This window comes from Tamandua tetradactyla, chromosome 20, assembly GCF_023851605.1.
Source record: "Tamandua tetradactyla isolate mTamTet1 chromosome 20, mTamTet1.pri, whole genome shotgun sequence".
Lineage (NCBI taxonomy): Eukaryota > Metazoa > Chordata > Mammalia > Pilosa > Myrmecophagidae > Tamandua > Tamandua tetradactyla.
In genome coordinates, this window is record NC_135346.1 from 28,771,738 (window position 1) to 28,843,826 (window position 72,089).

At 35.5% G+C, this 72,089-nt stretch overlaps 2 protein-coding genes and 1 non-coding gene across 3 annotated transcripts; 2 read left to right on the top strand and 1 right to left on the bottom strand.

The window, feature by feature from the left end:
• Positions 1-18,282: 18,282 nt before the first annotated feature.
• On the bottom strand, positions 18,283-18,389 carry LOC143665085 (U6 spliceosomal RNA). The gene has a single exon (XR_013166758.1). It is a non-coding gene; the product is annotated as a U6 spliceosomal RNA (small nuclear RNA).
• Positions 18,390-36,349: 17,960 nt separating this feature from the next.
• Positions 36,350-49,172, top strand: LOC143664512 (serine protease inhibitor Kazal-type 6-like). Its single transcript, XM_077138064.1, has 5 exons — positions 36,350-36,517; positions 39,367-39,389; positions 45,002-45,076; positions 47,289-47,404; positions 48,934-49,172. The coding sequence occupies exons 1-5, from the start codon at positions 36,460-36,462 to the stop codon at positions 48,977-48,979; spliced, it is 318 nt and encodes a 105-aa protein (XP_076994179.1). The 5' UTR covers positions 36,350-36,459; the 3' UTR covers positions 48,980-49,172.
• Positions 49,173-65,590: 16,418 nt separating this feature from the next.
• Positions 65,591-72,043, top strand: LOC143664514 (serine protease inhibitor Kazal-type 12-like). The gene is made up of 4 exons (XM_077138065.1): positions 65,591-65,674; positions 67,199-67,224; positions 71,035-71,159; positions 71,875-72,043. Exons 1-4 carry the CDS (start codon positions 65,608-65,610, stop codon positions 71,918-71,920), a joined length of 264 nt encoding a protein of 87 aa, XP_076994180.1. The 5' UTR covers positions 65,591-65,607; the 3' UTR covers positions 71,921-72,043.
• The last annotated feature ends 46 nt before the right edge of the window (positions 72,044-72,089 follow it).

Genomic DNA, 72,089 nt, shown 5'->3' on the forward strand with positions numbered 1-72,089 from the left:
TTCTTGCAGAGCTGGTCTCTTGGTCACAAATTCTCTCAGTGACTTTTTGTCTGAAAATATTTTAATTTCGCCCTCATTTTTGAAGGACAATTTTGCTGGATATAGAATTCTTGGTTGGCAGTTTTTCTCTTTTAGTAATTTAAATATGTCATCCCACTGTCTTCTTGCCTCCATGGTTCCTGCTGAGAAATCTACACATAGTCTTATTGGGTTTCCCTTGTATGTGATGGATTGCTTTTCTCTTCCTGCTTTCAAGATCCTCTCTTTCTCTTTGACCTCTGACATTCTAACTAGTAAGTGTCTTGGAGAACATCTATTTGGATCTATTCTCTTTGGGGTGTGCGGCACTTCTTGGATCTGTAATTTTATGTCTTTCATAAGAGTTGGGAAATTTTCAGTGGTAATTTTTTCCATTAGTTTTTCTCCTCCTTTTCCCTTCTCTTCTCCTTCTGGGACACCCACAACATGTATATTTGTGTGCTTCATATTATCATTCAGTTCCCTGAGCCCCTGCTCATATTTTTCCATTCTTTTCCCTCTAGTTTCTGTTTCTTTTTGGATTTCAGATGTTCCATCCTCCAGTTCACTAATTCTAACCTCTGTCTCTTGAAATCTACCATTGTACGTTTCCACTGTTTTTTTTCATCTCTTCTACTGTATCTTTCATTCCAGTAAGTTCTGTGATTTGTTTTTTCAGACTTTCCATTTCTTCTTTTTGTTCATTCCTTGCCTTCTTCATGTCCTCCCTCAATTCATTGATTTTGTTTTTGATGAGGGTTTCCATTTCTGTTTGTATATTCAGAATTAGTTGTCTCAGCTCCTGTATCTCATTTGAACTATTGGTTTGTTCCTTTGACTGGGCCATATCTTCAATTTTCCTGGTGTGATTTGTTATTTTTTGCTCGTGTCTGGACATTTAATTACCTTAATTAGTTTATTCTGGAGATTGCTTTCACTTATCTTACCTAGGGTTTTCTTGCTAGATGAGTTTGTTGTCTATCTGTTCATTGACCTGAAGTTCAGCTTTTTCTGGGCCTCTAGCTTAAGTTTTGTTTAACAGAGGGTAATTTTTCAGTTCTTGTTTTCTTGTTTCTTGTCCTACTTGTAAGGTGCCTTTTCTTTCCCCACCCTTAGGAGGGTCTACATAGGTATTACAGAGTCCAGCCAGGTTTTCCTGGACTAAGCTGGCCTCCTTTCGGGGGAAGGAATCACCTGCGTCAGTTTTACCTGAGTGTGAGACCCAGCAGGTTGAAAGACTTTCCTGTGAATTCTCTGGGCTCTGTTTTTCTTATCCTGCCCAGTATGTGGTGCTTGTCTGTCTGCGGGTCCCACCAGCAAAAGATGTTGTGGCTCCCTTAACTTTGGAAGGGTCTCCCTGCTGGGGGCATGGTGGAGACAGAGGAAAGGTTGTAGGCTGGTTTTAATGGCTTCAAATTGTGAAGCCCTGGGGTCTGAATTCCTTGAGAGAGGGATTCTACCTGAGTTGCATTTCACCCCTCCTGTGGGGAAGGTCCAGGCGGGAGACAGCCCTGAAAGCAGCAAGTTTCTACGTATGCTTGGGACAGCTGCAGCCTGTGTAATCCCGCCGCTGAATCCAGAGGCAGCCAAGCCTTCATAGAAACAGCCACAGAAGGCTCCATTTTGTCCCCTTTCCTCTTTTTTGGCTAGCCCAATAGGCGACCTCCACCTTGACCAGCTTCGCCTGAGCTGGGGGCCTAATCCCAGCAGTCAGAATTTGTTTATTAATGCCACTATTGGTGTTTGGTTGGACTCAGTCTCTGCTACTGTTAGAGTTTCCCTCCTTTCCCTCTGGGAAGCTGCCTGTGGGGGAGGGGCACCGGCCACCGCGTGGCTTGGGGAACTGTGCACAGCTTGGGGAACTGCACGCGCTTGGGGAACTCACTGTTCCGGAGACTCGCAGCCAGTCCAGCTGGTCCAGACTTGGGTATGCTGTGTGTCTGGTCACTGTCGTGGCTCCAGGAGCTGTTCTGTACTGTTTCTGGTTATTTAGTAGTTGCTCTGGAGGATGAACTAAAATGTGCGCACATTACTAAGCTGCCATCTTGGCCCCCCCCAAATTCTGCCTTGTTGTTCTTATTCTTTGGCTTCTGCAAACTCCTCATTCAGCAGCCTCACTTTTAGACTCAGTCTTGAGGCAAGAAGCATTTGCACATGTCTAGCGTAGCTCAATAGGGCTCAGCATCTTCACTAGTATCACTTTTCTCCATAGAAAGAGGCCTACTTGGATGGTATCCATGAATGTCCTATTGTCATTGGTCATTGGTCTCTTTCTTAAATTCCTTCAACACATTTTAACCCCTGAAATATATAGGGACATGTTCTTTGGTTTGTGTTCCCCTCAGTTTTCTTTCTAATCCCTAAGAACAGATTAATATACCCTAATTTGCTCTCTTCCCCTCAGCAGTGCACTCACTGCTGGTTCCAAAAGAGCATCTGGTCTGACTCTCCATGCCCTGTAAGGCTATGGTTAGAGTACTTATAGGTCCTGCTAGATCTTTGATCTTAACCAAAAGATCCTTTGCTTAGGTGGACTCATGGTCCAGGGAAAGGGGCCAATAACTTTTGGGTCTCCCTCTTTTAGAATATGAAGGGAAATTGCTCTGGGGAGGAAAAGACACTCATCTTTATAACATATGAATTTCCATTGTTTCAAGTCCTGAGCCATGTAAGAATGCTAGGAAAGCCAGGAAGCCTTCCATCACTAGTCCTCTGACTTCATATTCAAAACCCATTTCTTCCATAATAATTAACTTACCATTAATTCCAGCCAATGGATTAATTTTTCATCTCAAACATTTTAATTTTCATCTCTAGAAATTTGATTTGGGTCTTTTAGTATTTTCCATATCTTTGAACACCTGGAATGCAGTTATAATAACTTTACATGTCTTTGCTAATTCTAACAACTATGTCATTTCTGGGTTGGTTTGGATTGGTTGACTTTACCCTCAATATGGATTGTATCTTCAGATATCAAATATTATGAACTTTATTTTATTGGGACAGATAGTTATATATTTTTAGAAGCAGTCCTGAGCTTTGTTTTGGGACATTAAATTGGATACAGTGCAAACTTTTTTTCTTCTCTTTCCCTGTATTTCCCACTCACAGATATGATTACTATATAGCCTGTATACTTAGAATTCATATATCCATATCATAAGACTATATCCATCTTTTTTAGCATCAGATACTGCACATGTAAATTTCTTTGGCTCAGAGAATCTTTAAAATTAATCTATCCAAGATAGAACCTATTGTTCCTTTGTAAATGTGCTTCTTCATGCGTTAAGTCAGTAACACCCCTCTCCCTGAATCTTTTCTTATTCAAACTCAATTTTGATATGTAATTTCTATATATTCCTTGTGACATTCTATGTATCAGTTAAATCCCCAAACATTAATTTAATGTGTCTTCATGATATTTTTTTCCAGCCAGCATCAAATTTATTTTCCTAGTTTTTTGCTGACTTTTTATTGGACTATGTCATATAGTCACAGTATCATCATATAGCTGCTTATCTGTCATTACAATAAATTTTTGAACATTTTCTTTACTCCAAAAACAATAAAAATGAAAAATAAAAGTAAAAAAGAACACCCCAAACATCCCATCCCTCCATCCCTTCTATTGTTTGTTTATTTTTTGTCTTTTGTTTTTCTTACTCATCTGTCCATAAATTGGACAAAGGGAGTGTCAGTCATAAGGTGTTCACAGTCATATGGCTGCAACTTAAAAGCTTAAAAGCCTTCAAGAATCAAGGCTATTGGACTATGGTTCAACAAATTCAGTTATTTCCCTCTGGCCACTCAAATACACTAAAAACTGGAAGTGATATCTATATACTGCATAAGAATAATGTCCAGAATGACCTCTGGATTCTATTTAAAATCTCTCAGCCACTAAAACTTTATTTTGTTTCATTGCTCTTCCTCTTTTTGGTCAAGAAGGCTTTCTCACTCCCATGATGCCAGGGCCAGGCTCATCTGAGGGAGTCATGTCCCATGTTGCCAGGGAGGTTTACACCCCCGGGAGTCATGTCCCATGTAAGGGGGAGGGCAGTCAGTTCACCTGTGGAGTTGGCTTAGCAAGAGAGAGGGAACATCTGAGCAAGAAAAGAGGGGTGACTCTGGCTTAGCTTCTCCTTTGCAGCAATGAATCCCAAAATTGGCCGTCCCCAGTGTTTGTGAGAGTATCAGGTCTTCCCCAAGTGGCGAAAGTTAATATTTTCACTTTTTCTCCCTGTCCCTCAAGGGCATTTTGCAAATTTTTTTAAATCTTCTATGCATCTTACTCTGAGATGTATTGGGTATCACACCAACCTGTACAAATCAACAAGATCTTACTCACTATTCATGGGTCCATATAATTGTAGTGTTCAAATAAACTGACCATAAAAGTTAACTTAGATAATGAGCTACTGAAATGATGTACCAAATAAACATCACTTCCTGTGGTCTTATACAGAAGTTGAAGTTTTCAAATACAGATAATATAATCCTTTGCCCTTTAGTCTGATCTACCTTAGCCCTACCCAAATCTGCTTCACTTATAGCTCTAATTGAAGTCGGATCACTTTTTCAGTGTTTTTAACAGTTGCTTTATGGGGTAATGCTGCAGAACTCTAGCTCTGTGTTTTGTAGCTGCAGAACTCTAGCTCTGTGTTTCATGTATCACACAAATATCCAAAGTTTCATAGAATTACCAGATCATCCACAAAGAGCTCAGCATCTCAGAATTTAGAAATAATAGTAATAATTCTGGAATAGATGTGACTGCTTTAAGAGCTTACCATCTAGAAATCTTTACAACAGCCCTTCATCTGATAACCTATGCTCTCAAATTCAATTCTCTGAATTTGTTCATTATAGTTAGTCCATATTAGTAAGACATTTTAATATGTGTCTTTTTGTTTCTAGCTTATTTCACTCAACTTACTGTCCTCAAGGTCTATCCACATTATTACATGCTTCATGACTTTATTCTATCTTACAGCTATATAATATTCCGGCGTATTTATATACCACAGTTTGTTTAGCCACTCACCCATTGATGGATGTTTGGGCTGTTTCCATATCTCTAGTTGCATGACTCACAGCTTCATTCCTACTTGCAGCTGCTCAATTGTCCATCATATGTATAACCGCTGTTCCCCCTTTCAGTCATCAGTTGATGTATTCTTAGGTCACCTCTATCCATTGCAAATTTTGAACACTACCACCAAAAACAACAGTGTGCAAATGTCCATTTGTGTCCCTGCTCTCAGCTCCTCCAGGTATACTCCTAACTATTATGTTGCAGGGTCAAATAGCAGTCACACACTTAGCCTTCTGTGGGACCACCACACTACTCTCCAGAAAGACTGCATTACTCTACTTCCCTACCAACAGTGAATAGGTACATCTGTCTCTCCACATTTTCTCCAGCACTTGTATCTCTCTGTTCATTTTAAAACAGTTTTATTCACATTTCATGCAATCCAACTTATATAGAAAATCAGTGGTCTCCCAGTATAATCACGTAGCCATGGCTTCAGTACCACAACCTATGTGAGGACATTTCCGTTTCTTCTGCAAAGATATCCCCAGCTTATTGATACTTAGCTTTTGCATATTACCTTTGTTACAGTCAGTGCAAGCATATTACAATGTTACTGTTAATTATGATCCTAGTAAGCATTGATTGTTTTTTCCCATACAATCATTTACCATTGACTGCGTAAGTACCATTTTCAACACCTCACAATGTTGACATTAATTTGTTCTTCCTCAAGCAAAAACATTTTTATAATTGTACTTTTTTTTTATTTTGGCATGGGCAGCCTACACAAATCAAATCCGGGTCTCTGGCATGGCATGCGAGAATTCTGCCACTTATAATTGTACATTTAATCACCACCATTGTTCAGCCGAAGCATCACCAAGTATACCATCCTAGTCTTTTTCCCTTATCTTTCCTTCTGGTCATGCCTCAGCCCTCCTCCCTCAACCATACTCACACTAAGCTTTGTTCAGTGTACTAACAATATTGTGCTACCATCAGATAGTATTGTGCTATCCATTTCTAGATCATTACAATCAATTCTGTGAACATTCTGTACTCCTTTAGCATTAAATATCCAATCTCTACCCTTTAATCTCCTGATAACCTGTGTTCTCAACTAAAATGATCAGTGCTTCACTTATTAATGTTAGTTCATGTTAGTGACACCATACAGTATATATATATATATATATATCCTTTTGTTTCTGGCTAATTTTACTCAGCATAATGTCCTCAAGGTTCAGCCACATTATTACATGCTTCATGACCTTATTCTGTGTTACACCTGCATAATATTCCATCAGATGTATATACCACAGTTTTTTAGACACTTGTGTGTTGATATTTATTTTTGCTGTTTCCATCTCTTGATAATCATGAATAGTGCTGCCATGTACATCAGTGTGAAAATTTCCATTTCTGTCCTTGCCTTCAGTTCCTCCAAATATGTACCTAGTAATGGGATTGCAGGATCATATGGCAGTCCTATACTCATCTTCCAGAGGAACTGCCAAACTGCCTTCCAGAGTGATTGCATTATTCTATATTCCCACCAACAGTGAATAAGTATGCTTCTTTCTCCACATCCTCTCCAGTACTTGTAGTTTCCTGGTTTTTTTTTTTTATAATAGCCATTCTAATAGGTGTGAAATGATATCTCTTTGTTGTTTTGATTTGCATTTTCCTAATAGCCAGTGGTGGTGAGAATCTTTTCATATTTCTGAGTCATTTGTATTTCCTCCTTGGAAAAGTGTCTGTTCGTGTCTTTTGCCCATTTTTAAATTGGATTTTTGTCTTTTGTGGTTGAATTGTAAGATCTCTTTTATATTCTGGATATGAAACCATAATCTGATGCTGTCAGAAATGCAATATACTAGAAAAGGGATTGGCTTTTATAAAGGGAATTTATTAAGTTAAAAGTTTACAGCTCTAAGGCCATAAAAATGTCCATACTAAGGCATCCAGAGACAGATACCCTGACTCAAGAAAAGACCGATGACATTTGGAATTTCTCTGTCTGCTGGAAAGGCACATGGCAATGTCTGTGAGGTCTTTGGCTTCTGGTTTCAAACAGCTTCCCCAGGGGCATTTTCTTTCTGCATCTCCAAATAACTGGGTCTTGTGTGCATCTTCTCTTTCTGTCAGTACTCCAAGCATTGAAGCTTCCTCCAAAATGTTCCCATTTTTAAAGGACTCCAGAAAACTAATCAAGACCCACCTTGAATGGGCAGAGTCATATCTCCAGCTAATCTGAAGGCCACACCCACAATTGGGTGTTTTACATCTCCTAGAAGTAATCTAACCAAAGGTCCCACCCAAACTGGGTGTGTCACATCTCTATGGAAACAGTCCAAGAAAAGATTCCACCTCCACACTATTGAATTAGGGTTTAAAAGACATGGCTGTCCCCATAAGATTGGATTAGTTAAAAGGACATGGCTTTTTGGGGGTACATAACAGCTTCAAACCAGCACATCTGATATGTAGTTTCCAGATATTGTCTCCCATTGTGTAGACTGCCTTTTTACTTTCCTGAAAAAGTTTTTTGATGCACAATAGCATTCAGTTTTGAAGAGATCCCTTTTATCTAGTTCTTCTTTTCATTGTTTGCACTTTGGGTGTAAGGTCTAGGAAACCACCACCTGTCACAATATCTTTAATAATTCCTTGCATGTTCTTGTAAATGCTTTATGGTCTTAGCTCTAACATTTAGGTCTTTGGTCGATTTTGAGTAAATTTTTGTATAGGGTGTGAGATAGGGATCCTCATTCATTCTTTTGGATATGGATGTCCAGTTGTCCAACAGCATCTGTTGAAATGGCTGCTCTGTCCCACTTGAGTTAACTTGACTGCTTTATCAAAGATCAATTGGTTGTAGATATGAGGGTCCACCTCTAAACACTCACTTCAATTCCACTGCTCAGGACACTTATACTTATGTCATTATTATGCTGTTTTGACCACTGTGGCTTTGTAATATACTTTAAAGGCAGGTAGTGTGAGACTCCCCTTTCATTTTTCTTTCTCTATCTTTAGCTATTCAGGGTACCTACTATTCCAAATAAATCTGATTATTGTTTTCTCTATTTCTATAAAGCAAGTTATTGAGATTTTAATTCCTATTGCATTTAATATATCTATCAATTTTGGCAGAATTGACATCTTAACTTTATTTAGTCTTCCAATCCATGAGCATGGCATGTCATTTCATTTATTTAGTTCTTCCTTGATTTCTTTTAGTAAAGTTTTTTAGTCTTTTTAAATAGGTCTTTTATGTCCTTGATTACATTTATTCCTAAATATTTGATTCTTTTGGTTGCTATTGTAAGTGGAAATTTTTTCTTGATATCATGCTCATATTTTTCATTGCTGGTGTTCAGAAACACTACTGATTTTTGTATATGTTAATCTTGTATCATGCCACTTTGCTGTACTCATTTATTAGTTCTAGTAACTTTACTGTAGATATTTCAGGATCATGTCATCTGTGAACAGTGAATATTTTACTTGTTCTTTTCTAATTTGGATGCCTTTTATTTCTTTTTCTTTCCTAATTGCTGTAGCTGTAACTTCCAGCACAATGTTGAATAACAGTGGGAACATTGGGCATCCTTGTCTTGTTTCTGATCTTAGAAGGAAAGCATTTAGTCTTTTTCCATTGAGTATGATTTTAGGTGTGGTTTTTTTTCAAATATTCCCTCTATCACATTGAAGAATTTTCCTTCTATTCCTATCCTTTGAAGTGTTTTCATGATCATGTGGTTTCTCTTTAACTTATTTATATAATGTATTACAGTACTTGATTTTCTTTTATTGAACTACTCTTGCATACATGGAATAAAAACCACTTGGTCATGTTGTAGAATTCTTTTAATGTGCTGCTGGATTTGATTTGCAAGTATTTTCTTGAGGATTTTTGCATCTATATTCATTAAAGAGATTGGTTTAAAATTTTCTTTTCTTGTACTATCCTTGTCTGGCTTTGATATTAGGGTGATGTTGGCTTCACAGAATGAGTTAGGTAGTGCTCCCACTACTACGATTTATTCAAAACATTTGAATGGGAATGGTATTAATTCTTCTTGGAATACTTGGTAAAACTCACCTGTAAAGCTGTCCAGTCCTGGGATTTTCTTTCTTAGTAGATTTTTTGACAGCTGATTCAGGCTCTTTACTTGTAATTGGTTTGTTGAGGTCTTCTATTTCTTCTCAAGCCAATATTGGTTATTCCTAGAATTCCTAGAACTTTCCTAGAAAGTTGTTGATTTCATCTACATTGTTTAATTTGTTAGCGTATAGTTGTTCATAATACCTTCTCATTATCTTCTGTATTTCTGTGGGTTCTGCAGTTATGTCCACCCTCCAATTTCTGATTTTGTCTGTTTGCATCCTCTAACTTTGCTTTTTTGTCAGCTTAGCTAAGTGCCTATCTATTTTTTTTTACTTTATTTTATTTTTTTAGTGTCCACCTATTTTATTGACTTTCTTAAAGAACCAACTTCTGGTTTTATTGATAATCTCTATTATTTTTGTCTTCTGTTTCATTTATTTCCACTGAAATCCTTGGTATTTCTTTCCTTCTGCTTGCTTTGGGGGCTAGTCTGCTGTTCTTTCTCTAGTTCATCAGGTGAGCAGCTAATTCCTCAAAGTTTGCTCTTTCTTCTTTTTAAATATAGACATTGAGGGCAATAAATTTCCCTGTCTGCAGTGCCTTTACTGCATCCAATATGCTTTGATATGTTATATTCATTTTCACTTGCCTCGAGATATTTACTGATTTCTCTTGTAATTTCTTCCTTAACCCTCTGGGTGTTTAAGAGTATGTTGTTTAACCTTAAATTTTCCAAGCTTCTACCTGTTATTAATTGCCAACTTCATTCCATTATGATCTGAGAATGTGCTTTGTATAATATCAATATTCTTAAATTTATTGATACCTGCTTTGTGCCCCAACATGTGGTACATCCTGGAGAATGATCCATGGGCATTTGAGAAGGATGTGTGTCCTGCTGTTATTGGGTGCAGTGTTCTGTAAATGTCTGTTAGTCTAGTTCATTTATTTTATTATTCAAGGTCTCTGTTTCCCTGTTTATCCTCTATCTTGAGTTCTATCCATTGATGAGAATGATGTGTTGAAGTCTCCAATTACTTTTGTAGAAATGTCTACTTCTTCCTTCAGTGTTGTCAGTTTTTGCCTCATGTGTTTTTGGTCACTTTGGCTTGGTACATAAATATTATGATTATTTTGTTTTCAAGATGAATTGTCCCTTTTATTAATACATAGTGTCCTTTGTCTTTTTAAATTGTTTTACGTTTGAAGTCTAATTTGTCTGATATTTGAATAACTATCCCCAATGTATAGTTGTTGTTTTCATGGAATATCTTTTACAAAACTTTCACTTTCAACCTGTTTTGTCCATGGGTGTTAAGTGAGTTTCTTGTAGACAGCATATAGATGGGTCCTATTTTTTTTTTTTTAATCTGTTCTGCAAATCTATGTCTTTTGATTGGAAAGTTTAATCCATTTGCATTAAATGTTATTACCATAAAAGCTGTACTTTCTTCAACCATTTTTTCTTTTAGATTTTCTAAGTCATAGCTTAACCTTTTTCTCTCTTTTAACCTAATTAGTTACCCCCTGATAAACTTCATTTCTACACTCATCTCCAAATTTCTCTCTCCTGTTTTTTTCCCTCTCTGCCTATAGTGGTCCCTTTTGAATTTCATGTAGGGCAGGTCTCTTGTACTCAAACTCTCTCAATGTCTGTTTACCTATAAATATTTTAAACTATCCCTCATTTTTGAAAGACTTTTTTTATTTTTTGCCAGATATTGAGTCCTTGGTTGGTTGTTTTTCCTCTCTCAGTATCTTAAATATATTATCTCACTGCCTTCTTACCTCCGTGGTTTCTACTGAGAGATCCACATTTAGTCTTATCAAGCTTCCCTTGTATGTGATGGATTGCTTTTCTCTTGCTGCTTTCAAAATTCTCTCTTTGTCTTTGATATTTAGAAATCTGATTAGAAATTGTCTTGACATAAGTCTATTTGGATATATTCTGTTGGGATATGCTGTGCTTCTTGGACCTGTACTTTTATATCTTTCATAGGAGTTGCAAAATTTCCATTGATTATTTCCTCCATTATTCTTTCTGCCCCTTTTCCCTTCTATTCTCCTTCTAGGGCACCCATAATACATATATTTATGCACTTCGTGTTGCAATTCAGCTCCCTGAGAACCTGCTCAAATGTTTCCATTTTTCCCCTATCTGTTCTTTTGTGTGTAGAATTTCAGATGTCCTGTCTTCTAGTTTACTAATCCTTTCTTCTGCCTCTTCAAATGCTGTTGTATGTCCATTTTGTTTTTCATCATTTTTTTATTGTGTTTTTCATTCCCATAAGTTCTGCCATTTGTTTTTTCAAGCTTTCAGGTTCTTTTGTGTGGTCCACCTTTGTCTTTTTTATATCCTTCGTGTCTTTTTCTATATTTTCCTTTAATTCATTGAATTGATTTAGTAGATGTTTTAACATTATTAATTAGTTGATTCAATTTCTGTTTCTCAGTTGAGGTGTTATTTTGTTCCCATTCACTGGATCATATCTTTGTTCTTCCTTGTATGGATTATGATTTTTTCTTTTTGCTGGTGTGGAGGTATCTGATTTTCTTGCTTCATTTATTCTAGAGGTTGTTTAATCTCTTTTGTCTAGGGTTGTTCTGTTGGTTGGATTTGTTCTCTATCAGTTTGTCTCTCTCACCAACTAGTTTTTAGATTGATTCTGGCCCCCTGTCTCCCCCGCAAAACCAGGCACCTACAATGACTACCTCAGGGATGGGAGTAGGCACTGTAAAACACAGCAATGTCTCTGTTTGTGGGTAAAACAAGTCTGTTCTCTCCCAGTGGTGATCTGTTTTTCATTGTCCAGCAAGACCGGAGCTTGTTTTAGGGCACTGCTTTAATAGTTGGGTCATTCATGTTTCTTAACCAAAACAGGGGAGGGGTCCATTACAGGGAGTCTAGACCCGCTCCTGTCAGCCTGAAATGATTGTCTGGGTAGTCTCTGAAAAAGTTCTTCAATCCCTTTTCCTCCCCACAGATGGCGGTGTCATTAACTTAATCATGCCTTCAGAGCACAGGCTGTACCGCACCAGGTCAGGCTAACTGCCAGGTTCTGTTCTCTCTCTTCCCTGGCCCAAATCTGGCTCAATATGGGTCTGGGTCTTCCACTTGTGGTGGAGTAGCTGTCCTATCCTTTAGCCTTGGCCCGGGCAGGGATCAGGCCTCTCACTACCATTTCTCACAGAGGTGGAGGGGAGTTTGGACCCAGGGCTGGAAACACAGCTTCTGTGCACATTTTCTCAGACTCTCCATCTGTCACTGACCTGGGCCTTGAAGTGCTCTCCCTGTCCCCCAGCTCTCCAAAAGGTGAAGATCTGTCCCCCTGCTGTGAGGCAATATGTATTCTGTGTGCCACTGCTGGGGTCCCTGGTGCTGTTTCTCTGCCCATCCCACACTATAAGACCAAGTGAGGGTGTAGAAGGGGGACCAGCCAGTCTGGCATGGAAATTTCCTATCTGATAGTCTTCTACTTCTTCAATTCGGGATTTGTAGGACCTCTCCAGTCCATATCCTCCTCCAGATTTCGGAATAATTCAGAATTGGTCTTTTCTAAACTGAATCTCTGAGCAAAGATTTTCAGTAGCATTTATGCTGTCATACTGATGATGTCACTCTTAATAGATTGTTTGGATATTCACCTTAACTGACATTGCAACCTCCATCCTATACTCCCGAGCATAATCCTGATCTCCATTCTATAATCATTTGAATATGATATGACCTTTTAAAAATCCATAAAAATTAGCTATTCTTGGTGAGTTAAAATACAAACAAATAACTCAGTATGATTTATTAGGTTTATTTCATCTGCTAAATTTACTTCATTTCCTACAGACATTCTTTAAAGCTCAATGAATTCTTGTAGGATTCATAATAAACTCTATTTGCCCATAAGGTGGCAGTAAAGCATAACCCTTTAGACCAACAACTTGGTTGAATAGTCCTTTGACCAAAACATATCTGTCACATGCTAATGATGTGATTTGGGACACATTCTAATGTTCTACAAGCTACAGATTTCTCATCCTTTTTTATCATTTAAAATGCTGATAACAATGATTTGGAGAATTAAAGCTCCAGAAAATTTTAGGGATGCTGAAGTGAGTCAACAAGAGGGGACAAAAACTCAGGTGATCTTCCAAGCAAGAGAACCCCTTTTCAGTGTACAGTTTATGAATGCATCTAAGGAGGAAGTCTTGAGATGGAGAGAGATAGCAGCAATATCTGAGGTTATGGAGCTGTTTTCCTTTTTTGAGGGAAGGTGAAACCTCCTAACACACACTATGGTAAACTCTTACCAGGTTTCCCTTTAGGTGGGAGGGTTAGGGAATATTTCGACTTGGACTAAACAGTACTCTTCTAATTCCATGGAGTCTATTTATTCATTTTTATTAGATTCCTTTTAACCCAAGAAAGATAGTCAAATCAAAGAAACAGACTTGAGTAAAACATTTTCCAATCAAAATTAGGAATGACTTGGAGTATAGGTCTGCCTTGAAGTATGAACAGCCAAAAAGATTCATTGTTTTTTCAAATAGTATGTAAATAGTAAGACAACAACATATGCAGTTTACTTTTCTTTCATTTGAATTTCAAATTTGTAGTTGAATTGTAATATTATGTTGTCTGGAAATAATAATATATGCTCTTTAAGAAGAATTCAAGAAATATAGAAAAAATACATTTTAACTTATAAAATACATAAAATCATGCAAAAACATTACCACCAAGATGTACTGTCATTAATTTTAGATGAAAATCCTTCCTGAACTCTTACTGCTACTCTATACCTCAGACTAGCTAGGCATACAGATGAAGAGAGTGAGATAAATTATATAATAAAAACAGGATCATTCTATAATGCTACTTTTGAGAGTTTGGTGAATACAAGGACAACATTCAAAACTGTAAATTATATTCTAAATGTATGTAACAGATAAATAGAATATAAAACATTTTGAAAATATGATATTTCCCAGAACATCAAAAATAGCAAGTGCTTAAGCAAAAACAAACTAACAATATGTCCAGCTTCTACCCGGAACATTCCAAAACTTCAATTAAAGATTTTAAAGAAACCTCAAATAAGTGGAGGTGTGTACCTGTTCATAAACCAGAAAACAATATTGCAAAAGATGTACAGCCATTCTAAATTGTTCTATAGAGTTAATATAATCCTAACCAAATAGGTAGTGGGTTTTTTAAAAAGAGAGTATAGCAATTTGATTTTCAAATATTATGGAAATGCAATAGGAATAACAGAAAAGGTAGTCTTAAAGAAGAACAAAGCTGAAGGACTTGTACTACCTGATATCAAGACTTATTATGAAGCAATAATAATCAAGAAAATATTTTATTGGTCATGGATAGACAAATAAATCAGTGGAATAGAGCCCAGAAAATGATACCAAAAATTATGATAAATAGATAGTATAGCAAAATTGTACTACAGAATGAACTAAATGATATTTTTATTATTAAATGATGTTGGGCCAATTAGATAGACATGTGGGAAAGTGACTCTTGATTCAACATCAGTTTGAATACATATGTAAAAAGTGAATTCAATAAGACAGGGTGCAGTGGTAGAATTCTCGCCTGCTATGCGGGAGACTGGAATTTGAGTCCCAGTCCATGCACTTCCCAAAAAACAAACAAACAAACAAAAAAACAAAGAAAAATTCAACAAATGGTGCTGCAATAACAAGATACTCACATGGAAAAATAATGAAATGTGACGCCACTATAGAGCATACAAAAAAAAAAAAGTGAATCCATAAGGCTTTTAGAAGAAAATCTAGGAGAATATCTTCATGAACTTAGAGTATGCAAATATTGCTTAAACTGAGCAAACAAGCAGTAAGCATAAAGAAAAATATAATTAATTGTGAAATATTAAAATTAGGAATTTTAGTTCATCAAAATGTACCATGATACAGTGAAAGATAAATCACCAAATGGGTGAATATGTTTGCAGCATATATATCCAACAAACGGTTCAGGTCAGAAGTATAGATCTGTAGAACTTCTATAGAGCAGTAAGAAAAACAAAGGAGCTCAGTAGTAAATACACAGAATATAGGAGGATATCAAAATGGCTAATACATACGTACAGATATGCTCAACATCATTGGTCACTGGAGAAATTAAAAATTCAATCTAGTGTGGTACTACAAAACTACCAGAACGCCTTCATTGAACAATGTTGTCTAGAATGTGTAACACTGTAACTCTCATACACTGTACTTGTTATATTACTTTGCATTTTTTGGAACTGACTATTAAAACTGAACATATGCAAACTCTAGTCCCAGCAGTTCCACTCCTAGGTAAATAGGTAAAAGAGATGTGTATTAATATATAGTCACTGAAAGACTAGTAAAGTAATATTTACAGGAGGACTATTTGTAATACCTTCTAAATGGAAGACACAAATGCGTATCATAAGTAAAATGAGGAAGTAAATTGCAATATTTACGTATAATAGAAATCTTTATAACAATGGGTGATAAACTATTGCTGCTTATAAAATCATGAATGATTCTCACAAATAATGATGTTGTGCATAAAGAAGCCAGATTAAAAAACTCTACTATATGATTCCATTAATATAAACCTCAAAATATTTAAAATATTTATCATATAAGAATTCAGTATAATGCAAACTCCAAAAAAAATCTTCCTTTTTTACCAAAGAGAAGATACTTTTCTAAGAGATCTCTCTTAGGTTAAGGAAATAATGTGAAAATATTAAGGCTATATAATTGTTTTAATTTGTTAGCTTAAGCTTGGAAACATTAAGAGAATCATACTCCCACCTTTTTTTACTTCAAACTCTTGGTATTTCTCACTGAAATGGTTTTTAGAATGTGAACGTTTATAAAATTTACACTCTCCTCTATACCATCATAACAGTAGAGATTTTTTGTTTTTGTACTTTCAAAAGTATTTTATTAGATTTATTTCATTTGACCCTAACCACATCTTTAGGAATCAAGTCTATTAATGTCCTTGTTTTACAGATGGGGAAACTGAGGCCTAAAGAGGTTAAGTAAGTTGCTAAGTAACTGTAATTTAATACATGTTTAATACTATATTGTTTTCCAAAACAAACATCTAAGTGTCTTACACAAGAGGATGGAAAAAAAAGAAGAGAAATGAAAATCATGTTTGCATTGGCTGTCTAAGTAAGAGGCAAAAATTAACTTTTATTGTTAAAAAACTAATTCTTATTGTTACATAATAACAGTGGTTTTAAATCTTTTCTGAGTTCTTTATTTTGAGTCATTTACTGTTTTGGAGGATTTCATCATGAAATATTTTATGTTTTCATTTTGTGTTTTTAAGGTTGTCCCTCCCTCACTTCCTTTTATCCCTCCCTCCTTCCTTCCTTTCTTCTTTCCTTTCGTCTTTCCTTCCATCCATCCACCTATCCATCCTTCCTTTTCTTTTTCTTTATAGTAAAAAGACATGTTCCCAGATAAGGAATTTCCTGAGTTCTTGTGTTCTTGAAAATGTCTATGCCAATTATGTGAACGATTCCTTAGGGAGTAAGATTATAATCTTTATTCTTTCTCTTGGGCATCTCTAGGCTTTCTAGACTTTTTTCCCCTTTAATTTTCCTTTTAAAATGTTTTTTCAATCTGTCTCTTAGTGGGTACTTTCCTCAAGTGGCTTTTAATATTTAATAAATTTCTGCTTTCTTAGGTCATTTTGTGTTCCTTATTTTTTAGAGTAATATTTTGAGTTGCCTGTTAGATATCTCTGAATGTGAATGTGGTAATGGAGGTTTTGATTACTCCTTGTAGATCCTTTTTCTGGATGCAAAAAGAATGTTTTTAATGTTAATGATTAATAAGATAATCAGTGAATGTTTACTTGCCAGTTCTTGTATGTCAGTTTGTTTCCTGGGACATGACCTGTAGCAAATATTGTTATTATGCCTAGAATAAGCTCCCTATTCCATTTATTGTGTTCTTCTTTATAATTGTATCGTATTTGGCTATCCTCCCTATTTATAATCATTTCCTTAATTGCTTTGGTCTCTGTTTTTTCATCTATTTGATCAATATTAAGCCAAGCCTATCTTAATAGCAGCAATATTTTATTTCGTTATATATTATTCATTGGTTCTCTAGTGTTAGTTTTATTAATTTATTTTTGCCTTCAACCAGTTTGCTTATCTCCACATTTTCCCATTACATCTCAGTTTTTTTTCATCATCTGGCTTTTAATTTTACATTTTAATAAATCCTGTTTTTAGAGGATGAAACACTAAAAAATATATTATTTTGTTCTTTAGAGTATATTTACTTTCAGACCATATCCTTCGTATTTCATTTGTATATGTTGCTTTCTTTAATTTTTCTTCTGTTATGCTTATAGACTGCTTTCCCTACCACTTTTTCCATTTTAAATTCATACTTGAAATGTACAGTTTTGTCTATAACTTCTATTTGATTTCATGTAAAATGAATTAATTTTCATCAATTCTCTGAATACTATCATACATAATTTTTTTCTTCCCATTTACTATGAATTAAGGGCTTATTGTGTTCTTCTATCCTCTTTTCAGAGGTATGAAGTTATTTTGGGTTCAAACAGGATAATTCAGCTAGAGGGAATATGGTCTTTGTTGCAAGGGTTCACCTCTGCTCATTTTGTCTTTTTAAAATCAACATGGGTGGCAATATATCTTGTGCATGTGGAAAGAATAACCTCATGATTTGTTGAAACCAGCTCTCCCCAATTTCATTGTGGAACTTTAGTGTCTGTGCTTCCATCAGAGACTATTAAACCCAACTTTTCACTTTGCCTATTTCAAGCTTTCCTCAGTAGCATCCTTTTATTCTTTTCCTCACCCACCCAAGCTATCAGAATAGGAAAACAACAATACCCTCTTCCTGGAGTTCAAATTAAGATAGTCTTATCAGTAAAAAAACAAAAAGTAGAATTTTCCAGCCACACCATTTTGCTCTTAGCAGTAGCTGTCAGGTTAGGAGCTAAGTTTTAATAGATCAGACTCATTCATTTTCTTTCCTTGTTTTCCTATTTTGAAATTTGTTTCAAAAACTGACCCCCCTACCTTTTCTTTTTTTTTAAAATATGGACCGCTTCACGAATTTGCATGTCATCCTTGCGCGGGGGGCATGCTAATCTTCTCTGTATCGTTCCAATTTTAGTATATGTGCTGCCGAAGCGAGCACCCCCCTACCTTTTCTTGATACTGATAGTAAATTTAATCTACTTTTAGTTTTTATTGCTCACTTGTCTAGATTTAATTAAAGGCGATTCTATGATCTGATTCCACTCTGCTATCCTGCTTTGATTTTCTATTGCTAGATAACAAATCACCCCAAAACTTAGTGGCTTAAAGCAGTAACAGTTTGCTCTGGTTCATTTTTGGGGGATGATTGACCAGTCAATTCTTCTGCTTCATGTGGAGTCAGCTGGAGTGCCAGGATGGCTGGAAGTTTCAAAATGGCCCAACTCACATAGCTGGGAGTTGATGCTACCTGCTGCATTCACAGTGACTGTCCCCTTGGAAACTCAGTTCTCCTCCATTCAACCTCCCTTTCATCAATAATGTTCACTTACTTTCAAATTATTTTTACCAGCTAGAGAGACAGTCCTGAGTCCTGCATACTTCCTCTAAATTCTGCTTAGAAACTGAAAAATTCTTAATTAGTTTACCTCTCTCTTCCTTAATATTATCACTGACAGCCTAAAAGATGCCACTTATCAGACAAAGCAGAAAAAGTAGACTTCAGAATAAGAAATATTACCAGGGATACAGAAGAACTTTGCATAATGAAAAAGTGGTTAATTTTAAATGTGTTTTCAACTAATAACAATCCTAGATGTAAATTTGTCTTCAAACAGGTCAGAGAAAAAGTCGGTAAAACTATGAGGATGAAGAGAAAGGAAAACATAAGGAAGAACTGACAAATCTAGAATGCTTCTCTTTCAGCAACTGATGGAACAAGTGTGCAGAAGATCATGAAGGCTATAGAGGACCCCTGAACAATGCAGCAAAGCAAATCATCATAACTAACATATGTAAAACACCTCACCTAACAATAGCGGAATGCAAACACTATTATTATAAGGGCACATAAAATATTCAACAAGAGAGCAGCTATTATGGAACGAACAACAACAACAGAACCTTAAGAAATTTGAAAGACTAGGAATCACACAATGTATGCTCTCTAACCAAAATGGATTTAAACTAGAAAACTATAATAGAAAAATGCATGGAAAGTTCCCAAATATTTGTAAATTAAGCATCACACTTATAAATAACCAATGGCTTATTGAGGGAGTCTCAAAGAATTTTGAACTGAATTAAAAATGAATATAAAGCCTCAAAATCTTGGATGCATTAAAACAGTGCATAGAGGGAAATTTATATCATTTAATGGTATAAAAAAGAAATATATTAAATAAATAAACTAAGAATCCATCTTAAGAAACAAAATAGAAGAGTAAATAAAACCAAAGACATTTAAAGGGAAGAAAATAAGAGCAGAAATCAAAGAAATTGAAAAGAGAAAAAAATAGAGAAAACTTATGAAATCTAAAGCCAACAAAATAAGGAGAAAGCAAAAATAACCAATATCAGAAATGACAGAGAAACCTTACAGACATTAGTAGGATAAGAAAATGCAATGAACCCACTCCATGAACATAATCCAACATCTTATATGAAATGGCCCAATTCAGTGAAAGTCACAACTTATCGAACTCACTCAAGAAGAAAGAAATAATTTGAATAGTTCTATATTTATTAAAGAAGTTGGATTTGTAGTTGAAACCTTTCCAGTCCAGAGGGATCACAAGCGAATTCTATTAAACATTTAATGGTACAAAATTGCACACTTTCTTCCCTAAAAAGAAGAGGAGGGGAAATTTGCCAACTCATTTTATGACATCAGCATTATCTTGATAAACCAAATCAAAGACATTATATGAAAAGCAAACAAAAAACACAGAGCAGATTTCCTTAGAAAATATCAAATCATATATATATATATAGCTACAGATTTATTGAAAGAAAAACTGCTTGAGCAGGGAGATCTCGAACCAGTAAAGTAGGAGTGAGAGTCTTAATATCCGTCTAGTCACAGCTGTTTATAAAGCATTTAGGGGATTTCCAAGAGGAAAGTTACAGTGAGTGGTTGACTAATATTAAAATTACTTATTTTATAGGAGGGTTCTACCTAGACCACCTGATTCCCATGGTTTTATAAATGCCAAGAGAAATAAAATATGTTTCTTGTCAACAAAATATTTTCCCTATATTAACAATTATTTAGGAATTGAAAACCCCCATTCTTAATGTTATATAAGATCCTTGGAACAACAACACCTATTTTGTATAGTACAGTAAATACTAGGCATTTAATAAATTATTATGGGAGAAAGAAATGTGAAAAGGGAGGAAAAGAAGAGATTTTTAAAATAGAGTGGAATATGAATCAAAGGGATTTTGAGTTGTGATGTCTAATGTGTATATATATATATATATATATATATAATTTTCAATGACTGCCTTCTGGAAGTTGCTATACTCTTAACTTGTGTCCAAAATCCTTTATCTCTTAGAATTTATTATCCTCTATAAACAGACAACTGGGCCACTTGAAAACTTACGACAACTGAACACTGCGCTACCAGAGTATGGTCAGGACCTGAAAAAGTCTGCCAGGGAGCCTCCCTGGCAGTGGAGAAAGATCTAGTGTTTACTGCTTAGCCAGGTTTGATGTGGCAGTAGCCAGGGAAAGAAACGTTTGCTCAAGTCACCTGTGGATCACAGTCCAGCTCTCAGAAGAACTAAGAAATAGGGTGGAGGCTGCAACTGGGAAAGTAGAATAATAGGCAATGATATTTCTTCCTGTAGCTGTGAGGAGGAAAAGGATGAGCTTGGGTAGGATAGGAAGCTACACTCAGCCATCCCCTTCTCCAAAGACATTTTTCCTGGCCCCCCAAACTAACTCCAACCTGCTTCTTATACCTTTGCATACCTTCTTTCAAAGAATGACCACATATCACAAGGAGAATTTTATTAATGTTTTTTTCTACAGCTAGACCATGAGCTTCAAGAGTCTTATTAATATCATTATTTATCATTAAATTTCCTATTCCTATTTGTATGCCTGTCATAATATAGGTGTTCATGCAGCAAATGGATAAAGGAAAAACATGAAAATGGAAAATGAATTCTCTGCCTGTGATCTATCACAAAATTTAAGTCATAAATGAAAAAATTAAGTTTGGATCTAAAAATGTTTCACACTATTTTATAAACTAATGGGTGGCAGTGTCTTTACAAATTTCCTCTTCAATTCATCACCTCTTGTCATGATGGACACCATCTAACAAAAGGAATAAGAACAGGGAAACTTCTCAGATTGTCATGAGCTCTTATAGTCCTTTGGTATTCCAAATTTGCAAGGCATATTTCAGTTTTATATTTTATGTCAAATTTCTCCAACCTACATATCAGGGGAAGTGGGTGGTGCAATGGTGGTTCAGTAGCAGAGTTCTCACCTGCCATGCCAGAGACCCGGGTTCGATTCCCAGAGCCTACCCATGCCAAAAAAAAATAAATAAATAAAAGCCCTTACCAGCAGGATTCAGCAAATGACAGAAATGTAAAGCGATCATCAGGAAACTGTTGTAAGATTAGAGAAGAAATTAAGTGTCTGAAATTGCTTATAAAGATTCAGTATGTATATATTCAAGATTTCCCAAATTTGATGATCTATTAGAAATCTCTTTTTAATACTGACAGACCTCTGTAAAATCAGGCCTCTTCACACTTGGTGATGTATGATTTCTCCTTACCTAGAGATATGAGTGAGGAAGAATATGTCATCTTAATGGCTTGGATCATATAGAAATATAGAAACAATGTAGAGTTGTAAGCCTTATATACTGTGAGACAAAGAACACCCACCAATAGTGACGTTATTAATCACCTAAAGGGATGTGAAAAGAGAACTCAGTTGAGAGGAAGAGGGATTTAGTCATGTATATAGTGGATTTTAGGGACATTGGGACAATCAAATACAAAATGCACATATATAAGCTTGCTTAAACAATTCTTCTGATCTTCTCTTTTTGTTGAAATTCTTGGAAAACTAAAATAATAACAACAACATTGGAATAAGTATATTACAGTGGTAAGGGCCGTGTTCAATTGTTTAAGTTGTGCCAAACATTTTCTGACATTGATCAGAAATAGGAGACTGAATGAAAGATGAATATAATGTCAAAGGATAATTTTAAATTTTTTTGTACAAAATAACTTCAATCTTTTGATTACATTTTTATTCAGCCTCCTCCTACATCAGAACTCCAAGATTAATTATGACATGTTAGTATCATGACTAAGCACTAGGAGATATAATGTCCCCCTTTTGCAGTAAGCAAAAGCTCTGTTGCAGGAATCAAATGAGAAAAGGAATAAGGCTGGCTTCAGAATTGTGGCTTGGAGAGGACTCTGAATGGTGATTGTGGTAGATGGAAATGACTAAAAGCAAACAATTCTGGAACCTTCTAGATTTTGACAGCTTTATACTGCCAGAGAAACTATAAGCCCAGATTTAAAAGCCTTTACCTTAAATAATCCTTAACGCCCCTAACAAGAGCAATCAAGAAGAGGCCTTTAAGTAGTATACCACCAAACAAACGTGTTCCCCAAATTGCACCTCAGATTGGTTCCTAATGGAAAATGGGCAATATCAGAAGGCATAGCCATGAACTGCAAAGAACAATGGACAAGGACACTGTTTCAGATAGCAGAAACAGGCCATTAGCAAAGAATCAAAGAATGTTCCCCACCCCCACCCCCACCCCTGTCCCTCTATCAGGGCAGAGGCCTTTACCGGGCCAGGTCAGCAGATATTTATTAGTTCTATGTGCCCGTGACGGCCACGTGCATTTATTTTCCCCTTTTCTAGATGGGAGCATGAATTGTGGTTATTCTGTTCATGCTCCTCCATGTTACACTGAGTGTGGAGAAGTGAGTAGAGGTTAACAAAGTGCTTAATGCTATAAAGGTCTCTACAAAGAGCTACGTTCAGAAATCCTGAACTTGTTGCTTTATTGCAGTAACTAGATTAAACTTGAGACCGTCTCCTTTGAGAAGTGCGGTAAGCATGTCTTAACTGTGAAAAAAGGCTGTGCATGGTGGCCACAGGAGTCTAATTATCTACCAAATTCATATTGCACTGCTAGGATATAGAATTGTCGCTGGGAAGTGGAAGCACGGCAGGGAATTCATTTCTCTGCCTCCCTTGATGTAAGTGTGGTCCTGTGAGTAGTTTACAGAGGTGGTGAGAAGTGTTGTGTTTCACTTCTAAGTCAAGTTGGTAAGGAACCAGGTGCGGATTAGTCACAGTAGTTTTCATCTTCCCACCACGTCGATGCAGACGAGCGTGGTGATTATGAATCATATGCTGATGATGGTAGAGCCAGAAATGAAAGGACAATGGGACTCTCCAGCACTACTTGGAGGAAAGCTGCCTGTGAATCAGGAACAATCATCTGAACTTTATGCAATTGAGAAATGGACTTCCACCTGTGAAAGTTATTATGCATAATAGTTATTTGTTGTATTAGCTAGGCTTATCCTACATAAAATAACTTATGACAAATGGCATAATGCAAAATTTACCTACATTAAGGGTACAGGTATAAAAGAGTTTCTTGGTTTTGCTATCTGATAGATACAGGATTCAATTTCTCATACTCAGGCAACAAGCTCAAGCCATTATGTACTGTCCTCTATATGCAATTCTGCTAAATGAAATGAAGCTAGTGTTTAGAAATTGAATCATACAAGCATTGATCTGTCTATCTAATATGGCCATTTAGCTTCTACTCTGCAGTGGTCTTATTTCCATAGTCTTTAGTCTAGTGACTATAAAGAATATGGATAGATGTCAAATAAATCTCTACCCTCAAGGACCCAACAGTAGTTTAAGTAATACATAACTTATGTGTGAGTATGAACATATATACTCATAATATACAATATGTTATATGTCATGAAAGGTAAAATATTATCTATTATTGGAAGTCAGAAGAGATTGATTGAGTCCATCTTGGGAAACTACAAAAACCATTTGAAAATAGGCTTTACTTTAAATTGGACAGAAAAACTGAGTCAAATTCTAAGAGACAGAGATAGTGACAAAGTTTTTTTGGGTAGAGAAAATATTAATGGGAAAAAGTACATAAAGAGAGAAATCCTGATTGCTCAGGATTCCAGTGGTTTAAGCCTCTGATGTTTGTACTGGAAAATGGGAGATGAAGTTGGGACAGAAGATGTGCCAGACAACAGAATCTTTAATCCTGAACTAAAGCTCTTTAACTTTATTGGTTAAGCTGTGTTATGCAGTGCAGAACCACTCCCAGTTATTTTTCCCTGGGGTAGCTTGGCTGGACCAGAGTTGATAGGCTTGGATGAGAGTTCACATAGCAGAAATAATGGGATTGTTGAATTTAGAAATAAAAATTCTTGCAGAGGCTTTATCCCAGAGTTTGAGGCAAACTTAATAATGACTTTGTTTGAACAAAATCATCTGACCTGGGTAGAACTGCTTCCTTGGAATTTTAATAGACTTTGGCAAAATTTCCCCTCATATTGCGGTGTCTTAGCAAACACTTAAGAGGCTTCCTCTGATGGTTATAATTAAGCTTCAAAGGGCTTAAGCAAAGCCAGACATTTAACTGGGATGAAACTATTTCCCCTTTTTTTTTTCATTGTTACCTATTGAAGATCCCTTGTACATGATGAATTGCTTCTTTCTTGCTATTTTCTAGTTATCTTTGGCATTTGACATTTTGATTATGATATATCTTGTGGGAATTCTATTTGGATTTCTCCTCTTTGGAGCTTATTTGGCTTCTTGGATTTGTATATGCATTTCTTTAATCAATTTTGGGAAGTTTTATGCCATTATTTCATCAAATATTCTTTCTGTCCCTTTCTCTTTCTTTTTTCTTTCTTGCTCTTCCATAATGCATATGTTGGTATGTTTCATGCTCTTTTCCACTGGCCTCTTAGGCTCTGATCACTTTTTTTCATTCTTTTGTCTTTTTGCTCTTCAGACTGAACGAATTCAGTTATCGTGTCTTCTACTCCACTAATCTTTCTGTCTGTTCAAATCTACTATTGAACTCTCCAGTGTATTTTTATTTCCTCTGTTGTGTCTTTAATGGCCAAAAGTTCTGTTTGGTTCGTTTTTAAAATTTTTAATTCCTTCTTTGGTTCATACATCATCTTCTTAGTTTCCTTTAGTTCTATGTTCATGTTTTCTTTTAGCTCATTGAATTTATTTAGGAGAGTTGATTTAACATCTTTGATTAGTTGTTCCAAAGTCTGTGCTTCTTCTGTTGTTTTATTTTGTTCCTTTGAGTTAGCCATCACTTCCTGTTTCTTTGATTTTTTTGTTGATGCCTAGACATTTGATTTTTGATGTGCGAATTCTAGACATCAGATTCTCCCTCTTACCTAAGGTTGTAGCCTGGATAGGCTCTGTGTTGAGGCTTTCCCTCATCATTTAGCCCAGTTTGTACTGCTCATCCTGGACTTTTATGCTCTCTTTCAAGAAACCCCAAGCATGGGTGAGTGTTTCCCTTGGAAGCTTCTTCTCCTGGAGCCCTGGGCTGTCCTCTCTGTTTTAAATTACAGTCTTTCTTCTCCTACATGCTCTGATCTGCCTTTTACTTCTCGCTTTCAGCACTGATTTTGCTCTGCAAGCATCAGGGCCTAGCTCCCCCTTTCCACAGTGCTTTTGGGTAACTTCTGGATTAAGACCCAGACCCATGCCCTGAGTCAGACTTCCATAGAGCCAGTTGGGTTCATGTTCAAAGATATGCAAAATTTTTGTTCACTTGCACAAATAGTCATGTCCCAAGGATCCATACTGGAATAGGCATGGATGACCAATTCACTGCCACAGGTCAATCAGGTTCCTGGGACCTGCACTGGAATGTGAATAGGCAGCCAATCCTCAGCCATGGGTTGAGCAAATTCCTAAATAAATCTGAGAGGGGGAAAGTGGGGCCTTGACCCATGAATCTGTCCCATCGCTCTCATTTTAGAATTTTTTTCCAATTCAGCAGTCATTGAATTGTTTACTAGTCTCAAGCATCTTCCAGAGTTTTGAGAAAATGTATTCTGTCCATTTTTCTGTGTTTCTAAAAAGTGGGAGACATTCACTGGCAGTACCTTATACTTTCATCTTGCTGACATGATCTTGATCTAATTTTTGCCACCTAAGAATGATGGTTTCCTTTCATAATGTTCCTAAGCCCATAGTATAATAATATTCTCAAAACTCTTACCTCAACTGATGCTCAGCTATGACTTATAAAATTAAAGATAAAATATTTGAGGAGTATTAATACAAAGATACCTGTACTGAGTTTAAAGTTCAACTTTAAAAACTGAATTCAAGAAGAAATACAGAGAAACATAAAAACATGAATGATAATACAAATTAGAAAGAGAAATTAATCAAATGAAATACACATTTTCTTAATACCATTTTAAGATTAATAATATCAGTTAGCTTCCCAAAGTTTTATATAGCCAAATATACTTTAAAATTTAGTTTGATTTACATTGTGCTTGCAGTAGTATAAACAATATAGATCTTAGTGAAATGGAACATAATGAGGGTGTGGATGTTGGAGCAGAGTACAAGCTACATGAATTGGACAGAGAGAGAATTGGCCACAACAATCTGCAAATTGGAAAAAATTCTCCAATTATGCACTTCGGTATATATGTATTTTTATAAGAGTCAGAGTTCTAGGATATATTTTCTCTAACTCATCAAATTTTAAAAGTTGGAAAGTAAACTAAAAATTTTTTTAAATTGAAAAGGCCAGATAAAGTATATTAACAAGACAGAATTTATCTTCAAGCTATTTGGAATATCTATCTGCCTTAGAAGACTAAGAAAGATTCTGGTTCTCATAGAACAAACTGTTAGGCTAAGACACTAGGGTGCCACTTCCCCATAGAATCTTTGAACAACTAGCAAAATTTGATGAGTCATCTTCCTCAAAACTCCAGAAAGTAGTTAAAGAGTTGTAGTAACAGGCAAGTGCCAAATGAATAAAATACAGTTTTAAAAACTGTAGGAGAAAATCCAGTGCACTTGATGGTTCCTTCCCTCATCCCTTCCCAGCATGGCAGGGAACCATCCTTTGTTCCCATTTGAGTGCCTGGCCAGGTTCAGAGGGAGCAGAGCAATCACTATGCACATACAGGGCATACAGGGTTGCCTTAATGTAAATTCTTATGTATCAGGTGGTAGTGTGAAATACTGAGCCAGGAAAGTATTCTCAGGCTCAGCCTCCCAGAATTTGCCCTACAGGTAGAAGCATCTTGTGGAAAACTAAAAGAAGCAGTATAATAAACATTTAAGTCAAACCCTCATGGGGCAAAGGATTACTTGGTTTAAGTTATACCATAGAACACCTGGAGTATGTCTATGTCATAAGGAGCAGTAGGGGCATTCTAATTCCTAGAAATAAGGGAATTCCTAAAGTCATGAGCAAACATAAGCCCAGGAGAAGATGCTGGCTCAGAAAAGAAGTCTACCCTGAACAGCACCAGCCAAAACAGAACCAATGCCAAGCATTGTGAAAAGGGTTTTGTTTCTATTAGTTAGCTGGTGGCACTCGGAAATCTCTGTCAAATCACTAACTGAATACAAACTTAAAGAACAGATAACTCAGGGACAAAATCCCAGTGTTAGCGCTTTAAAATATTAAAACGTACTGTGTACGACAAAATATTATGAGACAAAGAAGCAAACAGGAAATGATGACACAACCAAAGAAACAAGATAAAAAAAATCTATAAACCATCAGTGAAGAAGACCAGATCTTGGACATATAGGACAAAGATTTTAAAATAATGATCCTTAATACACTCAAGAAGAAAAAGGGAAACAGAGAAAGAACTAATATATCAGGAAAATAATGAAGAGCTACATGAGAATCTCAATAGAGATATCAATGTTAAAAATGCACTAAAGAGCAGTAGTGACGTTGAAGACAAAATAACTGAAATGAAAACTTCCCTAGAGGGTTTCACGAGCAGATTGGAGCTGATGGAAGAAAGAATAAGCGAACTTGAACACAAGATAATTAAAATGATTCATCAGAAGAGCAGAAAGGAAAGAGAATTGGGAAACATGAACAGAATTTAAGAAACCTATGGTGCATCAAGCATACAAATATACTCACTATAGGAGTCCCAGAAAGAAAAGAAAGAGATTAAATGCAGTAGGAATACTGAAAAGCATAATGGCAGCAAGCATTTAAAATTTAATGAAAGATATGAATAACCACAATAAACAAGTCCAGTGGAACCAAAATGGGATAAACTTGAGAAGAATCATACCCAGAAGCATAGTAGTTAAAACTGTCGAATACCAAGGACAAGGAGAAAGTTAGGAAAGCTGCAAGAGAAAAGCAATATGTTATATACAAGGAATCCCAATAGGGTTGAGTGCCAATTTTCTTCAGAAACTATGGAGGCAAAAAGGCAGTGGGACAAAATATGTAAAATGCTGAAAGAAAACAACTGCCAACCAAGAGTTTATATTGGGGGAGACTGTCTTTCAAAAATGCAGGAGAGATTTAAGACATTCTCAGAATAACAAAAGCTGAGGGAGATCTGCCCCACCAGTAGTGCTAAAGGGAGCTCTTAAGACTGAAAGAGAAAAAACACTAGATAGTGGATCGAAGTGACATAAAGAAATAAAGACCTCTGGTAAATACAACCATATGGATAATTATAAATGCTAGTACTATTATATTGCATTTTTTGGTATGTAACCCCACTTTTTACTTATTACAGATGTCAAAATGCAAACGCATACAAAATAATGATAAATCTATGGTTTTTCATATACAATGTTCAAAGATAAAATTTGTAACAAGCACAGAAGAAGGAAACTTTTGATTAAAGTATCTTCATGGAGATGTGGCATGCCCAGTTGTGGGTGTGATCTTTGATTAGATGGAGAACAGATTCCACCTACTGACTAATTTACTGGAATCCTTTAAAAGAGGAAACATTTTGGAGAGAACCTGAGCCAAAAGATGCTGACACTTGGAGAACAGAAGTAGAGATGCTTAGAGATGCTCAGAGTCTAGCAGATGTTGCCACGTGCCTTCCCATGTTAAGCAAGCCAGGCCTGGAAAGAGCCAAAGGAGACAAAAAAAAAAAAAGAAAGTCAGCCCTGGAAAAGCAAAGTGAGCAATTCCCATGGGAGCAAAGGCTGAAAGCAACGGAACCCAAGAGTAAAGTGCCAGCAGATGCCAGCCATGTGCCTTCCCAGCTGACAGAGGTGTTCCATATGGCATCAACAATTCTTGAGTGAAGGTAACCTCTTGTTGGTGGCTTAGTTTGGACATTTTCTCACCACTGGAACTGTACATAAACTTGCAACATATTAAATTTGCTTTTTAAAAGCCATTCCATTTCTGGTGTATTTCACTCCAGCAGTTTAATAAACTAATATAGAAGGGTATAGGAACAGTGTACATGTACACTACTGAAGTTAAATTGGTATCAACTCAAATGTGATTGTTATAGAAGTTAGGATGTTAATTTTAATCCCATAGCAACCACAAAGAAAATATGTGAAGCACACACTCAGAATGAAATGAGAAGGGACTCAAAATGGTACAATACATAAAACAAATGAATATGAAAGTAGGACTAACATAAGAATCAAGGGTCAAAAAGGCAAAATGGCAGAAGAAAGTAGTGCATTATTGGTAGTTACTTTAAATGTAAGTGGATTAAACTCTCCAGTCAAAAGACAGAGATTGGCAGGATGGATTAAAAAGAAATGACCCAAGCATATGGTGTTTATAATAGACTCATCTTAAATTCAAAAACATAGGGTGGGCCACGGTGGCTGAGCAGGCAGTGTCCTTGCCTGCCATGCCAGACAGCCATGTTCGATTCCTGGTGCCTGTCCATGTGAAAAAAAGAAAAATTCAAATAGGTTGAAAGTGAAAGGATGGAAAAATATATACCATGCAAGTAGTAGCCAAAAGAGAGCTGGGGCAGTTATACTAATATCAGATAAAATAGACTTTAAATAAAAAATTGTTATGGGGACAAATATAGTCATTATATTTGGAAAAAGGGGTCAATTCAATAAGAAAATATAAAAATTATAAATATACATGCAACTAACAAAAGAGCCCCAAATGCATGAAGCAAATATTTACTAATCTGAAGGAAGAAACAGACAGTTCAACATTATTGGTAGAATTCATTACATCATTTTCAATAATGGATAGAGCATCTCGATAGAAGTCAATAAGGAAATAGAAGACTTGAATGATCCTATAAACCAGCTAAACTTAACAGACATATAGAACATTTCATCCAACCACATCAGAATGCATTTCTTCTCAAGGGCACCTGGAATCTCCAGGATAGACTGTATGTTAGGTCACAAAACATGTCTCAATAAATTAAAAAACTTTTAAATCATAAACCGTATCTTCTCAGATCACAATGGAATGAAGCTATAAATCAATAATGGAGAAATCGAAAATTTACAAATATGTGGAAATTAAACAAAGTACTCATAAGTAATAGATCAGGGAAGAAATCACAAGGAAAAATTTAAAAATATCTTGAGGCAAATGAAAATAAAACATACCAAAACTTATGAGATGCATCATAGGCAGGTCTGAGAGGGAAATTTATTGCCCTATGTGCCTATATTAAAAAAGAAGAAAGAGCAAAAATCGAGGACCTAACTGCACACCTGGCAGAACTAAAGAAAGAACAACAAACAAACCCCAAAGCAAACATAAAGAAAGAAATATAAAAGATTAGAGCAGAGATAAATGGATTAAAGAACAACAACAACAAAAAAATACAGTAGAGAGAATTAACAAAACCAGAAGATTGTTCTTTGAAAAGATCAATAAAATTGACAAAGTTGGAGAATGGAGGAGTATGGAAACAGTGTATATGTTTGTTACTGAAGTTAGGTTGGTATCAAATAAAATATGATTGTTATAGACTTAGGATATTAATTTTAGCTAGACAGTAAAAAAGTAAAAAAAAAAAGGCAAGATATAAGTAACGAAATTTAAAAATGAAATAGGGCAATTACTACTGTTCTCACAGAAATAAAATCAGTTTTATATTAGGATACTATGAACAACTGAATGCCAAGAAATTAGATGAAATATACACATGCGTAGAAACACACAACTTACCTAAAACTGCCTCAATAGACCAATGACAGCTAAAGAGATGTCAGTAATCAAAAACCTCTGAAAAACTGTAACAACAATTATGAAGAACACAAAAAAACAAAAAAATGCAGGACCATATGGCTTCACTGGTGAATTTTGCCAAACATTCCAGGAAGAATTAACAGCAATTCTGTTGTTAATTAAATACTGCTCCCAGTATTAAAAAACAAACAAAAAAAAAAACAAAGAGGAGGGAATGCTCTCTAATTCAATCTGTGAAACCAACATTATCCAATACCAGACTCAGTTGAAGATATTAAGAGTAAAGAAAACTGCAGAACAATATCTAATATACCACATTGATTGAACAAAGGGGAAAAACATCAATTGAACAAAGGGAAAAACACTATGTGATTATCTCAATTGAGGCAGAAAATGCATTTGACAGAATCCAGCACTCTTTATTGATGAAAACAATTAGAAATAGAAGGAAACTTCCTCAATATAATAAAAGATCAATTTGAAAAACCCACAGCTAATATCATACTCAGTGGCCAAAGACTGAAAGTTTTGCCCCTATACTCCTACAAAACCAGGATGCCCATTGTCACTACTCTTATCCAACATTGTACTGGAAGTTCTAGCCAAAGCAAATAGGCAAGAAAAAGTGATGAAAGTCCTCCACCCTGGAAAGGAAGAAGTAAAATTTTCCCTATTTGCAAATGATATGATCCTATATATAGAAAATCCTGCAAATTCCACAACATTGCTACTAGAACTAATAAATTCAGCAAAGTAGTGGGGTACAAGAGTAACATGCAAAAATTGATAGTAGTAATGAACAAAATGAAGAGGAAATCAAGAAAATAATTCCTTTAAATAGTAACTAAAAGAATCAAATATTTAGAAGTAAATTTAACCAAGGATGTAAAGGACTTATACACCCAAAACTACAAAACATTGCTAAAAAAAAACCAAAGAAGACCTAAATAAATGGAAAGACATTCATTGTTCATGGGTTGAAAATTAAATATTGTTAAGATGTCAGTTCTATACATAGTGATTTATATATTCAAAGAAATTCCTATTAAAATTTCAACAGCTATCTTTGCAGGAATGGAAAAGTCAACCATAAGGTTTATATACAGGGTAAAACCATCTTAAAAAGAAGAACAAAGTTGGAGGATTTGCCCTTCCCAATTCTAAAACTTGTTACAAATCTGTCCAATCTTCATTGCTGCCCAAGAGATACTGTGAGACTCCCTTTAGGCTCAAATGTTCGTGTACCTCCCGTTATTGCACTCCGCTGTACCCATGCTAAGTTGGATGATGTATCTGCATCCTACCCCACAAGGCAAAGATTTTGTACTAAACCCACTGAGATCTAAACTCTGGAACTCTTTTCTCCTATCTTTCCAGACCTTTTTGTCTCAGTCCTAGGAAAGGTTTCTCCTATTTCTTGTGTAGTCTGATGGGGAAATTCCAAGAAAATGAACTTTCTTTCTGAACAGAGATTGGATTGCTGCAAATAAAAAATATATATATTGATTTGAGTTTATTATATAGCCAGAGATCTTTAAAAAGTTCTCTTTATAATTCAATGCTGAGCAGTGACTTCTTTGATTTAGGCAGTGACTGTACCTCCTTGAAAATATGCCTCTACCTTATGACCTATGCTAGAAGTTGAAGGACTTGAGAGCTCAGGCAAAAAGGATGCAACTGACTGACAAGTGATATTTTAAAACAGTACATGAATGATATTTGTGAAGGAAAAGGTATACAAACAAATAATATGTAAAACACAAACGCAAGTATGTTTATTGTTGGACTAAAACTAAGTACTCCAAAAACAGTGAAGTTGCACCTCAGCAGGTGAAGTGAAATTGTAGAATCAACAGCAAAAATCATAGAATAAAAATCACTCTTATCCCATAAGACATTTTTTAAGTAAAATGTAGATAATTTTGTAGATACTACTCTAAATGGTAATAATTTGTGAGTAAATCTGTAACAGTTATAGAGATAAATTGTATGTGGAAAAATAACTTACATTGTTTTTGTCTTTAATTACATAAAATAAAGTATGCATGATTAAATTTGGAAGTCAGCTGCATGCATGTCCAGACTGCATTATACTATATCTGTAAAAGAGCCCAGAATTCTATTGCCTTCTCCTATAACTTTCTTTTAGTTTTTTGTTTTCTTTCTTTTTTCTTTTGCATGATTTAAATCATTGATATCGACTTTTCAGTCAATTTTAAGATTCTTAAACATTCTTTAAAAGTTTCCGTCACACTGTTACAGAAAATGAAATTCAAACTGTGCTACTTTCTCTATAGCCAAAAAGCCAGAACTATGCACAGGTTTTTTAGAGTTTGTGAATCATTTCCTGTAACTTCATTACAACCTATTATCTCAACTTATTATTTGAGGAGATAATTAAGTAATTCTCCAGAGAAGGAGCCTTATCTCTCCTTAAAGCTATATAAAATGAAAAAATAAATGCCTTTCACTTGGTCTCAGAAACCTAACAAAAAATATTGTTCAAGGTACCAGATTTATAGTATGTACATATTAATATGTGTATATTATGTACACATGCATGTATATATTATAATATCTTTCCCTCCACCTTTCCAGAGTCAACTCTTAATTAGTGTTTTCTTGACCCAAAGCATTGCTGTGATAATCAGGTAAATGCTGAAGATGAGTATTTCATCAGAAGAAAGCCTTCAGAAATCATTCTGCATAACAAAGGACAAAATCCACCTGTTGGAAAGAAGCTCTTGAAAGTTCAGGGAGGCAAGGAAGAACAGAATGGAGGATGAAGAGAGTGTATCAATGAGGTGAACCATGATAGTGAGAGTTAGAACAAAGTATGAGATGCAACTATCATTAATGAAACCTCTGAGAGAGGAGAGGAAGTTTAAACAAACCAGAGCAAGGCTGCTAGAGATTATATGATGAAAGATCGCTGACTACCATTGCTAAATTATTTTTCATTATTTCTTAATAATTTTGAACTGTTGTTGCATTTGGACTTGAGATTATAGTTAGACTTACACTGAACATTCTAGTCAAGGAAGAAAGAAAAGTAGAACACAAAAGGGAGGAGAAAGCAGTGGAAGAGGTTAGTACTCCAAACCATGCATAAGTGACATGTTTTAAAATTTCAAAGCACTGCTGTTTACATCATCTGATCAAACTAGGCAAAAACACGTAAAGATCAAGATAAGTAGGTAAAATTGTACAGTTGTTATTTGAAAATTGCATGGCTTTCCTGGGCAATTTGTCCATCTATTTTGTTTTTATAAATATCCCATACCCTCTTGCCATAAAATATTCAAGAAAAATTTAAACATGGTATTTAGAATTGTCATTCGGGTCTTTGAAAGTTTTAGTAAGTATTATCTTACCTACAACTTCTGTGAAAGACTTTAAGGTTATGTATATGTGAGTACATGTGTTCAATTTTATATCACACTATCTCAGAATGAAACCATTTTTAATGCTTGCCAAATATACTTTTCCTCCCCTTTTATCCCTTTCTGTTCTCTCTCTCTGCTATAATGTCTCCCTGTTTCTCTCCCCTTTAAGTTTAGATTTTTAAAAATTGTATGAAAAGCAACTGAGCAAAAATCTTTCTTATTTATGTCACAGCATGCTTCATTTTTAAACCAAAAACCGTAATAGCATGCTTGTCATATTAAATAACTTTTATTCACCATTTTCAAAGACATTAAATTTAACTAAATACTGAGATAAATCAGATTAAAATTTCTAAATATGTGCAATTTCCTAAAAGGAGAGAAATGTCCTGAGCCATAAGGAGCAATATCTGAATTATATATATGTATTTTCTCAAAGTGACAACTTTAAAAGGAAACCAATTATTTAGATGTACAATGTCTGGCTTATTTAAACAAGCACTGCATCAATCATTTGTGTGGAAACTGGCATACTGTGTAAACTCTTTCCATATTTCAATTGTATATATTTCTTCGTAATATTTTAAGTAGCTGTTTATAGATTAAGACAGATCTCATTATCACAGTAGCCATTCTTCATTTTTTATTGTTCCCCCAAAGAAAGTTATGGCATACTCCTCTTTGATCTGTTTGGCAATTAAATTGTCTGTAACAGCTAATGCCATTAATCTAGATGATGTGAAAAGCCTCTTTTCATGGAATTTAAATATAGAAAATTTTACTTTGATTACTCTTTTTACTTTGTAGAAAATGGAGAATGTTAATTTTCATCATTTCAAGACTATTAACTTTTCAAAATTAGTAACATTTTAATAAATTAAATTAAAAAATACATTGACTTACTTGGTCATTTTAACTTAAAAATGGAAAATCATTGGCATTTGACAACAATCATGTTTAAAAAAATAAGCAAGCTAATTCTGCCCAGAAAATGCTTGTTCTGTTACAGTTCCAGGGACAAGGTAGAGTACCTCTCTCCATTAGGCACACTGTTGTTGATTTGGACTCTGGAAATCGAAGTTACACCCAAGATTCCATTCCTCAGTGGTGACTCATCTTGACCACAGACATGCAGGACCTGCCTGAAAGAGAAACAGGGATCAGGTGCAACTGCACCAGTGAATCATCTCTTTAATGTAGTGAAACCTTAGAGGTAAGATGCATTGGTTGTTAGGGGAAAAAAATGTATACTACCACAGGAAAATGACATCCTCTATTAATAAGATCTAAGGTGTGACTCATATAATTGTCCTAATTTCTGAGATTGATGTGGAGCATGAAGCATTTCTTTAAGTCGGTGACAGGTCCTAATAAATGCCTAAAGAGTGTAGGACTACATATGAATTTAGAATGTGATTTTATAAAGAAGGTGGAGATCCCAACTCCCTCTATCATGTCTATATATATATGTGTGTGTTTGTGTGTGTATGTGTTTTGTTTGAGTGCTTTCTGGGAAGTATCTTGACAGAGAACCTGAGCAGGACAAAGCAGCCTTGATCTGAGTGAGCTAACTGGCACCATGAAAATATCAGGTGTCTTTCTGCTCCTCTCTCTGGCTCTTTTTTGCTTCTTTTCAGGTGAGTGTTTCCTTTAAAACTAATATCCAATATTTATATTGAACTGAAAATGACAAGCGTGGTTGCCCACCGTATTTCAAAATCCTAATAAATTTTGATATAAAAGATTGAATCTTTTTATATTCATGATGATGATGATGATGATAAAATAACTGTCATATATTGAGCTATACGATCTTCTAGGCAATGCAGTACGGATTTCTAATACTCATTGCAAGATAGTCATATCCTTATTTTATATGTAAGGAAACTGTGGACATAGTAGTTAAGAAAGTTGCCGAATTTTCTTCCTAGTAAGTAGGAAATTTGGAATTTGAATGTTGGTCATTCAGATATCAGATTGATTTTTGTTCTATAGAAGTATGCTGGAGGATGGAGAATCACATTCAATATTAACTTGGCTTTCCAAGAAAAATGAAAGAGTTCCTGGCCTCAGTTATTCTTATACCAGTGCCAAATAATTGAAATTGAAACAAGGAGGAAAAAAGAAAACTCAATAGGGGAATCCTTCAGAAGGAGTTCTTGAGCCTTAACGTGTAGAAACTTACATGTGGCTGGTGAACTAAATTCTTCAAATAGGGAAATGTGTTTGGCCACCTTTATGAACAATTGTCACAACTTCTATCAATTAAGGTGGTTCAAAGGACAATCATATTTCAATCTGATGATTTTCATCAGATAGAATAGGATTGTCTCAATTAATAGGGCCACTGTCTCTATTTCTTTCCTTCTTTATTTTTCTATCCTGTGGTGGTTAGTGGAAAACACACATGCTAGAGTATCAAGACTTAAGATTTAGTTCCTTCTTTTCTTCTAATGGTCTGTGTGAACTTTGGGAGAAATATGTCAACTCTGAGTTATTGCTTCATTTATGAAATGTAAATCGAAACTAAGTCCTAAGATCTTCCATGTATGATGTACTATTTTCAGTGACAATGGTGGATGAATTTTGCTACTATTAGAGATTTTAAATGACCGAACATGTAAAAAAATTCCCCACTGCAATTGAGCAGATCGAGAACCATTGTTAACAGGAATGTGATCAACAAATACAAGTACATTTAGAAATATGAAAAGAAAAATTAGTTAAAGGTATGGATTAAGTTTGACTATCAAAGTCAGTAAATTGGCAGGCAATGAGATGGCAGAAAAAATTGAATCGACTATGTTAAAATTTAGTTGCAAAGATAGTTTCAGAAATTAATCAACATCATATAACTTCACTAATCAAAAGCAAAGTGATCTGTTAATTAGATCTTGTTGACTAATACGCTTAAGTTAATTAGAGCATGGGGTCTTTCTTAGACATACAGGATAATATTGGGAGGTCATGGTACCTGAGAGCCTTACTGTCGAGACAGAGAGAAACGAATTTCTATCCTGGCATTTCCACTGTGCGGCAGTATGACATTTCTGAGCCTCACTCTCCTCATCTGTAAAATGGGGATATAAAAGGACTACCTCCATATGGAGAATTAAATGATAAAATGAGTGTAAAGTGATTACTGTTTTGGTGGGGGCATAATAAGTGTTCAGTAAATATTTATTAATATTATTCTTGCTATTATTATGTTAGTTTAATTTAAGAAGTAATAGAATGGACTTAGGCATTCTGGGTATTAATTCTGCTTCTGCCTTGCCTTTTCCTACAAATAAAGCATTGGGAAAATAACTTTTCCTCTTCTGATCATAGATTCGCACAGTGGAAACATTTCTGAAAGCTATAATAATAAATTTTCCCTGGTCATAAAAATTACTTGGAACAGTTATAAATATATAGACAGTCTTCCATAATGGAATTTTCAAGTGATTTCCCTAAGGATCTGTGTTTTTAATAACTTCCTACACTCCTAATTATGTGTCAGTAAGTTTGGGAATCACTGCGGTAGATAAGTAACCTCCATCAATATTTTAAAGCCTCACTCTCTTCTTTTCCCCATGAACAGAAAATGCATTTTGAGGTATTTCTGGTTTTCCTCCCATAACTACAGGCCAGCATTAGAGAAGGATTGCATTCACCTATACACTTTCTCTCATCGAGGCGGCCTTGGGATTTTACATGAGAGGACGTACAAGCATTAGGAGTGACACAAAAATTGCCACAGACCTAAATTCAGCAGCCCATACCAGGATTAATCCTAGGGCTTTTATTATTTCACTATTTTAAACCACTGAGCCAATTAACCACTATCTAAAGTCCCATACACACAAACAAAAACAGAGGATAGAGGGGGAAAGAGAGAGAGAAGTGATTGTATAGATAGACACTTTTTTTTTCTCTGTCTTTCAGAATTTAAAGTGATGAAGCAGGAGAAATGAGTCACAGAAAGGAGAATAAGTTGATTCTTACCAGTCTATCTTTGGGCCAACTCCTTAAAACGGAATATATAAAGGGCAGGGAAACAATTTGGGTCTCAAAGAACAGCAAAGTTAATCCTTTTCCCAACTCCCTGCTGGGAGGGACAGAATGGAATGAAATTTCAAATGACAGTGTTAGGAGCAGCCTTCTCCTAAGTGAGATGAGAGATGATAAGATTATTCTCACAGTAAATTAATGACGGGGCCAGGGCTGTAACAGGAATATCCAGCTTCATAAACTATTTCCCTCCACCCCCGACCCGAATTTCAAACAAACATTGCCCCCTTGTGATTTGTGTCCTTCAAACCTTCACTACCTCCTAAGAAGTATGCAGATGTAAATAACCAACTAACCACGCCCTGACTTGCTGAGACGGTCAAGACCTAGGGTCAGATATCTCTCTAGGCTTGGGGATTATTTAATCTTGCAAGTCCCACTTTTTGCACACCCAGAAATTACAGTGTTTGGATTTTGTGCTTTTTTTTTCTAGGTGTCTTCGGTCAAGGAGGACAGGTCAGTACAAACTTTTATCTATTCTTCAGGCCCGGGTGCTTGGTTGGCATTCCCTGGCCAAGGAAATGTTGGGCTCTGGGTGAGGAATAAAAGCAATGAGCAGGCAAACGAAATGCAGAAATAAGCTGAAGTAATTAATGTTTTAACTAAAATCCCTTTATGAGTAAGCATTTTCAGTTTTTAAACAGACTAAACACTTGTTCTCACATTTGAGTGGAGTAGAATGAATACAAATAATATAGAATGGATCTGTCATAAAATTCATATTCTATTACTGATTTTGCTGTGTGATCTTGGGCAAATTACTCAAATTCTCTGAATTGCAATTTCCACAACTATAGAAAAGGAATAATATTCACCTCACAGAATAATGATGAGATTTAAGTTATATAAGTTGTGTGAAAATACTTGGTAAACTGTAAATAGGTAAAAATGGATTAATTATTGATTTATAATTGGCCTCTGAAGAAGTTAGGATAGAGGTAACTATTTCCATTTTAGACAGAAGGCAACTGGGGATATAGAAAACTTGCTGAATGTTCTTTATTGAGAATATACAATCTGGTTCACTCAAATTTAAAAACAAGTTAGGGTTAAAAATTGGGAAGGACAAAAGTTATCTTCATTGTTTGGCTAATTATTTTCCAAATTAATCCAAATACTTCTTTTCAGCTTTTGGTTTAGTTAAAAGATGACATAAATAAGTGCTATTTGCTCTGCTAATCTGCTCCTGTATCAAAGCTGAGCATTTCTAGTTGATCTTAACATGAGTTCTTCTTTAGCCTTGGTATGTCCAAAAATTTCTAGACAACTGCTGATTGATTGAATTTGTCAAAGCTGAAAAAAATTTCCAGCCATGATCTACTTAAATATATTACATAATACATCTATTTCTTTTCAGTTTTTTGGACATGTCAGAAGTTGGGTTGCATCTTAGTCTTTGATGCCTTATAGTGAACTGTGTATATGTCCCTGCATAAATGCATGTGTGTGTTTTTATTAATATAGAAAATTGCATATCTTAAAATAAATTTCTTGTTATTTAAATAAAATAGCACAGTCCAAGTTAAATATAAAAACAAACAAATTTGGGAAAGACTTAGCGAGCATATTGCATGTCCCATTAGTTAGTAAAATATAGTGTTAAAACCATTGCTCATACATTTAGAAGATATGGAATTTAATCACAGTATTCTCATTGACATGCAAGTCACTTTTCACCTCTGAACCTTGACTCTCCATATACTTAATGCGGCTTCTCAAGTCCATTTATGACCTATTAATTGCTGATTCTATTCCTTTAGGTGGGGCCTATGTCTTAAAATCCATGGCCTGCTTGCTTCAGGATCCCCTGGAATGTTTACTAAAGATGCAGATGTCCAGGGAACATGCCAGACTTAATAATAATTACAGGGATGGGAGTTTTGAATCTGAATTCTAAATAGTTATCCACTTTATACACTTAAGTCTGAGAATTTGTCTAGGTAAGAGGAAGCAAGCTTCCTTGAGAAGCACTGGCTTTGAAGTCAGACAAAATATATGAGTCCCGATTCAAATACTGGTCATGTGATAGCGAATCTCTTCCCTTCTCATTGCTTTTGTTTCTCCATCTGAAAGAAGAAGGTTGCTTTCAATGATCTTTAAAAGCCTATCCCTGACTTCCAATGTCTGAATCATGAACCAGGCCTGCGCTGCAGAGACTGCTGTCACTTCTCCTCTCACATATGAAGGGCAGGGGGTGGGTACCACCCTCCTAGATGGCATTAAGGCTACCATTTGCCTTTGGCATGGCTGGGAAGATTGGACGAGTCGCACTGACAGGCAAAAGGAGAAGTTAAAAAAAACAGGTCTCGTCTGCCAGTTACAACATAAGGAATAAAGATTTTCTCTGAGACTCAAATCATTCTTCTTGTCCCAAAAGGTCTTTCCAGGATGAAATATCTGATGAGAGATTATAATAAGCAGTATAAATTATAGAGTTTTTAAGTTGCACTTTCTTTCAAATAGATTTTTCAAGCGAACCAAAGAAGCATATTTCCAAACTTTTGGATTTCATAGTCCAGTAAAATTTTCTTTGTAAATGTGATGACTAATATCCTGTAGACTCTTTAATATGCCTAGTAAGAACATTGACATAATAAGAACAACAATAATAGTTATCACAATAGAAATAACAGTAAAATAAAGCTACAATTTACCATCATTGGCATTTCATTAAAGTAATTTATTATAACACCAAAATGTGTGAAAGGCAAAATCTTAGGGTAAGGATTACCCTTTGAACTGAATTTTGCTTCTTTTGAATATCTCACTATATTCCCTTGTTGTCTTTATTTTGTTATCAGTCTCTGAATTTGGGAAATATAATCTGAAAAGCCTGTTTAAATTAATAGTCTGGATTGCAACTAATATAACAAGTCTTTCAAAAACAGCTATTGGTAACCATTTTGTGCTGCAAAAATATATTTTGGGATAGCTGTTTGTTTTGGTTTAATTTTAAGATAAAGATAGGATGAACTTCAGTACAGTTATTAAAATGAGTCTCCAAGACTGAATTTTAAATTCTTCATTTTTCCTATTATCTTGATTTCCCTTATAGATAATATACAGACAGAATGAATGAGTTTGGAGATGTTGTCTAATACGATCACTTACTGCTAGTAGAGCTCAAGCCACAAAAAAGAGGAACTCACTCTCTCAGGGTTACAAAGAATTAAATCTGTGGAGTCAGTATCTCAGGCCTCCTGACCTTATTGATTGCTCTTTCCATGACCCCAGGATAACTCTAACCTGCAACAGAGAGCCCACAGGCAGCTTTCATAGGTGCCTGTGAAAGGACTTTTCTAAACAAATATAGTGTGGTATTTACTTTTCTCACTTCTTAAGTTAAGGCATGATATGATGACAATAGTTTAAAGTAAGAGTACTTGTTTCCTCATGTAGCTTGGATTTGAAAAGGAAGGAGAAAGAGCAGAATTTATTGCATTAGTTCAGGCAAAAGATGTGGGTTTGGTGAAAAAAAGAATTAGCATTGGAGAAGTGGATTCAAGGTAAGGAAACACACAAACAGTAATACTTGCAGAAGGAAAGAAATGGCAATGATTCAAGCTGTGGGTAGGGTGGAGAATTTGAAGAATGATGTTATTATGAAAATTCAAATTCAAATTCAAATTCAAATTAGAACATTAGAATTAGAAATTGAAAACTTAGTCTGGAAGGAAAGATAAAGAGTGATATTTTGTACGTACATGAGTATGAAGTATGAATCAAACTGTTGACTAAAGGTTTCCTAATACACTGACAATTAAGAATTAGAGTTTGAGATAATGGAAGGCTCAAAGGAAGAAAGATGTCTGGGGCTCATCATCATCATTTGGGAAAATACATTTTCTTAGAGAGAGAAAATAAAATACACTGAATATTAGAAAATGACCACAGTTAATACTGGGGAGGACAATAGATAAGGCAACAAAAATTACAGAGAAAACAGTTGGAGAGCCAGCATATTGAAATGCTACAGAAATAAGGGAAGAATTTCAAAATGGTGGGAGTGAGCAAGAGTAATAACATATATGAGGAAATTATGAAAATTGTATAAATAGCCAATAAGTATAGCCTACAAGAGGTCATGTTTGATATCAGTTTCAGTAGAGTGGAAGGGGCATGAAAGCAGGGGAAGCGGAAGCCATGGCAGGAGGAGTTAAGAAAACTGACACGTAGAGAAAGAAAGAAATACATAGGTGGTATTTCTCAGCAGCAGGAAGAAGAGATGTAGTCCTACACCCTATAACAGTGTGTCTGTGTATGTGATTTTCATTGGCTTTATTTTTGGAACTAAAATGCTAGACTAAAGTATTAATGATCTTGAGTCTTTATTTGACCTAGTGATCATATAAGCTCAATTTTCCACGTAAGTTAAATAATTTTGTAGTCACCGTTAGCAAAGATGAATAATCTGGGTTCTAACAGTGTCACGCTGTCCCAGAATGTTTTAGAAGATACAGTTCCTTGAAGAACCACAAGGGGACAGGCTAATACTGAACATTACCTCCCTGGTGCCTAGACGCAGTCTCTAGAAGCTGAAGTTTCTAAGGAGATAAATAGTCTTGTTAAATCCCAAACACCAATTTAAACAGCAATATTTTTTTTAAATCACTAAAATAGAGTAAGCATAATGGACTGCAAAAATTATGAAATGTGGTATAATTTAGATTGCTAGTGTTTATAACAGCAATCTTGCACAGAGCATTCGAAACCTTTCATAGCATTTTCACAGAATTAATCATTACCACCATGCAAGATGGACATCACTGGCCCCCTGCTAAGGATAAATAAATTAAAACGCAGAGCAGTGAAGTGTTTGCACAAAGTTATGCAGCTAATAAGTGGCAAAATTCAAGCTCAGGTCAGTCTAATCCCATCTATGGAGCAATGCCCCAACATTGCAGCTGTGCTTGGACATGTGAAATAGATTCAAAGAGAAAACAACTCCTCTGGATCTCCTAAGTGGCTCATAGAGGGAACTGGGAAGGAGAAAATTTAATCCCATCAACACTCTCGGTCTAGACCTGCTTAGACTTTCACCGAGAAGCCAACTTTTGGTTTCTATCTAAAAGAATTCAAATAAAAATATAAAAGTAGAGAGGAAATTCAGGCAGAGGGAAGGCATGTACCTCATAAATCTTAGCCTACTTCTCCTCAAGGGGTGGGCCCTGTTATTTCTTTCTAGTCCCAGTCCTGTTATTTCCCTGCCTCTCTCTCCTCCTCATAGATGGTTTTTATGGCTGGCTCTGCAGAGGCATTCTTTACCTTTCCTAACTTCTGGGGCCCACAGAGCATGGATCTCTTACGGACCTACCAGCATGCTAAAATTTCTCACAAAGTGAGAAGTGGTCTCTAGATGTAACGAGGGGGAGCATTTCGGTAAGGGTTATTCTTTCTCCTGCCCAACTGAAGAATTCAAGGTTTAGAGATTTATTTAAGCAACTCCACTGGAATAAATCACTACTGACTATCAAATTACCAAAGCTGGACTGGTCCTTAGAGACCATCTAGTTTAGTGGCACTCAGGCATTTTGTAGAGTTAAAAAGACCCCTTGTGGAAAATGCGGAGCGCTATAGTCAGAGTAGAAACCAATTTTATGAACTCTTAGTCCAGGGCTTACCTCCCAGTCTGGGCCAATTTCGGATAATCCACACTGATTTTCTAAATCCCTTACATGATGGCATTTGATCTTTTTAACCACCCTGGGAATGAGACAGTAAGATGCTATTTTTATTTTTAGTTAAGAAAATCAAGGCCCTGATTTTGAGTGCTTTGTCAAAGATGACACAGAAAATCGATCGCAGAACAAGTTCTATAACATGATTCTTCAGCTTGCATCAGTGATTATCCAAGTTCTCTACAGTTTAAAAGTATGAAATGAATTGGTGTTCTCAGGCAGTTATGCCATTTGATTGCCTGGCTCTATTTAATGAAATGCTTTGCTCTTCCTAATCTCCTTTCCAGGGACAGTAGAAGGGGATAAGTGGTGTGGGGAGGTAAGTGGGGCATAGGGTCTTCCAAAGTGAATGCCCTTTCCATGTGCCGCTTCCATATCTGCTTTCTAAAGGAAAAAAGAGGCTGGATCACAAGATCAGAGGGCCGGTTGCGAGGGAAAGGTCCCTTAAGGAGGCGTCTCTTTCAAGTAAGAGACTTTCTTTTCTCTTTACATCACTGTCCTGACTATAGAAACACGTCTCTGATTGAGATGTCCTTTCCTCAGCTTCCACATTGTCTGTTTTTTATACCATTGTGACATTTATCACACTTTGTTTTTCTCTACTTCCCTAATGGAGATAAAATGGTGAGCTTACTGAGATAGTGCTTATAACTGATTCTTATTTGTATCACTAGCACCCAGGCAATATGTCTTCTAGAAATCAGTTACCTATTGAATGTTGGTGGAATAAAATGAGAGAATCAATGGTGCTTTGGCAGTTTATAGTCCTTTCTTGACTCAAGCACGCTCTTGTGCATTAATGACTTAACCATAAGATATATGAACTTCTGAGAAAAAGTTTCCTATGGCTTGTAGTGCCCTATAGCTTTTCCAGCCTCTTTTCCAGGTTGGAGACCTAAAGGAAAGAATACTGTCCTGGAAGTGGCATGAGAGGATCACACAACCCAACCTCACTAGTACAAGATGCCAAATTTTGACAGAAATGTCTATATAATAGTCTTGGATGACTTAAACCTGGGATATATGGTAATATTTTTTAACCTTTTTGTATAATCCTTTTTTTCTGAACATTTTCCCATTCAAATCTCAGAAAACTTTGTAAGTATATAATATCTTAAACAAGCGATCCCTACTACCAACACGCATACATTGTTCTCATTAGCTATTTCAGTACCTTTTCTGATTATGTGTGGGCAAGTGTACATGGTGACAGCTGGCTTTTAATTCTCTCAATGAACTAGAAATTACCCATAGTAGATTGTTGGAAATTCCTGAGCAGCCATCATAAAGAGTATGTATAGCCTTAGTGCTTCCTGGTTGTGTGGCATTTAGTAGGACACAATTTTCTTGAGTATCAGTATTTTGGTTAATTTAACGTTTGCTCAATTTATCTCCCAGAACTATTGCAAGGTCAATTGAGGTAATCCATATTCAAGTAGTTTGAATATTTTTAAGCATTGATAAATATAAGGCAGTGTTATTGTAATAAAACTAGGCTAGGGATAAAGTAAGATCCATTGATTCATGTTTAAGTGTCACTTCATTCTGAACAGCTGGTATTTGGAGAGCTTCAGTTGTACCTATTGCATATTGCCTGTGCCCAGAAAAAATAACTTAAATGTTACTTGCACGATATACATTTACTCAGTTGATATTGAGTTAAAAAGAATCTTAAAACTCCAAACTACTTCTGAGATACCACTATAATGAGAGGAAATATTAATGACATAGATGCTACCATACCTTCTATGAGGCCCTTAATGATAATTATTCTTATTTATTTATTCATATTAGAGAGGTTGTAGGTTTACAGAAAAATCATGCATAAAATACAGAGTTCAGTATATAGGTGGTCCTATATGCCACCCTATTATTAACACCTTGCATTAATGTGGTATATTTGTTATAAGTTATGAAAGAACACTTTAATAATTGTACTATTAACAATAGTCCATCAATTACAATAAGCCTCACTGTTTGTGTTATAATGATAGTAATTAATCAATTATAGCATGTATTTTCACCAAAGAGGGATGGAACCTCAAAATCCTTCTACACACTGCAGTAGAGGCAGCCATTACTGAATTACTGTAATGGGCACAAAAGTTCAAATAGTAAAAGCAGACTCAGACTGTGAGACAGACTCAGACTGTGAGAGTAAGTTGGTATCATAAAGGTATTAGAATTTTGTTTTCAAGGGATACTAAGTGGATGTGGCAGACACAGGGAAACCTAAGACGTCATTCGGGATCCTTGCGAGGATCATTCACGCCTTTATAGCAATGCAGAAGGAATGTGATTAAAATTACATTAATACGGTTAAAAACACAAATGCCATTTAAAAACAAAATCCTCTCTCAATTGGAGCAATGTAATATCAGAGCAAAGAGACCTACATGTTTGGAAACATCATTAATATACTCCTTAATATAGCTGCAGTAACAAGTTTCCTGTATCTTGAAGAAAAAGTCTCATTTATATTTATTGTATTCTAGTTAAGCACAAGGAGAGCTTTATTTTTATTATGATATTTTAATTTCTATTATTATTTTTTAATTTCAGGAAGCTTTATATCACAAACATGTAACATTTTAAAAGTTTGCCATCTAAAGCTTCTCTTTTCAGGGACAGTCCCCTAGAATGCACTGATGTCATTGCCCTATTCTTACTTTGGCAGGTCGACTGTAGTGACTTCCAGGACCCCAAGGTCTACTGCACTAGGGAATCTAACCCCCACTGTGGCTCCGATGGCCAGACATACGGTAATCAGTGTGCTTTCTGCAAGGCAGTGGCGTAAGTATCACACTCACCAAAACTGCCCCTTACAAACTCCCAGAATGAGACTAGGATGATTTCCTCGAGGTTCTACCTGTATCTACTCAAGGAGGCTGAAGAATTAGCTTCAGACAAATGGATTGAAAACAAATGGGTCAAAAACTAAAAGAAATATTAAACTAAAAACTATTCATCATTTGAGAAATAATTTTAGTAACTTTAATTTTTAAAATTAATTTTGACTCACCTTGGGAAAGTTTAAAAAAGCATACGTCTTTCAGTATTTTAATACATTTCCTTATTTTTCTTTTACTTTTAATTTAAAATTCCAATCTAATTTCACCCAACTCTATTTGTTGGTGGTGGTGTTGTTTTGGGGAAGCAGGAGAGAAATTCTTAGAGATGCAATGAAGTTTGAATATCCAACAAAATTAGAAATATATGAAAAACTAATGAGAAAATTTCTGACAATTTGTCATCAATAAAATGTTGTTTTATTCCATTTATTTTCAGGAATTTTATTTTTTACCAAATTATCTGTTATTAAGACACCAATTCTCATTTATTCTTCTTTTTTAGCCTGATGAAAGGTCTTTTCAACAAAGAATAAAGGGGAGAGTGGCCCTCTATTACCCAGATGATTCAGACTTTAAATAATACACCAGGAAGATTCTATCAAGGACTATTATTTATTGAATTCTTTTGTTCATAAGGAATAGAGCAGGCACTGCATATTTCAGCTAATAGTCTATGAGCCTCTTGATGGTACATAGTTTATAATTAATAAAAATTATTCAATCAATCATTCCTTTACTCTGATTGTTAAAAAAGCAGTGGAATTATAACCCTTGATTAACTCAGGTAAAAGTTACCATACTTCCTCATCACTAGCATATTTTCATATTTTTCTGGTAGTAGAATTTTTTCTATGAATGCCTTAATTTCCCTCAACATTCCTGTATAATTTCTAACAGGGTTGTATACTCCCTGGCAACAATTTCAGGGCCTAGCACATAGAATAAAGTTAATAAATGGTGAATCAGTACATAATGAATGTATGCCTACATTTATATAATATGTATCTGATTAATTTTCTTTTTTTAGGTAAAGGAAGTGGGACAAGTTGAAATGTGAATTATTGAATGCATATTATTGGGAGAGACTAAATATGTGGCTTGCTTTTAAATGATAAATGCCAGAATATTTGGCTCAGTTTCCTGCATCTTCCATCAGGATAGAGTTATGGGATTATAGTCTTTTCATCTTTATTTCTTCTGTCACTCCTCCTATATAGATATACTTGAAAAATAAGCAGTTGGTAATAAAAATTCTAAGGCTTCTCAAAACTCATTTTTTATCAAAACTTATTTGTTCAAGATCCATGCCTTTGGTAATCTGGCCAGAGCCACCTCTCTGAGCACATTTAATTAATCTCTGCCAAAGAATGGACATCTGTTGAATCAAATGCTTAGAGGGACCATGCCATAGTTAAACCCCAGTGAATAGTTATATTTTACTGAGCATATTTTTGTCTTTCTCTTTTATAGGAAAAGTGGTGGGAAGATTAACCTAAAGCATCATGGAAAGTGCTGAATTATAACCAGTATTTTGTGCTGGTGTACCAGATTTCCCATCTTTTTTTTTTTCTTTTATGCTCTCACTGCTGCTTTTACTTTTCTCTAGCAGATCCCTTCAATTTATAAAGTCATATCCTCTATTCTGCCTGGGTCCTGGGGAGTTCAATGTATGCCAATTTCCCTTGATTTATTTGTCAATAAAGTAAATTCTGCAGAAGTATTGATTGGGTTTTTACTTTGAGATCAAGAAAATTTACAGATGTAACATGGGATAATATGCCTGGTTTAAATTTATATTGAGAGATCCACTTTCCTGATTCAACCCAACCATCCAGTCACAGGATGATTTTTTTCAAAAATCCCTTCCCTTCAATTATTCTTGAAATCATCAAGTAGATAATGAAGGATTTTGGCAACATGATTATATATGATGCTTAAAATTATTTAAAAATATCTATTATTTAAGTCTTAGGTCATGTAATAACAGTTCTTCCCAATTTCAGTGAAAATATTTTATATGAAAATAAACCCTTATCTTCTCTAAAACATAGTTTTCTCATTTCTATGGCATAAAGGACATTGAGTACATAATATCTAACAATATTCATTATTTGACTCCTAAGTGATCTCTAGGGTCCAGCAGGTGGATATAGTTCATAATTCATAGTTGTCAAATCTCTAAATGTAGTCATTTTTTTTTTAGCAAAATCATGAAATGAAAGAAATGATGAGACATAAAGAATCCTGAGGTCCAGAGAAAGTTAAATCTGTTGCTTGCCAAAGAAAACAACTCTAGCTATAGTAGTCAAGATTAAAACACACCCTTCTTGACAAGCAGCTCATTCCCTATGTGGCTGTCTCAATCTTATGATGAAGTACAAGTTGGATACATTAATATCTCAAGTCTGAGCAATCCATATAGAAATCTTGGGAACTTCCCTTTGAGTACCGTCACACAGTAGAGCATGTTTTTACCCAGAAGATATCTCTAGATCCATTCTCTAGATAATAGCCATCACTCTGTTGACAAATATGTACTAGGGTCCTACACTGGGCAGGATCTGTTCTAGATGCTTGTGATACAGCTGTGGGTTGGTGCAGTGAGAAGGTCCAAATACTGGCTTTGCATTTCAGTAGGGAGAAATAGACAAAACAAGAAATATAATAAACAGGTAAATGACATAGTAAGTTAGAAGTTGATAAAAGGTATAAGACCATGTTAACATGTTAAGGCAGATGAAAAATTCTTGGGGAAGAGTAGGTGGCCAACTGGAGTATTAAATCAGGTAGACAATATTTGTAAGATTTGAAGGTGAGAAAGCTGGCCAAGCAAATATCTCGGGGTAGAACATTTCAAGCAAGAAGAGAACATACAGTCCTTAAGATACAAATCAGAACACCCTGATTTGTTCAAGGTTCGTAAAGGATGCAGTGTTGACTGAAGAGAAGAATATGTGGTCAAATAACAGGTGATAAGGTCAGAGGAGAATGAGGAGGTAAATCACAAAAGGCTTTATAGGCATTGTCAAGATTTTGGCTTTTCCTGTGATAAAATATGTGAACTATAAATGTTAAGATAATTTACTGATTTTAAAATCTCAGATGTCTTTTATGCATAGATGTTGCCTTTTATGCGCGTAATTGAAAAGATCTAGCAAAACTGGGTAATGCATCCAATATCTGGATAAAGAACCAAGGAGTGGATTTAGGTTATGCGAGGGAAACTATGTAACTTCTACACTTTCAACTGAGGGATTTAGTTCTGTTCCATGCTTAATGATAATTTCCCTTGCTGGAAAAAAGAGACCACATAATCTATAATAAGATGAATCTTTGAGTCACAAAAAACAGAATTTGAGTTGTGGGTCTGACATAAGCTCTGTAATCTTGGACAAGTCATCTGACTTCTTTATGTCTTGATTCCTCATCTACCTAACAAGGATAATAATACCTACCTCCTAATTTTATTGTGAAGATTTCATAAAAAGGATCCATGTAGAGCATTTAAATATTCTGACACAAACAAGAGTTCAAAAATAAATAGCTTTTATTATTATGCTGTGCCTCCAGTTTCAGCACTACACCTTCAAATATCAGGAAATTTTTATTCGTTTTCTCAATATTTACATAGTTTTGAAAACTCTCTTTTCTTTTTGTTTAGCATTTTTGGAAATCCTCATCTCATCTGCCGCCCTGCCCCCCCCCGCCCCTTTCCACCTCCATTCTCTTTTTATCTGTAGGCTAAATTTCTTGCTCTTTAGGGCAACTAAACCCTCTTATTTTCTTTAGTATCTGCCTCTTGGAATGAAACAGCTTGGCTACTTCCAATATAAACATATAGAGCTTTATGTGCAGTTTGAAAACTAAGTCACTGTGCATCTTTGAAACTACTGCCCACCCCATCACCTCTACTCTGTTGGAATCCTCTCTTGCAGCCAGTCAGTTTCTGTCTGCAGTCCTCCATACTCCACCCTATATTACCTGAAATGCTTCTTGTGCCACCCTCTGTGGCCCTGCCTCCCCCATCTTCTTCCTACAAATCTCTTCTCTACATCTTAATGCTTCCATTTATTTCAAGGATCATTTCAAGAACCCTATCTTAGTAAATTATCAGAATGCCTTCTCTTGTCTTGTTCTGAGCTATTCTTTGGAGATGAAAGAAAACCACATAAAAAATATACTACAGATTCTACTAACAGGAACAGATAGTCATAATTGTGGTTATGTCCCTCATTGTTCTTACATTCAGTAAAGAGCACCCTGTTTCAATTATGGTTTGTACTCTCTGCTCCAAGGCACACAAAGATCATTTATTTGGTCTGGATATTCATAGCTATCTTTATAACTTCACATGACAATGGGTACCTTGCCACAACTGGCTCTCACCATATTTGTAAACATTAATTGTCCTCAGGCCTTTTTATCCATGCTTCATGTTGCCAAATTCCATCTTTCTGGGCTTTTCTCCTCTTACTGCTTTTTAAAAAAAATTTTATTATAGCAGCATACATACAACACAAAATTTCCCATTTTAACCACTTTTGTGTATACCATTTCATGATACTAATTACATTATAGTATACTTTACCAGACCACCATCCAGTATGAAAATTATTATCACCCTAACTAGAAATCCTGTACCCATTTAGCAGTAATGCTGCATTCTTCCCACCCTGATCCCCTGATAGCCTATAATCTACTGTCTGTCTCTGCCAATTTGCTAATTCTAGGTGTTTCATCTGAGTGAAATTGTAACTACATTTGTCCCTTTGTGCCTGACCTATTCCATTCAACATGATGTCTTCAGTAAATGTTCTAGCATATATCTGAATGTCATTCCTTTTTATGGGTGAATGATATTGTATGTTTATACCATAGTTTATTTACCTACTCATTCATCTTTTGATGGACACTTGGGTTGAGTCCACATTTTGGATATTGTGGATAATGCCAGTGTGAACATATTGGTGTTTATGTTTGAGTCCCGGTTTTCAATTATTTGGGGTGTATGCACAAAAAAATGTGCAATTGCCAGGTCATATGGTAATTCTACACAGTTCTTAACTTCCCAAGGAACCACCAAACTGTCTTCTATAGCAGCTGCACCATTTTTTATAATCCTATCAGCAATGCAGGAGGATTCCTATTTCTCTGCCTCCTCGCCAACGCTGGTTATTTTCTGGGTTTTGTTTGTTTATCTCATTTTCCTTTTCTTTTTTTAATGACAGACACCAAAGTAGGAGTTAAGTGGTATCTCGTTGTTTTCATTTGGTTTTCCCTAATGGCTAATCATGTTAAGCATCTATTTACGTGCTTATTCGCCATTTGTATATCTTCTCTGGTGAAATGTCTATTCAATTCCTTTATTCATTTTTTATTTAGGTTGTCTTCTTTTTGTTGTTCAGTTTTAGGAGGTCTTTCTATATCCTGAATAGTAAACCCTTATCAAATACTTGATTTGCAAATATTTTATCCTATTTCATGAGTTACCTTTTCACTTTCCTAATAATGTCCTTGATGCACAAAAGTTATTAATTTTAATGCAGTCCAATTTATCTATTTCTGTTATTGTTATTCATGATTTTGGTGTAAAGTCCAAGAATTCATTACATAATACAGGATATTGAAGATATTTTCCTATAATTTATTCTAAGATGTTTAGAGTTTTAACCCTTGTATTTAAGTTGTTGATCCATTTTGAGTTAATTTTGTATTTAGGGTGAAGCAGAGATCTAGTTGCATACTTTCCCATGTGGATATCCAGTTTTATCAGCAACATTTGTTAAAGAAACCACTTTTCACCTCTTTGAGTGGACTTGGTGTCAGTGTCACAATCAGTTGTCCATAGCTGTTGGGTTAATTCTTAATTCTATTTCATTGGTCTATTTGTCCTTAGCCAGTACCACACTGTTTTGATGACTTGTCACTTTATAATACAGTTTGAAATCAGTAGCTATGAGTCTTCCAACTTTTTTCTTTTTTCAAGATTGTTTTGGCTCTTCAGGACCCCTTACCAATCCACATTATTTTGATAATTGACTTTTCCATTTATGCCAAAGGGACTGTGGAATTTTGATCAGGATTGTGCTGAACCTGTTACTTACTTTGGGTAAAATTACATCTTAACAATAGTAAGCCTTCCAATCCATGAAGACATGATGTCTTTCAATTTATTTAGGTTGTCTCAATTTCTTTCAGTACTGTTCTGAAGATATCAATGTCCAAGTCTATTACATCCTTGGACAATTTTATTCCTTGATATTTTATTCTATTATATGCTATATTAAATGGAGTGTTTTCTTGATTTCCTTTTTTGGTTATTCATTGCCTAGGTCTAGAAACTGATTATAGTGTATTGATCTCATAACTCCACAACATTGCTAATTTGATTTATTGGCTCCAGTAGTATTCTGGTGGATTCTTTGGGATTGTCTCTTTGTAGGAACATTTCACCTGAGCATAGGCTTAGTTTTCCTTCTTCCTTTCCAATTTGGGTGACTTTTGTTTCTATTTCTTGCCTTATTGCTCTGGCTAGAATGTCCAGTTTTGAATACCAATGGTAAAACTGGGCATTCTTATCTTGTTTCTGACTTTAGAAGGAAAACTTTCAGCCTTTCACTGGTGAGTATGATGCCTTTTATCATGTTGAGAAACTTCCTTTCTATTCCTAATTTTTAGAGATTTGTATCAAGAAAAGGTGCTGGATTTTGACAGATTCCTTTTTTTGCTTCAATTGAGATGATAATGTGGTCTTTTCCCTTCATGCTATTAATGTTATGGATTACATTGACTGATTTTCTTATGTAAGCCGCCCTTGCATTTCTAGAATAAATTCCATTTGCTTATGATGCAAGTTCTTTTAATGTGCTGTTGATACTGTTGATTTGGCCAGGTTCACCACTGAATGCACATAACAGCCAATCTGTGACACCAGGTTTCAAAGGAATAAAGAGTTTATTGTTTTCAAAGTTGTGGGGTATGAGATCAACACAGTATAATCAGTTGTAATCAGTTGTGCACTTGAGAAGGATGTACATTCTATTATTGACTGAAGAGTCATATATATGTCTATTAAGTCTTTTAGGTTTACAGTATTGTCCTCTATTTATTTGTTCATAATGTGTCTTAGATGTTCTACTCATTATTGAAAGTTGTATATTGACGTATCCTGTTATTAATAAAGAACCATCTATAGATGTTTCCCTTTAATTCTTCAATATTTGCTTCACATATTTACTGCCTCTCTTTTCAGGTGCATATATTTATAATTGTTATATTTCCCTGTTAAATTCACCCCTTTATCAACATATAGTGTCCTTCTTTGTTTCTTATAACAGCTTTTGACTTAAAATCTATTTTATCTGGTATTAGTATAGCTACCCTGCTTTCTTTTGGTTACTTTTTGAATGGAATATTTTTTCCATCCTTTCACTTTAAAACTATTTGTGTCTTTGGATTTAAGGTGAGACTCTTGTAAGGAGCATATGGTTGGGTCATGCTTTTTAAATTCATTCTGCAAGTCTATGCTTTTTTATTGAAAAGTATAATTAAGTTGCATTTAAAGTAACTACTGATAATGTAGCACTTATTTCTGCCATTCTGCTGTTTGGTTTTGTAAATCTTATACTTTGTTTTGCCTAATTTCTTTCAACACTGCCTAAATTTGTGTTTGTCTTAATCTGTTCCTCATTTTTGAAAAACCCTTTTGCAGGATATATTTTCTTGGTTTGCATTTTATTTTTTTCTTTCAGCACTTTAAATATACCATCCCACTATCTTCTTACCTTCATGATCTCTGGTAAGAAATTGCTACCTAATCTTATCAAGGTTTCTGTTCTAGTTTGCTAGCTGCCAGAATGCAACACACCAGAGGCAGACTGGGTTTCAATAAAAGGGGATTTATTTAGTTAACGTATAATTCTTCAGAGAAAAGACAGCTAACTTTCAATTGAGGTTCTTTCTTACGGGGGAAGGCACAAGGTGATCTCTGCTGGCCTTCTTTCCAGACCTCTGGGTTCCAACAACTTTCCCTGGGGTGATTCCATTCTGCATCTCCAAAGGCCTGGGCTGAACTGTGAGTGCTGAAATGAGGTATGCTGTGCTGCTTTGGCTGTGCTGTGTTGAGCTTTCTCATTAAAGCACCAGCCAATTAACTCAAACATCATTCATTGCAGCAGGCACACTTCCTAGCCAACTGCAGATGTAATCAGCAACAGATGAGGTTCACATGCCATTGGCTCATGTCCACAGGAATATAACTAGGCACCTTCACCTGGCCAAGTTGACATCTGAACCTAACTACCACAGCTTCCTTGTATATGACATATTGCTTCTGTCTTGCTGTTTTCAGGATTCTCTCTTCATCTTTGGCATTGGATAATTTGATTATAATGTGCAGATCTCTTTTGGTTTATCCTATTTTGACTTGGTTGAATTTCTTGGATGTGTATATTCAGGTCTTTCATTACATATGGGAATTTTCAAGCCATAATTTCTTCAAATACTTTTATGCCCTTTTCTCTCCTTCGTCTCATTTTCCTTCTTCTTCTTTAGGTCCTATAATGTTTACGTTGGTCCATTGATGGTGTCTCACAGGTCTCTTCCATTCTATTCCTTTTTCTTCATTTTTTTTTTCTTTTTCTTTCTGTTCCTCTGACTGGATAATTTTAATTGTCCATGTTCAGGTTCACTGACTCTTCTGCCTGCTCCAATCTGTTATTGAACAGCTCCAGGGATTTTTTTTTTTTTTAATTCCAGTTACTCCACCTGTAAGATTCAATATTTCTGTGTGGTTTCTTATGGTAATTCCTATTTCTTTATTGAAATTCTCATTTTGTTTATAGATTATTTTCCTATTTTTCTCTGAGTATTCTTCTATATTTTCCTTTAGGTCATTGAGCATTTTGTAAGACAATTTTAAAAAATGCTTTCCCTGGTACGTCTAATGTCTAGTCTTCCTCACTGACGATTTTTGTTGCTTTATTTTTTTTTTCCTTTGAATGGACAATGCTTTCCTTGAATCTTTGTATATTTTGTGAATTCGTGATGAAATTTGGACATCAGAATATTTTTATGTGTTTGCTTTGAAAGCAGATTCTTCTACTTCCCCAGGGTTTGCTGGGATTTTTCTTTCCTACGGTTGAAAATTATTATAGTCTATTAGTTTATTGATTTTTCTAAACTGTTTGTGTGAAGACTATATCCTGTTACACATGTAGTGACTAAAGTCTCTGTCATTTGAGCTTATTCATTTGGTGTTATGAGATAGATTACTTTGCATGCCAGGATATAACTGTATTAGTAAGAATTCTCCAGAGGAACAGAACCAACAGTTGTGTATGTGTGCTCAATACTCCTTGTTACTTACTTTCCCTTTCTGTGGTCACATATGTGAGTATACTAGATGTTCCAGGCAGAATAGGGCAAAGTGACAGAAATGCTCCTTTTGTGTGGAGGACAATGGACAGGAACCTGGCCTAGCTGGAATGGAGGATTCCAACAGGGGAGAGGAGAAGGGACGGGTTCTGTCCAGAGGCAATACTTTCAAAGGCACTTGACTATTCTGTCTAATGTTCTTACCAGAACTTATAGCCTATGAATTGATAAATTCATCTATATCAGGGTTTTTCAATTTTGGAACTACTGACATTCTGAGGTGAGTAGTTCTTGTGTGTGTGTGTGTGTGTGTGTGTGTGTATGTGTGTGTAGGCTGCATTGTGCATTGTAGGCTGTTTAGCAGCATCCCTGATCTCTACCCACAAGAGGTCAGTAACACTCCCTTCCCAGGCATTGCTGAATGGACCCTGAAGTTTGCAAAATCACCCTGGATGAGAACCACTGATCAATATAACAATAAATATAGGCACCAGAGTGAATAAAATAGAGACTTTTAACAACACACTGCAGAATCTTCCCCAGATATTATAGATAATAACCAATCCCCTACTCTCTCAAAGCAGGGCCATGCTCGTTAACTCAGCAGCACTCACCTTTAGTTCATGACTCAGTATTGTATCTGTAAAATGTTTTGGAGACCCTGACAAATTATGACTGCCATCAAGATGACTATCTTTCCACTACCCTGTCCGCTGGCATTCAGAAGACTATTAACCAAACACTAAATGATTAATAAATGGAGACATAAAAACTAGAATAAGGGCTCGATGACATCATGGGCATTAGTGTTCCACTTTCCTGGGCCCCAAAACCATCCTGAAGCCCACCATACACATTTTTTTTCAAAATTGTGGTTAAATATATATAACATGAAATTTGCTATTTTAATCATTCTTAAGTGTAAAATTAAGTAACATTAATTACTTTCACAATGTTTTGTGACAATCACCATTATCCACTTCCAAAATTTTCATCAGTCCAAGTGGCTAAAGTGAGGTGACTCCCTATAGTCTCCTCACCTCAGTTTCTGGTAAACTGCAATCTACTTTCTCTCTCTATGAATTTGCCATTGTGGAATAATTCAGCACATGTCCTTTTCTGTCTGTCTTATTTCACTTAGCATACTGGTACCAAGGTTCATCATGTTGTAGCATGATTCAGAACTTTATTCTTTATTGTGCTAAATAATAGTCCATTACATGTTGTGATGGTTTGAAGCTATATGTACCCCAGAAAAGCATGTTCTTCAATTTAATCCATTCCTGTGGGTGGAAACCCATTGTGGTAGAATCCTTTGATGAGGTGACTTCACCTCATTCAGGATGGGACTTACTCCTATTACTGGAGCCCTTTATAAGTGTAATGAATACAGAGACAGAGACAAAGGGAGGAAGAAAGCCTTGGAAGCAAGGAGCTTAAATCAACAACACTCAAAAGAGAAGGCAGAGACCAGCAGATGCCACTATGTGCCTTGCCATGTGGCAGAGGAGCCCAGGATCAACAGCAGCCAGTCTTCAGAAAGAAAGCATTGCCTTGAGGATGCCTGAATTTGGTCAATTCTTGACCTCAAAACTGTAAGCTAATAAATTCCTATTGTTAAACCCAAACCTTTCCATGATATTTGCTTTCAGCAGCCTAAGAAATTAAAATTTTGCTTATCCATTCATCTGTTGATAGACACTTCACCTTTATCCATCATTTGGCTATTGTGAATAATATTGCTATGAACATTGTGTACAAATATCTAAGTCTCGTTTTCCATTATTTTATGTATTCAGCTAGTAGTGAATTGCCAAGATTACATGATAACTGTATTTAACTGTTGAGGAATAGCCAAAGTATTTTCCACAGCAGCTACACCATTTTACATTTCCGCCAGCAACGTATGGGGTTTCCAGTTTCTCTACATCCTTGCCAACATTTGTTATTTTCCTATTTTTTTTTCTGTAAATTAAAGCAGTCTTAATAGGTGGGAAATGGTCTCTTATTGTGGTTTTGATTTACATTTTGCTAATGGCTAATAATGTAGAATATCTTTTCCTGTGCTTATTGTTTATTTGTGTATCTACTATAGAGAAACATCTATTCAGATACTTGGCTCATTTTTACTACAGTTGTCTTTTTGCTGTTGAATTGTAGTTCATATATTCTGGATATTAACCCCTATCAGATATATGATTTACAAATATTTTCCCTTATTCCATAGGCTCATTTTATTCTCTTAATTGTGTCATTTGATGCACAAAAGTTTTTAGTTTTGATGAAGTTCAACTTATCTACTTTTTATTCTGTTACCTGTGCTTTGTATCATGTTTGAGAACCCATTGCTAGTGTATAGAAATACAACTAGTTTTGTACTCTGACCTTTTGCTAAAGTTACTTCCCATAGAAATTTATTAGTGTCATTTTTTTATGGGTAACTGGCTACCAGTAAAAGTTTTATAGATAGTATTTTTTCTACACAGCACTAATAATTTTTACCTTTTATTTTTCACTTTATTTCTTTTTGGCAGGGTTACCATGAGAATAGAAGCCTTGTAAGACTTTTTATTCACTGCTCTATCTACAATGGATAGGCAATACCTGACACATACATGGTGCTAAATAATGCATACAGAAAAAAACACCTAGGGCTCTATCTGAGATTCTACAAAGGTTGTATGCACTATGATTACTTTCCAGAAACCTACAACCTTCAGTTGGGTTCCTAGGCCTGATAATCCTGAAGCCTGGAGGGACCAACTTTTCCAGAATATCAATTAGTTCCATCCCCCTATCCGATATTATTGACAGCCCCTTCCAACATGAAAAATTAGAATGGGCATAGCCCAAATAACAGTAAAAATTGGGAGAAAGGTAAAAGGAGAATGTGGAGTAATAGAGAAGATAGGGTTTAACAAATGAGTATGACTACTCAATCATTATATTGATATTTCTTTTAATCTCCAGTGTCTTGGAGCATCTAGAAGGAAAAACCTAAAATTGTGGAACTGTAACCCATACCAAACTCTGAAATCTGTTCTATAACTAATTGTTGCAGCATGCTTTGAAATGTACTGCTTTTTTGTATATGTTATTTTTCACAATAAAAAATAATGCATGTAAAATAAATAAATAAATAAATAAATATGGAATCAATAAATCAATCTTTATTTATAATTACATCAGAAATGTTGGGAACTTGATATAAATTTTGCAATGTATAGTGAAGTTTGAAACATCAAATGCCTACAGAGTCCAAAACAGCTGGTTGTAAGAAATTAGAAATGATGAGACCTGTTGTGATCTGCTAACTGGAGTCCCTGTTAAACCAAAGACTACAATAGCAAAGATAGAAAAGGAAATCTGTGGACTGAATCCATTTCCCAGATCTCCAGCTTGTAATCACTGCTTTAGAAAGTCAGCCCTTACAAGTAGGGCAAAGCATGTTAAAATATAAAGAATAACTGCTTGAGTATATATTAGAACATACCCAAGAGAATATGATAGATTGTATCTTTTCTTTCATTTAAAAAAATTTGGGGAACATTATTTGGCAATTAAATTATCAAAAATAAAACAATATGACTAAGGTGCAATTTTTATTGCTATTCCAAAAGATTAGATGAAAATAAGAAATAGGTAAAAATCAGAGATGAGTTGAGGTTCAGGAATGAAATGTGGGTACAAGGTGGATACAAAACTAATAGTAGTGAGAAATAGAGAATATTCATCCTAAGCTTTGTCTCTGAAAACTACATAAGACACAATTCTCAGGTCAAAGCAACAGTGGTAGTCACCTGTATTATTTTATTTTTCATATGAATGGTTTGACTTTTTAAATACCATCCTTAAGTTCTCATTACACAGAAAATTGTTTGCTCACCCCATAAAACCTAAATTTTGTGATAATAACCTTACTGAGTGTGTAAAGCTTTGAAAAGAGTTTTATAGATTTAAACAGACATTATTAAACATTTTGTAACTGAGTATTTAAAAAGGCATTGAGCTCCTCCCACAGGAGTCATAATTAATTATAGGTTAATTTCTGGGACTTATTGAAAACTTTCGTACTCTTTTATATAAGTGAAACCAGCAGAATCTCATGAGTTTATCCCACGTATGACTTCATTCCCACTCTTCCAAGGTCTCTAACCCTTTTGTTCCTAAAATCCCGTAATCTGGGCAGATACTTGCTTCTACCTGCTAGCATGCCCTTTACATGCCTGGTTTGTAGGAAACTGTCAAACTTTGCTGTCTAGTTGAGAAATATGAGACAGCAGACTCACACCGAGAGGGAAGCCCTGGTTGATAGAAATGTGCAGACCAGTAGACTAAGTAAAGCAAAGAGGTAGCAAAGGGAAATAACCATTCTTATTTATGGATTTCCTTTCCTCCTCTAGCTCCCATATCATCTCAGTGAGGCCTTAGCAGCTTTTTCTCTCCCCTCAGCCTGATCTATATTAGGAGTCACTCTGTGCTCCACATACCTCTCCACCACCAGCCAACCATCTGTCAGTCTATTTCCTCCGGGAATGCTCAGTCCCTGGAAAGAACTGGATTTGGGATTAGATGTCTTTGATTGGAGTCCTATTAAAGATTGTCAGTTAAGTCATAATTTGCAGAGCTTCAATTGTATCACATGTACACTAGTGATAAAACTTCACGGATTTAATTTGAGGAAAAATAATTACACAGAATGAGCATTAAGGCTCTATGCATACTGTAAAGTACTGTGTCATGTATCTATAAGGAAATATGCTTCTGATGATAATAATTATGAAGGATACATCTTCCATTTCTGTGGAAACAGCCCTGAAACACACTCAACAGCCTTCTTGGCAATGAGCTCTAATAACTCCTACCACTTTTTTTGCCTCATGTGTCCTCTAAAATTTTTTAATGATTTATTTATTTAAAAGCATAATACAAAGATTTGAAAAAAACTGACTTCTGGTAAATAAGAGTGGTGGGCACAGGAGTATCTATTTATTATTTTCTGTGTTTTACTATAATTTGAAATATTTCAGTATTGAAAGTTTTTAACAAATTTATTATCAGGATATCAATCATACTCATTTTTCTTTTAGAAACATCAAAATCTATTTACCAAAGTGATTTTATCTTTTGTCTAGGCTTCTAGAAATTTCTGCTCTAAACTTAATGTCTTAGTATAGCAAACATTAGTCCTTGTAATTAGCATATTTCTTTTCTCCATCTCTTTCATAACTTTGCTTTTACAATTCTTTTTTATGGAAAGCCAGAAGTTTAGAGATGAATACAAAAATGACTTTATGGGTTTGATTCTCAAAATTACATAAAATTCCTACAGTTACGAGCCTGAAAACCAGGTTTACTGGTGACAGCCTCTATTCTTCCTCATATCCAAAGGCAGATTTAACTGTCTGTAATCCAGTCAATTATCTACCTGTCTTCATTCCAGAAAACAAATGGAGTAACATCCCTATCCAATTATAAAACTATGTGCCACCACCAATCCCCCATATTGAACATACCAGATCATTAAGTTTTTAAAAGAATCGCCTTGATTAAAAGGCAAACGATTTTTTTAGGTAACATCACAGGCAAAACAAAAAGTTAGTGCTAAATAATGGGTGGCATTGCCACAAGCTGCCATAATTTAGAGAACATGAGTTGTGTGCATGAGTAAGTAATGTTTTAGTTCAGGGCACAAAACCTTACTTATTGCATGCTTCGACCACAATTCCCTGAATAGACTCTGCAACCCCACAAATCCATACTGCCTTCAGTCTTCTTTCCACAAAGTAAAAGCAGTGATCTCCTTAATTATTTTTAATCATGCTGCTCATTTATATAAAATCTCATCACCTGTAGATAAGAATAAGATAAAAAAATCATTGGCACAACTTTTGCTTTTATTCAAGATGAGGATAGAGGAACTGGTTTTACCCCTGACCTGAATCAACTAATAAACAAATTATATGAACTAATGGTCTTCAGCTATTTGGCATCAGGCGCAGGGCACTGATTGTTAAGAGCTGAGCTGAACTGAGAAAGCTGAGCTGTCCGGTGTTGGAGTAGTCCATTAACACAAGCCAAAACGGAAGTAACAGGCAAGTCCTTAATCACTTACTGCAATTGTATAAATAGGTGGTTAGCCTGGGGAAAGTGCAGACTCCCCCATGTCTCATTTTCCTCCATGGAACAGCTCTTGACAAGGGTCGGGTGGATCTGCATAGTTGGGGGTGGAGGAGGGGATCAAATCACACCCAAGAGAGCCCTGAACAAATGGCTCCCAACAGTTTATGAACCTGGGAGTTAGGAGGAGGAAGAGGGCATTGGGCTAGGAGTGGAGAAGTCAAGTCAGAGTGGGGAAAAGTGTCTTCAAGTTTCTCCCTCCTCCCTCTACAGCAGGATCTCAACTGAAGCACTTAAAGGAAGCTCTCAACCTCAGGCCCCCATTTGGGAGGTCTCCAAATGGCAGCACCTGACTAGGATGCAGATGTGTGTATGAGCAGCGCCTGAACTCTTGACTGCAACTCCCTTCAGAGAGAGACTGCGCTGCATAGCTGTGTACTCTTTGGTGTGAGGAGGGCAGCTGTCTCCGATGAGGCCTGCTAGGTAAAGCTTTTGTAGTTGTCTATGATTGGGTCTGGAAGAACACATCGAGGTTCTGGTCAAGAGCCAGACTCCTCATCGATCCCTGAGAGAAGAAGGAAATGAAATGAATCCTGAGATGGAAAGAAATGAGATGAATCCTGAGACGGCACCAGTTTACTTCCTGGAGAGATTCCCAGCCACAACACAGGAAAGGGAAACCCAAGTGGAGCAAGGCAGTCTTCTGGAATTGAGGAGATAGATGATGCCGAGGCAACTAGAGTTCACAGGGAAGAGGAAGCCAGCCCCAGAGAGCTCTCTGCAGGGTCCTTCTCTCTAGCCGTTGCCTGAGTATTCATTAGGATTTGCCTGTGAAGAAACTACATGAGTCCAAGAAAAAAAAAAACCTTAAATGAGGCAGATGGCAAAAAATCATCGGAGCTCACAGAGGGCTGGATATATATTATGGTCCCACCAGCAAGAGTGAAAAATGTCATAATTCATGAGTGTTCCAAAAGGTATTGCCACTAATGTGCAAAATTAGCCCAGACTAAAGGCTGCTCTGGCCCCATCTATGAGTCCATCTCTGCATTTCAGTCTATTACTCACATTTCCAAAAATATGCCTTAGTTTTTATTAGTTTTCTTTTTTTCATACTATTCCTTATTCCTAGAATGCTGGACACAATATGTGCCTTAAGAACTTCTAATCTCCATGAGGCACAGGTCATGACCATCACTTCTCCACCATACTCCAAATCTAATCATGGGAATGCATTTTTTTTTGATGCTCCTATATTTAGGAGCTCAAAATAAAATGCTCCTATATTTAATTTTAATCAGATTGTTATCCTCTCCTTTTGCCTCTGAGCTTCTCTTACTAATCATTAAATTTCTAGACTCTAATAAAATTCCTGGCATCAGTAGGTTCCACCCAACCTGTATTTGAGAAAAGAATGTCTCTGTTGTTTCTATATTTTATGTATCTAGTAATACCTGAAATTACTGGTAATTATTACTTTTGAAAGAAGGAGTAAATGTACATTGTCTAACATTTGTTGAATTGGAAAGATGGATTCATAAGTGCCTATATGCCCCTGTGTGTAAGGCATTTTCCTGTGCATGGAAACGCAGCAGTAAAAAAGATCGGCTAACATCTGAAAATGTAAGTGCCAGCATTGTGTGTATGTTTTTGTGTTTATTTGGTGGTGGGAAAAAATATACAGGTGAATAAATGAGAAAGACAAATTTCTGTTATCAAAAAGCATTATGAAAATAATGAAACACCTCTACCTGGCTTGTGGGGGGGGGGGGTCTGTGTTTGAATGGGCAGGAAAATTTCACTGACTCGTAAGTCTTACTGACAAGTGATTTTTGAGCTGTTATCTCTAGAAATAATGAACCAGCCATTCTTATTTCTGGCAAGAAGTTTTGCAGGCAGAGGAAACAGTAGAGCAAGAGTTCAAAGGTGAAGAGTGCACGATGTACTTGAGAAAGTGAAAGAGGGTGCTGCTGACATATCTGTGCAATGACTAAAAACTTTACCTTGTTAAAATTAAAATGTTAAATAGGAACCATCATACGTATACTGTCTAAAATCAAGAGGTTGAAAGAAACCACCTCTTAATTCACATTCATCTTGAATAACTAGGATTTTTAATTTAATGACCATTTGGGGTATGCTCCTACTCTATCTAATAAATTCCTCTACCTGAAAGTCCCTCACATTAGTATTTTTATTTTCCTGGTAGTTGTGACACAAACATTACTAATATCTTGCACAGCTTGTGCAGACTGTCATACAAGTCACTGCAAGATGGGAGCTTTCTGGCCCCAAGGCTTGGCTTGGGACAGGTCCAAAATATGCAAATTGGAAGAAAATGACTTGATTGCAATTATCACAGTGTGCTGAATAGGGAAAATTTTGGGTGTGTTACATAGAATGCATTTCATTCTGCCTCAACATCATTTCTGAACATTGTGACTGCTGAAAAAGGCCTGAAACAATCTTCTTTGGTTTTGGATGTCTTTAAGAACTGAGGAAATAGATTACATAATTAGGGTGGAGGCTCTTGCTGACTGCTACATCTATAGGTATCTGATGCATGCATATGGGCCCACTTATAAATACAGCCTGTAGAACCTCACGATTATACTCTAATAACATACCTCCTACGACTTCACAGACCTCATGACCATGAAGCCAGCAAGTACCGTTCTGCTTTTGGTCAGTGTAGCCTGTTTGTTCCTCTTTTCAGGTGAGTGTTTCTCTCTCTTACTATATTTATATAATGGAATTATGGGTCAGTCTGGTAATATTAGCAAAACGGTGATGCTGTAGCTGATGATGATGAGGAGGAGGAAGAGGAGGAGAAGGAGGAAGAAGAGGCGGAGTATAAGGTTGATCAATGATAGCAATAACCCATCACACTTTTAATTTAGAAGGGACTTTACTTACAAATTATCTTGTTTTAATTTCACTGTAATACCAAAAGAGACAGTGTATCCAATTGCAAAGAGAATGGATAATGGTGCAACTTGTAACATGAGATGATTGGATCTCGAGTGGCTTATCCAGGAGTTCCAGGCCAATTGTTTTCCCATAAGTAGACCACAGTTAACATCATATGGATATAAATAAGTTTAATTTTTCAGGGAAGCAATTTATATTGAAAGTAGAGATTCTCAACTAAAATTATTTCCAAGAGTTCCTTATTTAAAGAGCTTCAACAGCCAGAATTTTCTGAGATGCTCCTATTTTCCTGAAAGCAGAGTCATTATTACTTACCTTCTAGGTAGGCAAAGCAAAAAGATTAGTTGGATGGATGGATAGATAGAAAGAGAGGGAGAGATAGGAGAAAGATACACAGAGAGAGAGATCCTTCTGGAAAAGATGTAGGCTAGTTTAAGATAGTGTAATGTAGTAGAAAGGGTTCAGAACTAGGATTCTAAGATTTGGCTTGTAATCCTGCTACCATTCCTTTCTTTGACATTGAAAGTCATTCTGTTTCTTTTGCTCCTGATTCGTCATATGAAAATGGTGACTTTGAACCTTATATGCTCTAAAGTTTCTTTCAACAAAAGGTTTGGCCTGTGTCCATTAGCCTGGGTTTGGTTCTCAGCTCTGTCATTTACAAGCTGCATGGCCTCAGACAAGTTTACACCAGAGCTCAGTTCTCTTATGTTTAAAATGGGGTTATTAGTATGATATAAGGTATGTAGGATTCAATACAGTGTTTAAACTGTAGAAATCCCTCAATAGGGGTAAGTATTGTTTGTGCTAGTGGGGATGGAGGTAAATCATATAATTTTAATTCTCTCAAAATAATTTTGCATGTTATTATTACAGCATTACCTTCCTAACCAGTTGTCTTGACGACCTTTTAATCCAATGGTTTCGCGATTTGGGAGTTTTTAACTTTTCTCTACCTACATGGATACCTCTTTGACAAAGAATACATTCCAATTTTGCTTTCATTTCTCCAATATAACCTTAGTTTTAAAGCAAATATTAGGGACATGACCAAAACAATTGGCTAAATGCCGCATAAGTAGCAAAGGTAGTGAAAAAAGTTTTGTACCAGTCATTTGCAACCTACTTCAGTCATGCAGTTTACAAGCTCTGTGTTCTGGTGCAGGTTCCTTCCCTTTTCTGGGCCTCAGTTCTTCATCCGTAAAGTAGGACAAACGCAATAAAGGACGATTAAGGGTGATTTTAGCTGTAACATTCTGGAATTCTTCTGCATTGTTGTGATTTACTAGTGTCTGTTCTCTCATTCCAGATTCTGTGATCCAAGGAGGTTTTCGGGTATGTGCTTTTCTCTCTTATGGGCCTTTCCCTACCGCAACAAGAGGATGTCTTGTAACGATGAGGAGGTTGAGTTGGAAATCACTGGGGGTGTTGGTTTCAATAAGATCCTCTGAGATCATCTGGTTGTTCTGGTGAGAAGGTGGAATGTGAACATGAGACACTGATCTAGACAGAGTGTCATCACTGGAGCAGATGCGCTTCCCTTAACAGTAGAAAAGGACTTGAGAGCTACTTCCAAGTTTACATTAAATTAGCCATATCACGACTCCAGATGAGTTTGTACTCAGTTAAAGCCTTGAAGGCAAGTACTACAGTGCTTCTAAAAGTGTGGGCTGAATATAGAACATTTATGTTCCGTATCAGGATAAATTTAAGAGTGAAAATGGTACTTACAATCATTATAACAAGAAGTTAATCGTAAATTGGACTGTTTCATGCGACCCAGAAGGATGGCCACTCCAAGTCTGAAGAACCATGTGTGTAAAAGTCACTACCAATGGTTGGTAAAAGGTGTATTTTTGTTCCCTACATATCATATTAGAGCAACTGATTGAACTGGAATTTCTAGGGGTCTTGAGGTCTGGGAAACTAAATTCTAAATGAACCCCTGAAATTTTGAATTACATTAAAGTTTCAGAATCACAGCTCAAAATTTTACTTAACAGACCTGGGTGCACAGAAAAAGTATTTGCCAAATTCTTAGATCTTTGAATCCCTTGTAAACTTGGGTTGTCAACTAGTAATTATAAACTTTACAGTCTTGAAGGAGCAATTAGTAATAAAAGGGTCCACATTCTTAAAAAAAGAGCTCTATCTCTTAATATATAAAAATATACGTAGTGAAGCAGTATACCTTATTTATTCTCTGTCTCCACCAATATGGGATAGAACCTCAGTTTTTTTTTGTCTATAAATGTTTACTTAAATAAGAATATCATAGTCACACTTCTAAAAATTAATAGTGCTGAAAAATACATCATTCATACATTTAAGGGAACAGCAACTTTCTTGAGTAAAAATTCAATTAGAAATTTGATTATATTAACTTGGAAATAAGAATTTTGGCACACAACAGGCACCGAATTAATGTTTGTTAAGTAAAAAGTGAAGAAATAAAATTTTTTCTTTACGGAATCATGCAAAAGGGAATTAAAAAGCAACTAAGAAACCAAAAGGGAGAAATTTGGGGGAATTAAATCATACCAGATAAGAAAGGAAATGAAAGAGAATTATTATTTTTTACTTACCTATGATAAGGTAAATCTTTCCCTTCCCTACCCATAAAGATTCTGAATCATAAGTTGTCTTTGCAACATAAAATATTCATAAAAATGAAACAAGTTTCAGTTGGTGTTTAAACTACATCCTACCAAATATTTAGGTTTTATTGAAATATATGGCCAGTTGACAGGATGATATATTCCACTTACATTGCCATTCTTAGTGTATATTGATACAAATGAGCAGTTTAATGCTTTGATCAAATGAAATAAAATGTATGATCTCAGCAGATAAAAGTGATAACAGACAAATGCAGACTTCTTTTGGTTAAAGTAGGGATAGATAGGGAAGATAGAAGAGAGGGACACTGAAAGCATATCCTCTATATTTTTTGAGGTAAATTTGTGAACATACTGCATTCCATTCTATCTCTTAAATTCTACAATTGAATAATAGCATTTTCCACCCACTATTCAACAAAATTGATTAAACATCTATTATATGTAAGGCCAAGCAGAGGATAGGGATTTAAAGAAAAAAATTAATCCCTGACTTTCTACATGGCATTTGCATCAAAATTCTTAAAAATAAGTGTTACTCAAAGACAGATTTTCATTCTAGAAATGTAACTTAGGAAAGAATTGAGAGTATATCAAAACTGCATTCATATAGATATTCCTGGCAGTGTTTTTTGCATTACCAAAAACAATTGAAACAAAGTAAAGCTTTTAAAATAGGGAATTGTGTAAATTATTTGCACAACATATGGTAACTATTTAAAATGCTATTATAGAATGTATATTAATCAACAGAATATATTGAAAATACATTTCAAATTAAAAATTAATTTCATTAATTGCTAGAAATTGGGGGATCTTTTTTGAAATACATATGCATAGAAAAATATCAGGATATACATAAACTTAATAATGCATATTTCTGGGTAGTGGCTAATGGGTGATTTAAATAAATTCCTCTTATACTATTTTGTATTTCTAGTAGTTTTATTACAAAACCGTAGTTTATATGATAGAGATAGATAATAGATGAAGAAATCAATATACAGGATGAGAATGTAGACATATTATCCCTTACTTCAAGCAGTTTGCATCCACTAGTACACAAAGGTAAAAACAGCTAATTTTGCACTGTTGAAGATTGGTGTCATCTAAGTTTTAGGTGTTTGGAGAGAGAATCAATCAGTGTTTGTTTGAGGGTTATCAGGAAAAGTGCAAAGCATTAGGTAAGATTTGAAATGTGGCTTAAAGAGTGATATTAAAGGGAAAGTTTATTCCATGCAGAAGAAATAGCATGGAGTTGGGAAAAAAGCAAAGTTATTTCAAAGCTTATCAGTGGATGAATTTGGCTGCATGAATGGGTTCCTCTAAGGTGAGAATGGTATATGGGTGTGAGCACGGGCATTGGAGTTAGTTTAATCTTAGTTCTTCAATAACTGTGTGGACAAGCTGCTTAACTTCACTAGGTCTCATTTCCCTTGTCTGTAAAATTGTGATATTGATAATGTCTACTTCACAGGACTACTAAAGAGATGAAATGAATAATTACATTTAAAGTATGTAGCATAACAACTCAAACATAGAAAACACTAAAAACAGTTCGGTATTTTTTATTCTGGGCAGAATAAAAATTTGTAAAAGAGCAGACAAGCAAGATTGTTTAGGGCTTTGAATGATAAGGTGTAACCTTTCTGAAATCATCAGGTAATTGAGCAGGTCAGTGTAATACTGGTATTCCACAATCTACATTCTAAATTCTGAACTCCTTTTCCATTCATTGAACACATATTTTTCAACATTGAACTTTACTAGTCTCTATCCCAGGTGCTGGAGCAAAAGGTGAATCAGATATGGCTTATTATCTAATGATGCAACTAGCCAAATTGAGGAGTGATAGCCAACACACAAGTGAGATATAGATTAATTTCCCCAGGAATTCCTACAAAGAGATAAAGAGTCTCCAACTGGAAACAAATTTATGATAAGGCAATCTGACAATGAGAATCAGAGACCTTAAACTAATAGTTTTTGAGATGGGAATTCTTTTCATAAGAACATACTCTAAGGAAATAATCAGAATATGTATAGGTATTTATATATAAAGTGGTCTTCCCAGCCTAATTAATGTAAAAATAAAGGCAAGAACGCACAACAATAGAGATTAGTAAAATAAATTATTTCACATCTATTAATGGAGTTTTACACCACAAAATTATACTTTTCAGAAAGTGCAAATGATATAGGAAAGGTATAAATGGAGCATATTTGCAGGGTGGTTCTATTTTTAATGTTGTATACTAAAAGTATTATATGTATGGAAATACAATACGTAGAAAAGAGACTGGAAGGAAAAAATACAGAATGTTAACCCATTGTATGTTTAGGTGCTAGAAATACATGTGATTTTTACTACTTTTGATTTTCAGTTCATTTTTATTTATAATAAAATGTGATTTTTAAACATAATTTCTAAGAATCCGGCTAGCTTATCTCTTCATTCTTTAAGAGAGTACAATGATGCCAAATGACATTTTTCATGGACTGAAAGCAGTTTTTATTTAAATTGCAGGCTCTTTGCAGCAGCTATGAGAATCAAACTACAGACAAAAAACCTTGTCCCATGATCCAAAAACCAGTGTGTGGCACTGATGGACAAACTTACCTGAACCGCTGTGAATTCTGCAAAGCAGCTCTGTAAGCACATGGTAGCTCCTATTGCAACAGTCACCCTTAGTTTGGGCCAATGGGATAAAAGGCAGAGAAAATATTCATTAAGGCTTTATTATGCCAAATGCTTTACAGATAATTCTTATTTAAAATAAAACAATGCAGTTATCCCCAAACTGAGATCCACAAAGTGTAAATACCTTTTTTGGGGGGTATTTTTTTTTTCATTTAATAAAGAAATAAGGAGAGAGCAGGCACAAGAGAGGAAGAATTTATTTATTGACATAGAAAATTAGTGACAGAGCTGATAGTAATAACTACCATTTTTTGAGCCTTCATCATATGCCAGGCAAGGCAAAAGGACTTTATATGCATGGTTTCATTAAATATCCACAAAAATATTTCTAATCATTTGTATACCATTATTATAACTGTTATAATGCATAAAATGAAATTACAGAGGTTAAGTAAATTATCCAAGGTCTTTCAGAAAAATGTGAAAGAGTCAAGGGATCAAACAAGGCCTATCTAATCCCCTCTCTTAGCCATCAGTCATTTCCCCCTAATATTTCTCCTACATGTGGTGACATATATCTTTAAAAAATTTTTTAAAAAAGGAAAAACACAGACACATAGCCTGGCATGATATTCTGGGATTGTTCTGAAAAAGAAAAAAGAAATCCCTACAAGATGTCTATTTTCAACTGCATTTCATCTCTGAGCACCATCTCTTCTTTTTCAGGGAAAGAAATGGAAAGCTTGGTTTCAAACATGATGGGAAGTGTTGAATCTTCTAAGGCATCAATACTCAGAAGACTTATTTTCTGATACCAGTCTCCATTGCAATGTAATTCCCACAAATTACTAACCATAAAAAAGAAGTTTCAATAAAGTTATCTTGGCAGAATTTCCACATTGTTTTTTTTTTTTTTTTCAGGAAAGAATGGAGCCATTTTT

Bases quoted from the DNA above. Each gene is read 5' to 3' on its own strand.
- LOC143664512 (XM_077138064.1), top strand. From the start codon at position 36,460: ATGAAAATATCAGGTGTCTTTCTGCTCCTCTCTCTGGCTCTTTTTTGC. The intron at 36,518-39,366 runs GTGAGTGTTTCC...TTTTTTTTCTAG, and splicing joins TCTTTTTTGCTTCTTTTCAG to GTGTCTTCGGTCAAGGAGGA. The intron at 45,077-47,288 runs GTAAGAGACTTT...TTACTTTGGCAG, and splicing joins TAAGGAGGCGTCTCTTTCAA to GTCGACTGTAGTGACTTCCA.
- LOC143664514 (XM_077138065.1), top strand. From the start codon at position 65,608: ATGACCATGAAGCCAGCAAGTACCGTTCTGCTTTTGGTCAGTGTAGCC. The intron at 67,225-71,034 runs GTATGTGCTTTT...TTTAAATTGCAG, and splicing joins TGATCCAAGGAGGTTTTCGG to GCTCTTTGCAGCAGCTATGA. The intron at 71,160-71,874 runs GTAAGCACATGG...CTTCTTTTTCAG, and splicing joins GAATTCTGCAAAGCAGCTCT to GGAAAGAAATGGAAAGCTTG.